The sequence below is a fragment of the Podarcis muralis genome, chromosome 3, assembly GCF_964188315.1.
Source record: "Podarcis muralis chromosome 3, rPodMur119.hap1.1, whole genome shotgun sequence".
NCBI lineage: Eukaryota > Metazoa > Chordata > Lepidosauria > Squamata > Lacertidae > Podarcis > Podarcis muralis.
In genome coordinates, this window is record NC_135657.1 from 67672964 (window position 1) to 67726863 (window position 53900).

At 42.9% G+C, this 53900-nt stretch overlaps 2 protein-coding genes across 8 annotated transcripts; one reads left to right on the plus strand and one right to left on the minus strand.

The window, feature by feature from the left end:
- The first annotated feature begins 1732 nt into the window (after positions 1–1732).
- On the plus strand, positions 1733–34042 carry MCM9 (minichromosome maintenance 9 homologous recombination repair factor). 7 transcript variants are annotated; one of them, XM_028723266.2, is made up of 13 exons: positions 1735–1976; positions 4385–4701; positions 7953–8269; positions 9596–9677; positions 10744–10944; positions 12846–12971; positions 16381–16500; positions 26773–26947; positions 28955–29157; positions 29334–29564; positions 30165–30247; positions 30748–30893; positions 31224–34042. In XM_028723266.2, the coding sequence occupies exons 2-13, from the start codon at positions 4392–4394 to the stop codon at positions 32674–32676; spliced, it is 3447 nt and encodes a 1148-aa protein (XP_028579099.2). In that variant the 5' UTR covers positions 1735–1976; positions 4385–4391; the 3' UTR covers positions 32677–34042. The 7 variants fall into 7 exon arrangements, 6 of the variants coding, with proteins under 6 accessions (XP_028579099.2, XP_028579104.2, XP_028579102.2 ...); XM_028723271.2 differs by having other exon boundaries at positions 1737–1976; positions 29361–29564; XM_028723269.2 differs by lacking the exon at positions 1735–1976 and adding an exon at positions 2036–2109.
- Positions 18465–23426, minus strand: ASF1A (anti-silencing function 1A histone chaperone). Its single transcript, XM_077926055.1, has 4 exons — positions 22983–23426; positions 21546–21665; positions 19077–19249; positions 18465–18889 (listed from the first exon to the last, which is right to left on the minus strand). Exons 1-4 carry the CDS (start codon positions 23089–23091, stop codon positions 18677–18679), a joined length of 615 nt encoding a protein of 204 aa, XP_077782181.1. The 5' UTR covers positions 23092–23426; the 3' UTR covers positions 18465–18676.
- Positions 34043–53900: the final 19858 nt, after the last annotated feature.

Genomic DNA, 53900 nt, shown 5'->3' on the forward strand with positions numbered 1-53900 from the left:
CTTTACCTTTTTAAGGAGTATCTATGGGAGTATATTGTATTTAAAAATAGGGTATCAGAGTTTTTAGAGGGCTAACCAGGTTGGGATGGCTGGGATAGCAGGCTTGTTGGTTTTTGAATGTCTTATGTAGATTTTTCAATTTTGTTGTTCTGTATGGGACAATGACAATAAAGATTATCGTATCGTAACAACTCACAATGCAACTAGAAAAAGTGCCACAGCAGTCATTGTACCCAGTTGTTTCTGGATGGAGGACTGCAGACAAGTACTCAAACTTGAGGTTTTCTTTTTTTAGTGTTCAAAGGACTTCCTATACAGTATCTCAGTAATCCTTCCAGCAGTTTGATGAGGTAGGCCAGTATTATCATCCCCATATTGGACACAGAGGCAGAGACTGAGAATGCCTGTGGTGGGATTGAGTAACTTTAGCTCTCCAGATGTTGGATTCTAACTTTCATCTGCTCCAGCCAGCATGGCAAACCACCAGTGAGTATGGGATTTGTAGTCCAGCAACGCCTGGAAGATCACAGTTTAGTCCTTGTCCCCACGAGTTCAGGGTTTTTATAAAGTAGATTTTCCTACTGTATGGAAACCGAATGCATTCTACCTTTATATATTGTTGCACACCACCCTAATCTCCAAGCAGTGTGACATTCCAGGGGTTTCAGGAGCTTAACCAGGGCTTAACCAGGAGCTTAACACCCTAGAAGGTCTTGCTTCTCCCATAGTCACAGCCTTGGGATTCCAGCAGAAATCAGGCATGGTTCTCACTCACTGGCTTCTGCCTGCTCCTTGCTCTTAGCTCTCTCACACACCATTGTCCTCACTATAAGCCAGGTGAGGAAGCAGGACCCACCAATTTGCCCTCTGTCTGTTAATGGGCCTAAGCGTGCTTATTAGTATAACAGAAGTGGTTTTGTGCCAAAGAAGGTAGCCTGGCTGCTTCAACTATGGAATCCTACACAGTTTTAACCCTCGTTGGATCCAGAACCCCAGAATTTAGAAGGGACTTGGGCACTGTGCTGGGACGCGGGTGGCGCTGTGGGTTTAAAGCCTCAGCGCCTAGGACTTGCTGACCAAAAGGTCAGCGGTTCAAATCCCCGCAGCAGGGTGCGCTCCCGCTGCTCAGTCCCAGCGCCTGCCAACCTAGCAGTTCGAAAGCACCCTCGGGTGCAAGTAGATAAATAGGGACTGCTTACTAGTGGGAAGGTAAACGGCGTTTCTGTGTGCTGCACTGGCTCGCCAGATGCAGCTTGTCACGCTGGCCACGTGACCCGGAAGTGTCTCCGGACAGCGCTGGCCCCCGGCCTATAGAGTGAGATGAGCGCACAACCCTAGAGTCTGTCAAGACTGGCCCGTACGGGCAGGGGTACCTTTACCTTTGGGCACTGTGCACACTAACCCCCCACAACTCTCAAGGTGTGCTTAATTAATAAACACATATGCCTACCATTATATTTATTCACAAGTCGTACGAAGTTCAATGGGCAATACCTTCCAGGTAATCCCGTTAAGAGTCTTAGGCTAGGACGCAATCCGATGCCCAGGCGAGGCTCACATGAAAAGGGCAAGTTACCGGGACATAAGCCCCCACTGCACGCCTATGCTCGCGCGCTGTTAATCTTTGCACCCCTGGCCTGACCTCTAGTTAGGGGCGGGAGGAGAGGGGAGTAACAACTCACTTTCTCCCCACCGCTGCTAACTTGATTCCTTGGGTTTACTTCTGAGAAGAGAGGCATGACTCCCTCCTTATCCTCCTCCTCCTCTCTCCGGCGTCTCGCATCAACTCTCCCAAGCTCCTCCTAATAACCAGCAGCCAGCTCAGCTGAACGGGCCGGAGCGAACTTGGGAGAGAAGGCGGGGACCGAGAGGCGCCTCGTCGCTCCCGCCAACTGCACAACGCTCGTCCCACCCACCGCAGCTACTACCGCCGGCGGCAGCGAAGACTGCGAGGAGTGGCCGGCCGACCCGCCTGCGTAAGTCCTGACGGAGCCCCCGGAGGAAAGGCGGGGGAGCTCTTTCTTTCTCTTTCCCCCCAATAACGCGGTCCTTCGGGGCTACTTTCTCCTTCACACGCTTCCTGGCGAAGACGCCGCTCCGCCTGAAGAGGTGCGTCTCCCACAGCGGCGGAATTGGTTTGCACACAGGCGGCTCTTCCATTTCAGCCTCGCTTTACTTTGCAGCCGGCTTCTCCCGCCGCCCCTTTACGGCTTCTGCTCTTTGCAACAAGTCACAAAACCATCAACCCCCGGGGGCTCCCGGCGCCCTGAGCGCGGCGGCGGGGCGGGGCTTTGCTTCCCACGAGCGCTGCGCTCCGGAGGCGGGAAATGCCGCTTCCTTCTGGGGCGGCAGCCGGCTCGGTGCCCCCCTCCCTCCCCCGTCCGCACACAGCGCTTGCCTGAGAAGGTTTAGCCTGAGGCGCGCGATGTTTTCAAGCAGAGCTCAGTGGAGAAGAGAACATGCGCAAAGTGCCTCTCCCTCCGCTCTGGGGACATAGTCAGCAGCGTGTTAGGTTTTTGTGGGGACCGCTTTGCCGGGTGAGCTGCAAGAACACCTGTGATAAAAAATGAATAAGGAGGCCGGAAGTCAAGGGCGACATGGCGGTGGAGGAGAAGGGATTTGGCCTCCACTCTACCACTCAAAATCTTGCAGCTGCCCAGCTTATCTCTTCTCCACAGTGATTTCTGGTGCAGGAGTCCTGGTGTCTTCCTTCCTGTTCAGTCCTGAAGCACCAAAAAGAGAGTTTTCAAGGCTTCCTGGTCAGAAGGCAAAAGTTCTTCTGTGAGCTCCTGCACCCGTCTTCAGAACAGGAGTAGGCAAGGTGCCACCCTCCTGTAAATGTAGGACTACATCATACCTGACCCTTGCAAGCTGGGGCTGAGTGGAGCTGGATCCTAACATCTGGAGGGAGCCACCTTGGCTGCCCCAGTGTCTTAGATACATGGAAGTTAACCAGTGAGCATTGCTCAGGTTGATAACTGAACCAAACTACAGCTGATACATGCCCAGAGTATTAGGAGGTATTAAAAATATTAATTTTTAATTAATTCAATTTAAAATCAAACATTTATTTATTTACTTATTTGCTCAGCCAATTTGCAGTATAACACCACCCTTTAATTTTCAGGGCAGCTCACATGTTGCAATAAAAGAACAGAGCTTCCGAAATTCTTGCCTGCCTGCTAAAACTTAAATCCTGCCTTTTCAGAGCTCTGTGCGTGAAAGAGCAGTTTTAAATTTCTCGGTTTAAATAAATAGGTATGGTGGGATAAGAACTGATTTGCTATATCAGTAATAATGTTTATCATTTGTTAAACACCAGATAGGTATAATGGGTACATTATTGTCCCCCATGCAGTCTTTTTGGAGTTTGGTCCCAAAGTGTCATTAGTACACAGATGACACACAGCTCTACTGCTCCATAATATCTGAATCAGGAGAGGCTGTGTGTGATGTCAAGCGTTATCTGGGCACAGTGAACTAGATGAGGGCCAATAAAGTGAACCTGAACCCTGGGAAGACAGAGGCTCTGTGGGTTCGTGGTTCCTGTGTCCGAGAGACTAGAAAATTTCCAGTTCTGGTTGGGGTTGCAGTTCCTCTGAAAGAACAAGTTTGGGGGTGCAGCTTAGTACCTGCACATTTCGCCCCATAATTTTCTTTCTAGGAGGGCCTGAGACTTACATTTTAAAAAATGGAAGCTCAGCTTCTGGGACATTTTCATGGACACCATGGTTCGCACAGGCATCCAGTTGGTGATCTCTGGCCTATACCTGCCCAATCACTGAGGTATTAGAGGAAACACTGTTGGTGGTCCCCCATGGTTCAGAGGCATGGCTCGTATCCACCCATAATCATGCATTTTGTATTGTTGGCCCAGTTTTATGGAACTCCCAGTTGAGGTCATTCAACCCTGTTGAACCTCTGGCGCCTATGGAACACTTATTTATTCCAGCAGGCATTTTAACTAATCTCTGATTTTATAGTTTTAACTGATGTTTATCTTTATTGTATTTTCTGTGCATCATTTAGAGACTACTGTAGTTAAGCAGTATGTAAATTGTTTAAATAAGAATATGAATAAATAAAAGTTGGTGGGGAACACACCATGTAAAAATAAACATTGTTACTGAAATTTGTAGAAGTACAGGAGATGTGGGAGAGAATTTCCACTAGAAACTACGGTAGGCAGAAAACATGATGAAAGTCCAAAGTCAATTGTAGAAACAAGTCCAGAATGTGTTTTAAAAATTATTTTATTCATTTATTCAATTTATAGCCATCCCTCACAATGGAACCCAAAATAAAAAGAAAGGTTGTCCGCAAATAATTTAAAGATGTGCATTTTTACTGGCTTAATGTATTTTTTTTCATCTTCTAATTATAGGTTCACTATGCTTCTAAGTACTGAACAGATAAACCTAATTGGACAAGTGTTTGAGTCATATGTTCTGGAACACCACAAAAACGACCTCTTGCTGATTTTAAGAGAAAAAGATGATGATACACATTACCCAGTTATTGTTGATGCTATGACGCTATTTGAGACCAACATGGAAGTTGGTGAATATTTCAATGCTTTTCCCAATGAAGTGCTCCCCATTTTTGACAATGCGTTGCGCAGGGCAGCCATGACCCTTTCTCAGTCCGTTCCTCAAATGGATGACTTTGTTGTTAAACAGAACCTTCATGCCAGGATATCAGGTAAGACACATGAATTTCATCAGATTGCAAACATGTATTGAATTTGCTAATCTCCAGACATTAGTGTAATTTATTTATTTATTCATTTATTACAAAGAATCTTAATGATTATAGAATGTAAAAAGGGGAGGTTGGAGTCTGCTGTTTTGTTCACAGTTTTCTTTTCTCCCTGCCTGTCTCCAGACAGTTCAAAGTGGCATGCAAGATTGCCACACACTTTGGGCAGGTCTCCACCTTTCCCTCCCTCTGAAATGGTTCTTAGTCCCACCAGCTCCTAGATTTTACTGCTGTTATTAATTATGGTTTCTTTTTTCCATTATAATATTTATTCTCTCACCAATGATCTCAGTCCCTCCTTGATGAGTGCATCCCTTTGCTTGCTGGCCTCCCTATCTCTTATCTTATAAAGGGCAAAACAAGGTGGCTCCTATTATTCTTCAAATGCTTTACTTTTGGATCTCAGTTGTCTGCTTGTCTGATGTTTTGCCTGAGAACCATGCCAAAAAGATGTGCAGTAGCTTACTGAAGTGCTGTAGCTCTCTCTGGCTTGAGGTGCATAAGCTGTGCTTTAAGAAGGTCGTCGAGTTTAGGCCTATTAATAGAAAAAAGGATGCTGCAGGCAAAATGGTGGGAAAACATGAAGCTCTTCTTAATTTATGTAGAGAGTATAATATCTCCAAGGTTACAATAACACACACACACTCCAGGACTTATTTTGTGTTCTGACTGAACGATGGGGTGTTTTTGTTTTTAAAAGTACAGTGTGTTTCGTGATCTATTTTTATGTTAATCACGCCCCTCAAAGGCTTCCTCCCTGTATGCACCTGTAGTGTCACACTGAGAAAGAGTATTGTTATCAGGAGGAGATAGTGTGATGCCATCAATTTTCCCTCCATAAGGCCTTGCATATCTTTATAACTATAACCTATGGATGTATCAGTTAATATGAATCTGTGTAGTCGGCAATTCTATAAACCTGCAGATTTAGCATTTATTGCAAAGGACTTAGTGAAATGCGTACAAATGGGGGGGGCGGGGATGCAGTTGGGGCAGGGGTGATCTGTCTTATAGAGATAAAGCAGAATATGGTCTCACAGTGATCACAGAATGCTTGCTAAGTCTTTGAGAACATTATAGGTTGACATGGGAGTTTCCTGCTAGCTATCTCCCTATGTAGAATTCCGGTAAAACATAAATAGTTTCCAAGGCCACAAGAACATGGAGAAATAAAACAATTATTTTATTATTTATTAAATTTGTCTACCTGCTTCATCAGAGGCTCACAGGGTGGTTTATAACATAAAAATACACAGTGAGAATCAATATTGACAAGCTGGAATGTGTGCATAGGAGGGCGACAAAGTTGATACAGGGAACTGACCACTAACAGTGTGTCTGTCTTATCTGGAGTGAATTTCAGTCTATTGGCTCTCATCCAGTCCACTAGCAAGGCAAGACAATGGTCTGGCACATCCACTGCTCCACCTGCAGATCTAAAGGAGAAGTAAGGCTGTGTGTCATCTGCATATTGCTGAAAACTTACTCCACAATTTTGGATGACCTCACTCAGTGGTTTCATGTAGATACTAAAATGTGAAAAGGCTGTGTCAACAAAACAGGGTGGCATTGAAGAGCCTAGGGTTCTCATCCAGTAAGAATCCCACCATAGATCTTGTCAGCCCAGGGCCTGCACCACTTGCCTGTAAGGAGCTTGAAACCACTGCTGCATGGAAAGGAGGGTATTCTTGGCAGTCTGCAAAGGGTAATCTCATCCCATGAATAAAAGCTGTAAAAAAGCAACCTGAATATTTTTTATTGCCTATATGAATCCAAAATAACTATTTGGGCTTTGGTGAAACATCACCCAAGAATTCTGGGGGTTGTGGGTGTTAGTTTCTGTTTCCCTCACTGAGCAGCAGCTGGTAGTCACAAGACTATGTTTTCATTTCACAGTGCAGATACTGTTGGATTCCCTCAGGAAAGGGAGACGGGATGTGACGTTTACTGGTTTCCTGTTTCCTTTGTTCTGCTTCTCACAGAGACAAGATGTATATTTGTATGCTCTCTGCATAGCTTAGAAATAAAGCTTGGCAATGTAGCACCATACCTGCTTCATCCTTTCGTTGCGGACTCTGGGTATACTCTGCTGGGCTCAAGCCAAGATGAGCTCAGAGCAACGGAGCTGAATTTAACTGACAGTGGGTGGCCAGCATATCATAAGCTTGACATTCACATATGCTTTAAAACCTCTGAGTATTAGTTATGTGTTTTAAGCATATTACCTATATGTACTTATGTTTTATCTGCTCTAGCCAGTTGTATCTGCATTTGCTTTAGAAGTTTTGTTCAAAGTCATTCAAGTGGAAAACACTCCACAATGTAATTACCGTATTTTTTGCTCTATAAGACGCACCAGACCACAATACGCACCTAGTTTTTGGAGGAGGAAAACAAGAAAAAAAATATTCTGCATCTCAGAAGCCAGAACAGCAAGAGGGATCGCTGCGCAGTGGAAGCAGCAATCCCTCTTGCTGTTCTGACTTCTGTTATAGCTGCGCAGCCTGCATTCGCTCCATAAGACGCACACACATTTCCCCTTACTTTTTAGGAGGGAAAAAGTGAGTCTTATAGAGCAAAAAATATGGTAATTGAGAATTGCACATGGTAGATTAATGATAGATAAGTTCGAAAGCATGTCAAAGTGCAAGTAGATAAATAGGTACCGCTCTGGCGGGAAGGTAAAAGACGTTTCCATGCACTGCTCTGGTTTCTCCAGAAGCGGCTTAGTCATGCTAGCCACATGACGTGGAAAAACTGTCTGCAGACAAACGTCGGCTCCCTCAGCCAAGTAAACGAGATGAGCGCTGCAACCCCAGTGTCATTTGCGACTGGACTTAACTGTCAGGGGTCCTTTACCTTTACCTTTCTGCTAGGGGCCAAGGGTAGCCAACATAGTATGCCCTAAAAATTGCTGAACTACAGCTCCCATAATCCCTGACCATTGGCCACGTTCCCTGGGACTGTTGAGAGTTGGTGTGCCACCAGTTCCCCATCCAAGCTGTTGGTAGTAGATCAAGTTAATGAAATACTTTGATGGCAGCTCTACATCAAGATGTATCTGAGAATGCCTTGCAAACTTGTGCTGCTGGGGAATTAAAAATGCAGCTTTGATGGGATTTATCAGTGACATAAGAAAACATAGCTTTAATTTACATTTGTGGGGTAATATTTTCTATGTGCTGATTTACCAGGTTTGCCGGTTTGCCCTGAGCTAACCAGAGAACACATCCCAAAGACCAGAGATGTGGGACACTTCCTCTCAGTCACTGGCACTGTTATTCGTACCAGCCTTGTGAAAGTCCTGGAGTTTGAACGGGATTACATGTGCAACAAGTGCAAGCATGTGTTTGTGGTCAAGGCTGACTTTGAACAATACTATGCTTTCTGCCGTCCTCCAGCCTGTCCTAATGAAGAAGGCTGCAACTCATCTAAGTTTACTTGCCTCTCTGGAACATCCTGTGCTCCCAACAGCTGCAGAGACTACCAAGAAATCAAGATTCAGGAGCAGGTATCAAATATATTTAAACTAATACTATGAATTTTCTGGGGTCCTAATTTTGCTATGGAAATCAGTGGATAGATGTTAGCTTCAGTGATATGTCTCCTCCATCCCTTTTAATATTGGCTGTACCTTCTGCCGTGATTCTGTGTCCCAGCCATGGCACATTAGTTCCCACCATTCATCTCTGCAGAATTAGGATCTCACAATAGGGTTAACACAAATTGGCAAAATGCTTAAACAGATGATATTCCCTGATGACTGCCGTAGCCATTATAGTAACATGGATGGAAGCATAGAAATTATTATGCATTGTTTTACCATTCTGCCTGCATTCTACCTGTATCTTATTAATAATTATGGCAAACTTCAAATATACTGTGTTGAGATTGTACTGAATTTTCCCTGGAGGACAAAAACAATACAATTACCGGCATACATATAGATTAAATCCCTGTGTTGCAGCAAAATCACATTTTTGCATCTTCTTCTAAGGAACATCTTAATCTTTCAGCAGACAACAGTCCTGGAAAATCACATTAGGTGTGCTTAAATAAACCATCAGGTAACAGTACCGTTCCACATTGCTGTTTAGTTATTTTTTTCTCTTGATATTTTTCCAGCAGACATTGAGAGATGTGAATTAAAATGATCAGCACCTAAAATGTTTTAAGACCGAAGGCTAGTTTCATTGTCACTGATGGCTAACTTCCCACTCAATTTCATCCGAGCAGCATGCCCATTCAAATGCACTCTGTAAGAGAAAGTGCTTTTGTTTTAATTCAGGAAAAGTTTGGTGTTTTGGAAACTTTGTATGCAGCATATGGAAATCCCAAGAAATGCATGAAATTGATGTACAAGAGCAAGGTGGCAATTGAGCTCCTTCCTAATTCCCTCCCCACCCCCAAATAATTGTAACAACCCAGCTGGTACCTCATCACCACATTGCCTTGTATTTATTGGTTTGACATGTCAAGTGTCCCCATGCTGTAAAAGTATTTCAAGGCCACAATCCTATGCAGATTGATTTGGGAATAAGCCCCACTGAACATCACGGATTAAATTATGACTCAACTTGCATAGGGTCAGGCTGCAAATTATTTGGAAAGGGGTCACCATTGTATTCATAACCTGATTGAAATATAGACCAAATAAAAGCAGATTGCCTGGACTTCTCTGGGTAGCTAAATGATTATTTCCCAGGGATGAAGCCACAAATGATTGACATAGGTATGCAAGTGTAATTTCTGTTGAGGTATTTGTAGGATTCTCGATCAGGATTATTTTGAACATTGTTTATCTTGAAATAAAATACATACACTTCTTGCAATCTAGGTTCAAAGGCTCTCTGTTGGAAGTATTCCTCGTTCTATGATAGTTGTCCTTGAAGATGACTTAGTTGACAGCTGCAAATCTGGTGAGTTCTGTGTCGCTGCCTTTTGAAAACATCTTCTTTAGGACTGTCCATGTTTGAAAAGGTGAAAGCAGAGTTGTTACTGTCTAATAGGAAAATGTTATGTGCCATGTTGTTTTGCTGGCATTGTGGTCATACAATATGAAATCTTGATACTTTAGGGCAATTGTGGCTTGTCAGAGGAAACTTCCATTTCAAGGGGTACCTTATTTTCTTTTTAGCCCACTGATCTTTTTAATGGTTTTTTAAAAGGCATTTTTCATTAGAAATTTATTCCATACCTTAATTACATTACCATTAGATGAAATAAACATTTCTTTTACCATGTTGCAGTACTAATTGCTAGATGAAGGGTGAGGTCAAAGTTTTTTAAACCCTAAACGTAACTTTGATCTGTTTCCAAATAGATTATTCTTTATATACACAATTTAAAAATCATAATGTTTACCACTCGGTTGTTCCTTGCTTATAATTTGGTTGATTAGTGGTTGTTAGCATTAAACTTTGTTTTTAGCAGGTATTGTCTTGTTTGTTTATTTTTATTTGAGCTGCATTGCCTCTAAAACTTTACAAATAAAGGTTTTTAAAAGTTGCTACGTAGAAGATAATGTCATTGACATTAGGTGAAAACTCAGTCAGTAGAGCATGAGACTCTTAATCCCAGAGTTGTGGGGTTTGAGCCCCATGTTGGGCAACAGATTCCTGCACTGCAGGGGGTTGGAATACATTATCCTTGTGGTCCCTTCCAGCTCTATGATTCTATGATTCCAATCCATCAGAGTGCTAGCATCTAAAGTATTTAGCTGTTAAACAGATGTCTGCTGGTATTAACCAAAGTTAACTGGGAGAGAGGCAAAGGATGTGCTCTGTATGCAAATGCTAAGTTTTATTCCTGACTTTCCCATTTTAAGGGTTGGGAAAGGCTCCTGCACAAATTCTTAGAAAGCCATTTCCAGTCAGAGTAGATGAGCTAGATGGACCAATAGTCTGAGTCAACCAAAGGAAGCTTTGTGTGTTCAGAATGCGATATGCGCAATATTGTTTTGACCATTCTTGTTTCTGTCCTCAGGTGATGACGTAACAGTTTATGGAGTAGTAATGCAGAGGTGGAAACCTTTTCACCAGGATGCACGCTGTGATGTAGAGATTGTCTTAAAGGCCAATTACATTCAAGTAAACAACGAGCAGATGTTAGGTGTTATAATTGATGAGGAGGTCCGCAAGGAATTTGAAGATTTTTGGGAAAAACATAGGGGTGATCCCTTAGCAGGTTTGTAAAAGAGAATATAATAGATTAGTGGAATGAATAAATGCTAACACACCTTTTTTTTTTAGCGGGGGTGGGGTGGGGACATATTCACAATTAGGCCTGTTTTGTTAGGTGTGATTTCTAAGCTGCCTGCTTTTATGGAGGGCAGTTGGACTTTTCTATCAGTTGGGCCATACCTAAATATGCAAAGCCCACCTGCACTGTCAGTTGTTTACTCAATAAATGCACATTTGATTCCTGTTTGTTTCATTCTGACAGCATTTTTCCTCATCAAGATACTTTGGCATCAGGAATTTTATTGTTTCTGAGCATTAAAAGCACTAAAACACATAGTTCAAAGCTTTCTCCCAGATAATAAATTTATAGAAAATTTATTGCAGGTTCTATTATAAATTTAGTTGTACAATGGTATCTCGGTTTACAAACTTAATCCATTCCTGAAGTCCGTTCTTAAACCAAATCTGTTCTTAAACTGAGGTGCACTTTCCCTAATGAGGCCTCCCGCTGCCAATGCCCTTCCACCATTCAGCTTCCGTTTGCAGACCAAGGTAAAGTTCGCAAAACGGAACACTACTTCTGGTTTTGTGGAGTTCGTAAACCGAATAGTTCGTTAACAGGGCTGTTCATAAACCGAGGTACCACTGTATGCACTTTTTATATAAATAGCTTAAAATGATATCAGAACGTAATGGTCTGTTGTCTTGTTAGATGATGTGTTGAGCAGCATTGTACAATGTACTGTCAAAAAAGTTATACAGTTTTCTGCTTAGTGTGCAATAAATGGTGCCTAACTGAATTTCCTAGTAACTTTCATTTTAAATGATGGAGCAGTGCTGTGACGATTCAGGTTGATGGATGGGGGAGAGACATCCTAGAGCAGGCACCCCCAAACTCGGCCCTCCAGATGTTTTGGGACTACAATTCACATCATCCCTGACCACTGGTCCTGTTAGCTAGGATGATGGGAGTTGTAGTCCCAAAACATCTGGAGGGCCGAGTTTGGGGGTGCCTGTCCTAGAGTCTGTGCAAGGGAGAAGTGGCCTTGGGGACAGACAGCCACACTATATTTATTGGTTCTGTTTGTGTGACCAAGAGGCAGAAGCCAGGAGCTGGCTTTTATGTGGGTAATAAATGTTTACTCGAAACTAAGAGTTCTGTGTGCTCTCAAATATGCACATTGTACTACTGCCTGTGCAAAGGTCCCCATTCATTTAAGTGGAGAGACCTGATCTACTCAAATCTTCCTTTGCTTGAAATTAAGTATTTAATGCATGAAGGATGTTCTTGCTGATGGGAGACTTCTGTACATCTGTCAGAGCTCTCACAGCCAGAACCAGTCTGTGTTATTTCTATGACCCCTTGAGTATGCCTGTAAAGGTCTTTCAGTAAAGCTATACATCTCATTTATTCCAGTAGCACAAGGCATGGTGGAGCACTGCCACCCACCTGACCTCTGGTCGGTTGTATCACTGCTGCTTATGGGAAGTTAGAAGAGGAGGGGCGAGGCAGTGTGGAGGTTGGCATGGTGCAAATGCACTGGCAGGAGCACTGAATTAGCTCCATACCATGCCAACCTTGCTGCCACCTTTCCCTTCCACCTCCCAGTAAGCAGCAGCAACATGATTGAGCAGCACTTCTCCACTACACCATCTTCTACTGATCCAATTTCTACGTGTTCTCTAAGTATCTCTGCCCACTGGAAAACACTGAATCTGGGCTTTTTTTCTGTTCAGCGTCATGTGAGACCATTCCCACAACAAACCAATATTTACAAAAGTGCCATCTGATCATTATTTTTTTTAATTTCACCTGTCATAGTCTGTTACTTTAAATCAAGGAGTTCAAATGAGTAGTATCTTAGACATCAGCTGAACTAATTATTTTCCTTCCCCTCTTTTCAGGGAGAAACGACATTTTAGCAAGCTTGTGCCCTCAGATTTTTGGGTTGTATCTTGTGAAGTTGGCTGTAGCCATGGTGCTTGCAGGGGGTGTGCAGAGAACAGATGCTGCAGGGACTCGGGTTAGAGGTGAGTATATATAAAACCTATCCCCTCTTTTAAATACACGCAGCCCCCTATAGACCTGTCTCCTTTATCACTACACAGGCCTGATTTACTGTACCACTTGTAGTGTAAAAGAGCTGCCATCGTATGATTTTTTAATCCCTTAGTGCTTTCTTGATAAAGTAGTCCTATGAAAGATACTCACATAAGTTATCATGTCCCTAAAAACTCTAGAAAGCAACTGTATGTTGTACATTTTGAGGAACAATACCAACAGTCACAAAGACAGCTTTAAATTCGCTGTACTACTTCATAGGACTGTGTCACTTTGTCACAACATTGTTGTGATGCTTTTCGTGGTAGTTTAAAAATATTTTTTAATGACTTCTTTAAATTCAACTAATCCAACAGCAAGTTAATAACATTAAAATAAATATTCAACCAGATTTTGGAGGGGAAAGAGCAAAATCTCACAAAAGCCTTATTCACACATCATGCTGAACCAGGGGTCGGCAACATTTTTTGAGGCTGGACCGGTCCACTGCCCAGCAGACCTCTCTGTGAGCCAGAGTGTGCATGCCCGTGTGTGCGTACACACTATTTCCAGCACACTTCTGGGATGGAGGAGTGCCCGCGCACATGCGCACACACCATTTCTGGCACTCTTCCGACCCAGAAGTTGGTCCCCACGGTGAGGGGAAAAATGGCGCCGCGGGGGGGAAAGCACGGAATCCCCAGGCCGATCCACAGAACGGCTATGGACCGGTTCCAGGAAGCTCATGGGCCGGAAGCAGCCCATGGACCTTAGGTTGCCAACCTCTATGCTAAACCATAGTTAACTATGATTAAAGGTGAATGGGTGCATTAAGCTAAAATTGCGGGTACAGTGGTGCCTCGCAAGACGAAAATAATCCGTTCCGCGAGTCTCTTCGTCTAGCGGTTTTTTCGTCTTGCGAAGCAACCCTATTAGCGGATTAGCGCTATTAGCGGCTTAGCGGCTATTAGCGGCTTAGCGGCTATTAAAGGCTTAGCGGCTAAAAGGCTATTAGCAGCTTTGCGGCTATTAAAGGCTTAGCGGCTTAGCGGCTAAAAGGCTATTAGCGGCTTAGAAAAGGGGGGGGGAGCGAAAAAAATCGCAAGACGTTTCCGTCTTGCGAAGCAAGCCCATAGGGAAAATCATCTTGCGAAGCGCATCGAAAAACGTAAAACCCTTTCGTCTAGCGGGTTTTTCGTCTTGCGAGGCATTCGTCTTGCGGGGCACCACTGTACCTTGCTCTTCCACCCCTTCTGTTGTTGCGTGTTGCATCTAAACTCAGACTTATTTTGTTGCTCTCAAAATAAACCATGAGCTACAACCAAGGTTTGTTTGTGGCTTACCATTCATGGTGGTTTGGGGAGAAACAAACCATGAGTCTGAGTTTGGACATGATGCTTAGTGAAACCATGGCTTTGCTGCCGACAACACAGAAGTAGCAGCAAAGCAGCTGTAATTTTAGCCCTATGCACCAGCATGCTTTGTGTTCATCTTTAAACAATAGTTAACCGTGGTTTGAAGTGACATGGGAGCAAGGCCAGTATGTTTTTGTTAAGTTGTGGGCGAACATAGCAGACGACACAGCGATTCTTCCAAAGCAGCTCTTTATTTGTAAGCTGGAACAGAACTAACTGAGGAGCTCAGCCAGCCTGCTTATATAGAGCTCCAGAACAATGTAACTGTTGCCATTTTCTAAAACTATCCAATCACTGAACGTCACTTTCGATCCTTCATTTGCATACAAACTATCCAATCACTAAATGTCACTTTCGATCCTTCATTTGCATACAAACTATCCAATCACTAAATGTCACTTTCGATCCTTCATTTGCATAACTATCTACAGTATCCCCCTGCTGGCCCAGGGTGAGAACTTCAGTACATAACAGTTTTGACAGCCTGTAACTTCAAATAATTTGATTCCAGTCTTTTCTTTCCATACTTGCCTGTTATTTTTTCTTAGATCTGTTACAGTAGAATTTTCAGCAAACTGCTTTTCCTTGTGTGGAGGGGCAGAAGTGCTGTGTGCTGGGCATTAAATGTCACCACTTGCGTAGGTGGATATAATCCTAAGAGGTTTTTTAATGTGTGCATATATGCCATAGATCACAAGAGCAAAATTTAAATGCCACCTTCAAAGCATTAATGTCATTTCTGTAGAGGGCTATTAAGTACAATTTTCCTGCAATAAACATTATCTAAACTATAGTGGAATATTCCTGAGCAATGGCCATTTTTGTCAGATCATTCCCTCCCCATTTAGAAATGCAAGTTACCACATGATGAGCTTGCATACTATCATAAGGATGGGAAAACCCCACTAATGCTTAATCATAATCCTACTACTAATGTTTGTTAAGACATTAAATATTTTACATTTTCCTCCTGAGATCATATGAGATGAATTGAGGCAAATGATCATTTTTGTAGCTAAGCAAAAATAAAATAAAAGCATAATTGTAATTAGGACAAAAAATATGGAAATTAGTGTCTAGGACGTTTCCATAAAACTTTCAGCACATGATCCTTTCTTAGCAAAGTTGGGGGCTACATCTTAAAAATATATATATTATTATAGTTATATCCCACTCTTTCCTACAAGAAGCTCAGGGTGGTGCACTTTCATTTTATTTTGCCAATACCTGTGAGGTTGGTTAGGCTGAGATCCTGCAACTGGCCCAAGGTAACCCAGTGATCTTCATGGCTGAGTGGTAATCTGAATCCTGGTATCCAGGGTTCAGTTTCAGGGTTGGACTGTGCAGGTAGTATTCAATACACGTGGGCATGTCTGGTTCAGGGGTCAGAGCAGATGGAGCACACAGGGCAGCTGGGTGAGATCCTTCTGTTTTTTGAGTGGGTTAAACCACAGAGCCTAGGACTTGCCGATCAGAAGGTTGGCGGTTCGAATCCCCACGATGGGGTGAGCTCCCGTTGCTTGGTCCCTGCTCCTGCCAACCTAGCAGTTCGAAAGCACATCAAAGTGCAAGTAGATAAATAGGTACCGCTCTGGCGGGAAGGTAAATGGTGTTTCCGTGCACTGCTCTGGTTCGCCAGAAGCGGCTTAGTCATGCTGGCCACAGAAGCTGTACGCCGGCTCCCTCAGCCAATAAAGCGAGATGAGCGTCGCAACCCCAGAGTCGGTCACGACTGGACCTAATGGTCAGGGGTCCCTTTACCTTCCTTTACATTCAAGCACATATGATAAAACTGCCACTTTGTGGCCATCTTTTCATGGAAAGCAGGATAAACGTAAGGCTTTTTATTTTAAAGATTGGGAATTGGCAGGCATATTGGCATCATATTTCTGCTGTTTCATTATTTCTCTGGCCTTGCACTGAATACTTACTTTAATCTAAAATGCTGCTTTAGCAAACACTTGTGCATTTGTTTCCCTGCAAGGTGAATCACATCTTTTATTGGTTGGAGACCCTGGAACAGGGAAGTCTCAGTTTCTGAAATACGCAGTAAAGATTACTCCGCGTTCTGTACTTACAGCAGGAATTGGATCCACAAGCGCAGGTAAAATGAGGCATCCAAATGCACGTTCAACTGCGGTTGGAATTTTCGTTTATATTGGGGGAGGATGCAGTTGACAATTACCTTCTGAAAATATCTACATCTTTAGGTTGTAATGAAGGAGTGGATTTTTTTTTTTATTCACATGCAATATAACTCTTGGTAATAGTGCATTGAGGAAAAAGCACTCTGTAGGAAACAGGGCTTGTGTTTTGAGTCCTACCTCAAGATGTTGGTGTATCTATACATGACAAAACATAATCTTTTTATTCCCAGAAGGCTCGATAGAACATGTGCTCTGCACACAGAATGCCCTAACTTTAATTTGCAAGCTCTTAATTTTAAAGAACTCTTCAGAACGTAAGAGTAGTGCTGCTAGATCAGACTGAGGGTCCATTTAGTCCAGCATTCTGTTCCCTTTTAAGCCATTGAGCTTGGGGACCATATTTTCACACCCTGTTGTAGCAAAACCCAGTTTATATTTTACAATGCTTCCTTTTGTCTGTCCCATACCTCCTGAAGTTCAACTGCATTGGATGAACCCGGGGTGTCTATCTAGTATTACGTCATGGAGCACGGCTGTGTAAGGACCCCAGGAGGCCACTGCCAGTTGGGCATAACTGGAATAAATGTCATCTGTCACAGTGAACCTTTTCCAATATTTTGGCCCAGTTGTGTTTTCTCTTTGGGAAGACCTAAGAAGAATATGGGACACGGGTGGCGCTGTGGGTTAAACCACAGAGCCTAGGGCTTGCCGATCAGAAGGTTGGCAGACGGGGTGAGCTCCCATTGCTTGGTCTCTGCTCCTGCCAATCTAGCAGTTCGAAAGCACGAAGTGCAAGTAGATAAATAGGTACCGCTCTGGCGGGAAGGTAAACGGCATTTCCGTGCACTGCTCTGGTTCGCCAGAAGCAGCTTAGTCATGCTGGCCACATGACCCGGAAGCTGTATGCCGGCTCCCTCGGCCAGTAAAGCGAGATGAGCACCGCAACCCCAGTGTCGTCTGCAACTGGACCTAATGGTCAGGGGTCCCTTTACCTTTTTAAGAAGAATGCACTTTTATCTCCCAATGAGACATTTAAGATCTTGTTTGGCCCAGGAACTCAGATCCCCTTCCTTCCCACGATATATAGCATCAAAGATAAAATAATCACACTGTGTGCATATAGAGGTTTCCTGATGCTGTCCCAGGCACCTTCAGTTTCTTTTGCTTTAGATTCTATTTATCATCTTTCATGCAATGGGCCAGTGTGTGGGAGGTCTACAAAGCGTAAGACCCTGTCTCAGACCAAGTAAGTATGTGGCTGGCAGGCTGATAAATCTTTTAAACCACAACTTACACTTAAGCACTTACAAGCCTGATTGCTTGATGAGGACTACTGTAATGCACGTGACTATTATTTTGGTGTGGTGGAGGATTTGAGTTTAGTGTCCATGACCCAAGAGGACATGCATCTAGGCTAGCACAAACATTTTAGTCCTGTATTTCTTTCTGTGGTAACACTGCATGGCATGCCACAAACAGCGTATTTGGGGGGGGGGGGACCCTCACAGTACACGCACAATAGTATTCCACACAAACGTTTTGATGCTGGACTAAATCGTGTTGTTAAGTCATATGTGCCTTGAAAAGGCAGCTGTGGCTTATGCTATGCTTCCTGCTTTCCAAACAGAGGCTGTTTAGAATAGTCTTCCATGTGTACTGAACAAGTAGTAGATTTAACTTCTTCAGCTCAGTTGGTTAGAGTGTGGTGCTGACAGCGGCAAGTTTGCAGGTTCAATCCCCGTAAGGGACAGTTGTGTATTCCTGCATTTCGGGACTAGATGATCCTCAGGGTACTTTCCAACTATTCTATGAGATATCTAACTTCCTGTATTTCCCTCAACCCCCACCCAGTCTGCAGGGGAGAAAAAATAAATAAATGTTTTAATAACATACTTAGTGTGGACTAAGCAAACCCTCAGAATTACTTAAAAATAATTTTTATTTATACATCCACTCAAATACTTTTTCCTTATAAACTTTCTACAGAATGTGGGGATTTTAAAACAAATTATTCACATGTTGAATATGCAATTCCCGGGAAATCGTTTCTGGTGATGGTGTCTGTGTGTCTGTGTGTGTCTGTGCTGTCTGTCTACATCCTAACACATACATAGTGCTGAAAGGTAAGTTGGGTCACATGCAGTCCATATGAGATTCTAACATAACATTTAGTGAATTTTCTGATGTTGACCATCCTTTTGAAGCAGAAGGCAGTGCATCTGTAGAAAGGAGTGACTGAAGGTTTGGGTTGCTGCTCTCTGCATCTGTCAGTTTTTCAGTGTTGTCCTCCCAATTAATGTGGAATCTTGTGACCCTGGGGTTAGATGCCAAAATATTCCTCTGGAGCTGCAAGACAAGGACATTCACATCAACATTTTGGAGTTGCATCAGATACTCTTGACTTCTGAAGCAGTCTTAGAACAAATTCAGAACAACCTCTTTTTAAAATTTGACTTGCTGATTTATTTCTTAGCATTTTAATTCTATGTAACAAGAGTATTTTAATAGATAAGCAAAGCATAATAACTCCTACCTTAGAAAAATCTGGCTTTACCGGAGGATTTTCTCTCAATTCTGTTTCAGTATATTCATTGTTCACATAATAGCCAACTCTAATAAATTCTTGACCTCTATAGGTGCAGGTGATTAACACAACTGTGACTCCTACAGCATCTGCATCAGGAATTAGTCCTGGATTAGGAGCATCTGCCTGCAGCAAAAAACAAAACAAAACACAAGATTGACCAAAACTCTCCCACTTTTTTTGTTTGTTAAGAAAACCACTATGCTCACAAGATAAAGAGATTTGGCACAGTACTTACTGATGCCGATTGAACTAAGAAGCACAAAAGTTCTAATCTTCAAAGACATATACTTCAGGTTTTCAGTCAAAGACCATCCTGTAATTGTTTCAGCTCCTTGATATAGATTAGTTATATTCCAAGCTCATTTTATTTTTGTGAGGTCTTTTAACTTGTTACTAGATTTTTGTTTGTTTGTGGACTTCCTTTAGTAAAACAAACCAGGTTGTACCCAATCTGCCTTACTTTTTTTACCCAAAAGAGCAAACATCACAGCTTTTAGCTGTGTGGATTCACCCAGCTATTTACAGTGGTGCCCTGCAAGACGAATGCCTCGCAAGACGAAAAACTCACTAGACGAAAGGGTTTTCCGTTTTTTGAGTCGTTCCGCAAGACGAATTTCCCTATGGGCTTGCTTCACAAGACGAAACGTCTTGCGAGTTCTTGCGAGTTTGTTTCCTTTTTCTTAAAGCCGTTAAGCCGTTAATAGCCGCTAACAGCCGTGCTTCACAAGACGAAAAAACCGCAAGACGAAGAGACTCGCGGAACGGATTAATTTCGTCTTGCGAGGCACCACTGTACATAAACATACACACACCCCATCTGCACATAATGTTCAGCCATGGTTCATTTGGATATCTGAACCCTGCCCAGCAGACTAATCATTTTTTTCCTGGCAACAAACCATTATGGGAAGCCAGTTTGTTGTCGGCATACAAACCACAGTTTGTTTTAACTACTGTTTGTCATGTCTGAACCTAGCAGCCTTACCTAACCATGGTCTGCTTAGTAGCTCCAGACTAAACACACACCAAGCTACAGAGGCACAAGGCAAGAGCCACTGGGTAACAAACCAAACTTTGGAGAAACAAAACATTGGCTTGTTGAACACATCATGGTTAAAACCAGCTACATACAAATGCAACTACGTGACTGTGTAATAATCCCCTTGCAGAGAGACGCACAGAACTAGAGTGTACAGTGGTGCCTTGCAAGACGAAATTAATCCGTTCCGCGAGTCTCTTCGTCTTGCGGTTTTTTCGTCTTGCGAAGCACGGCTATTAGCGGCTTAGCAGCTATTAACGGCTTTGCGGCTTTAAGAAAAAGGAAACAAACTCGCAAGACGTTTCGTCTTGCGAAGCAAGCCCATAGGGAAATTCGTCTTGCAGAACGGCTCAAAAAACGGAAAACCCTTTCGTCTAGCGAGTTTTTCGTCTTGCGAGGCATTTGTCTTGCGGGGCACCACTGTATTAGCTTAGCAAGTGCAATCTGTGCTGCAGTTGCAAGTCACACAGTGTTCAGTGGCCTCTAAATGCACTTGTTTCCCCCTTTCCTGAAGAACACTCTGCCCAAAAAGCATTGTGTGCTCTTAATATTTCTGTGCAGATTTTTGGCCCCCCAGAAGTCCCAATGAGGCCTACAAATTTTATGTATGCATCCATATTGCCACCAGTTAAGGAGGTGACCAGAAGCAACGTATAACAATTAACTCATGGGTTCAGATAATGTTAAAAGCAGTCTACAAAAATGGCATTCCTTTACAGCCCTCTTGATGATTTGGAGACTGGGCTAGATGGGCCCCCTAGGGTTGTAAATTCCAGAGCCCAGGCACATTTACAAAGAAGTCAGTATCTTGCACACCCACCACTTGCATGTCAGAAAGCAGGAGGACACACAGCCTCTCCTGAAAAGTTTGGTGATATCTAACTCATACTCAGTGTGAGCAGTTACAAGTCTGATGGCCAAAATATTACCTACGATTGCATGTACATAGCTTATGTTACTGTATTCATGAAAAATGCATGAAAAATCTTTCCTCTAAAACACTAAAAAAAAAAAAAGAAAAAGAAAAACTACTGAAATTAAATTTATTACCCTATATACAGTATTTCCCTCCCTTCTATTCCCAGAACAATTTTTCTGTAGCAACTCTCTCTCTTCTAGAGCAGAGCCAACTTACTGTTTATGATGAATAGCTCACACGCTTGGATATGTATGTCCCCATGTTCTTGGTTAAAAATCAGTACCCAAAGAAAGAGCTGTCCAGCCTTGGGTTAAACATTAGATTTGCTACCCTTTTAAAGCAAAGGGCAGTGCTGAACTTCAGTCATATGTAATTTGTGACTGCTTGTTGCAAAAGTAGCCATCTGAACATAAACACACACAATGCTTTAGAATTTCCTAAATGTTTAAAAGCAGACTTGCCTGAAATACAAACATGTGTCTTCCTGCAGGAACAGGGCCCACCAAAACTGAATCTAGAACTTGATCGTATTCCTCGCTTTCTGCGGAGCCCACGTAGATAATTTTCCATTCCAAATCTACATTAGAAGAAGAAAAACCTTTTAGTACTTTTGCTTTACCTAAAATAAAACACACAAAAATCATTGTAGCCTTTTAACATTAGTAAAGCCAGTTGACATTAACTTGATGATGTTTAAATTTATTTGAAAGCAAATACTGAAAACCAGCAGGGGTGGCTGAAAATAATTAGTATTTACATCCAAGGAAATGTTTTACAATACTGAAAAATTGTTTTGAAGAGGTTTGTTGATACTAGCACTTTTAAGTGTTGTTCTAGACAACTGTAGCATTCTGCTCAATTACTGCATGACTTCGTAATATTCAGTAGTTGAGGCTGTAGTCCTAACCTGTTACTTGGGAGTAAACCCTGCTGAATTCAACAGGACTTCACTAGACAGTAGGTTAGGATAGCAAGTTCTGGAGGAGTCTAAGTATTCTTCCTGCCCGCCTAGGGCAAAGACGTTTCTGAAGGGTGGCGGCAGAAGTTGCTAGCTACCTCTAGTAGGGAAAGTGTTGCTGACCTCACTACCCCGGGAGGGGGCAAGGGTGGAGGTCCGAAGAGAGGCTTTTTAGGCTATCCAGACGAAAAACAAAACACCCACTACAAACCTCCAGGGCGTTCTCCAAAGCGAACTTCCGTCTGAAAGGGGTGTCACAATTAAAAAGTTATGCAAACGTAAAGTAGTACCAGAAGTGCTTTTAAGGCCATTTAACGTTTTTTTAAAAAAGGCATCATTAAAATTCTGTTGCTTTTTTCCCCTAAAGGGTTTTAAACATGTCACACACACACCCCTTCGTGCGAGCACTAAAAGCGGGTGAGTGGAAACCACTTAACTTGCAGGTGTTCTCAGCGCCCCCCCCCCGCCCATCTGTAGCACCCCTTTGGTTCCTTTGCACTGGGTAGTTGAGCTTCTCCCGGCTCGCCTCCCGCCACCAAAACCCGAAGCGTGCGAGGTGTTTCCGTTGAGCCCTCCTTCTCTCGCGTACGCGCCCCGCCGCCCCCTCCAACACCCAGCAGCAGCAGCACAATGCTGGCAACATGGCTGCTCCCAGCGCTCAAACAAGTTCCTTGCAACTTAAAGGCTTCCCTTCCTCGCGAGCGGAAGACCGGAGAAGCTGGGCTGGGTGCGGGCGCTGCCGGGTTGGGTGGGAGAGAAGGAGGCAGCGGCTGCAAAGCCCACCGTCCTTCCGTCATGCCAGATGCAGAGGAGGTGGAGGAGGAGAGGGAGCAGCAGCAGCGAGGCCTTTGCAAACTTTAAGCCTGGGAAGGGAAATAGCCCGAAAGGGCTTGGCCAGCGCCGAGGGGGCGAAAAATCCACCCCGGGCAAACTCACCTTCGGATAAGTCCTCGATGCACTCGAAGGTGATCTCGAACTGGAAAGGGTTGTAGAAAGGAGAAGGGTTGTCCAGCACCACGACGTTGTTCACCTGAACCTTTGCCATATTTCGGGGAGGGGGGGAGGGGAGACCCGCAAACAATAGTCGCGGCGTGTTACCGCAGCCCGGGAAAAGTCCAGGGGGCTCCCCTTTTGCAGGGCGCGAACCCCAGCGCCGGCAAGCGAGCACGTTGAGAGTTAGGAAACTTTGAGGTTTGGGTTGCTTTAAAAAAAAAAAAAAGCACCACCCAAAAACTCGCCCTTCTCCGTCTTCCCCTTTCTTGTTTTCCTCTCTCTTTTTTAATGTTGCACCGAGAGCACTCCACACTGTTTTGCAGCTTTCCTGTTACACTAAACTACAGCCCATTCTGCTCTGTTAACTGGCAGGGCTGGCGCGGATTGGCTGCACGCTGAGCTATGGCCCTCCTCCTGCAGCCGAGGCTTCCCCGAAAGAGCAAGATGGGCTCCCGTAGCCCGAGTGGAGTGGGAAGCTTTAGCTGGCGCTCCACCTGCTGGACCAGAGGAGGGTGAAAGGGCTGGAGAGCGAAGCTCTTGAGAGAAGTGAACTAGCAAGAAGGGGTCTTGGCGTAATTGAAGCGAAGTGGAAAGAAAAAACAAAAAAAACCACTGCTTATAAGTGGTGCTTCCCATGTTGATTTCTCCCCCCCCCCCCGCGCCAAAAAAGGAATAAATGGTGGGCTTTATTTTAAACTAATGATTGCATGTATGTGCTTTTAGGATGCCTCCATACCTCTCAGTATTCTGTGGGATGGATTTGTGCAGTTAAAGTGGATTAAAGCACACACTCGGCCTAGTGCAACAAATCCTCTTTTAAAAAGAAACAGACCTTTTTTTTTTTTTTGCGAATTTGAAAGTGAGGAGTGCATTGAAAAGTGTGGAATAAAAGAGTGGTGATCTGCAAAGTGCATAAACACACCACAAGCCCCCCTCCCCCCATGGAGGGGCTGAGCCAGCTCAAGATCTGCTGGACTACTACCCCAGCTAACGTGTGGAACAAGACCGTGAATGTAGGGACTACGCCACTCCATCGGTCCATCACTGCCTGGCCAGGGTTCAGATTGTTCTACAAAATAGCTCCCACTTGGTTTCTGGATTCAATTTAAAGTCTTTGTTTTTGACTTTTAAAACCCTAGGCAAATAGTCTGGGCCCAGGTTAGCTTAAGGATTGACTGGTCCCACATAAACCTACCAAAGTGCAGGCTCCTCCTCAGAGGGCTTGTCCACACTGAATTTTAAAGTGCACTTGAAGCTGTTTGTGTCTTTTTTGTGTGTGGTGTCTATATGATGTCTTCATCCAAGTGGCAGCAATTCCCTCCCCTCCCCACTCTGTCCAAAACACACAGACTGAATTCGGATTTTGGATGGGAAACATCAGGATAGATTTGGGAGGCATAAAATTGTACTTATGTACACACACAGCAGTCCACATATGCATTAATGCCGTATTGTGGACACCTCCAGAGGCCCTGCTTTTGTGTGTTCTCCCCTTCCGAAACACGGTAGGTGGCAACATGAGCCAGGGCCTTCTCTGCAAGGGCATCAAAACTGTGGGACTTCATAGTTTGCCTTTGTTTTCTTGCTAACTTTCAGATGCCAGACCTGGAGGTCTTTCAGATTGCCTTGATTATCCCTTTGTCTTTTTTCTGCTGCTCAGGTTATTGTTACTGCTAATTACCTTTTCACTGGGTGTTTTAAACATATGCTATGTTTTTGTAGCGTTGTGGAAAGATAGGATTCAGGCAGTTGGTAACAGGAGCATTTTTTTATTTTCTAGTGATAGGTGGCGTTTTCTTGTGGTTGCTTGTTGGCTCGCACAGGAAGCCTCTATGGAACCGCCAGAGGGGCAAACTAGGGATGGCAATTACAGGAACCACCTAGTGGTTGTTCTCTTGCACTACAACATTTAAATCATGCCATTGTGTGGCTTATGGACATGTGACTTATAAGGCATTGTCACTCACATGCCAGCTCTTTTTTAAATTGCAGTGTGAGGAGGAAGTCCCAGGTTGGATTTCTTGCTGCACACATGTGAGTCATAAAAAGCTTTAATGGTGCAATTGCACCTCTTTAACTTACTACCCTGGTTCAGCGTCCCAGGTGTTTACTTGCACAAGTGCACTCCACAGCTGTTGATAAGTACAACAGTCATTGCTCCAGAACTTATCCACCCTTTGCGTAGCTCAGCAGACAGCAACATACTCAAAAAAGAAACCACCAGAGCAGCAGAGATAAGGATGCACTGCTGCTGTGCTATCTTTCGTAAATGCAACTGAATTTCAAGTTTCCTTTGACAAATGAATGTGAATTGATTTTCCATTAGTCTATTTATACTATATAGTATCATGAATGATAACATATCAGATTTAGGGTGCAGGCAGGTGTAATGTAAAGAGAGAACTTGCAGGAGGTCCCTTAGCCAAGGGACTAAGTCTGGCTTCCATCCTTGGTTTGCATTTTGAATGACAGGTATTGCACACCACCCCAGTCTCTGAGCAATGCGAGATTACGGGGGTTCCACACACTTATTCAGGGCTTGTGTTTCTTTTGGAATGAGAGACAGTGGAGAATGTGGTGTCTCTATGTTATATGGTTTACTTACACATATATTCAACCTGAGCCTACATGTAGAGGTTCACAGCATTAACACCCCCCCCCCAAATGGTCTTGGTCTTCTCTCATAGCCACAGCCTTGTATTCCAACAGAAATCAGGCATGGTTCTGTCTCCCAGCTGCCCAGCTTGCAGTCTTGCTTCTACTTGCTAGTTCACATAACTCTCAACTCTGCCCTTTGTCTTTCTAACTACCAGTGAGTTGAAGGGGGGGGGTCACCCCTTATTCATCTGGTACAGAGCCACTTCCTTTGTTACCTTAATGACCCATACTTACCTCATCAGGAAGCTAGACTGGTTCCTCCAGGAATTGAGTCTGTGCTGGATCCAGAAATTAGAAGGAGGCTCAGGCATACAGCCTACACATACCAATACATACCCCCCCCCCAAAAAAACTCATAACACTAGTTTCTCCAGTTTCCCCCCTCACACATGCTCCAAGCAGGCTGCCCACCTCTTAATTTTATTTTATTTTTAAATCTGCATGTACTCGGGTAAGTAAGTTGTTGTTTTGCCTTGTTAATTAAGAAAATGATTTTTTTAAACAAACAAACACTAAACTTCCATAGGGAATTCTGAGGAAGTTTCATGGTAACAGGGGACGCGGGTGGCACTGTGGGTTAAACCACAGAGCCTAGGACCTGCCGATCAAAAGGTCGGCGGTTCGAATCCCCGCGGCGGGGTGAGCTCCCGCCGTTCGGTCCCAGCTCCTGCCTACCTAGCAGTTCGAAAGCACCCCTAAGTGCAAGTAGATAAATAGGGATTGCTTTCTAGTGGGAAGGTAAACGGCGTTTCCGTGTGCGGTGCTGGTGCTGGCTCGCCAGATGCAGCTTAGTCACGCTGGCCACGTTACCTGGAAGTGTCTTCGGACAGCACCGGCTCCCGGCCTCTTGAGCGAGATGAGCGCGCAACCCTAGAGTCGGTCACGACTGGCCCTGATGGGCAGGGGTACCTTTACCTTTACTTTCATGGTAACAAAAGGCACTAGCTGTACCAGGTCTGTCTTCACCGGAAATTGTACTACTGTCACCTTTACTTTTTTTAGGCTGACCCTTGTTAACCCTTGTTCAAATGAGATTGAGCCAGGGTTGCTCAAACAACACTTTTCTGTTCCAAAGGTTTAACAGTGACTGCTGTGAAAGACTCTGGAGAGTGGAACTTGGAGGCTGGAGCCCTTGTGCTGGCTGATGGGGGACTTTGCTGTATTGATGAGTTTAACAGCATCAAGGAACACGACAGAACCAGCATTCACGAGGCAATGGAACAACAGACCATCAGCGTGGCCAAGGCTGGGTAAGTAATTTTTTTTTAAAAAAAGGGCCATGGATGCTAATTTATTTCACCACTCTTGTATTGTTGTTGCATGAGGGTCTGCTCAAACAAACTTTGTAGGTTTTCAAAGAAGCCAGAAACCTGCAGTCCGTTTTTCAGAAGGGAAAGCAGAATGAGCAATGGACCTTCTTTTAAACTCTCTAGGGAATTTATTTATTTTTTAATCTGCTTCCAGCCTAACTGGCGTATGCCCAGGAATATACATGAAACCAGAAAGCTAAGGAGTATAAAATTCCATCCCAGCAAATCTCAAAATTTTAGCTGTTCTCGCTATATGACAAGGTATTAGCCACTGCAGTCAGTGCTAAGTACTTCCATCAATTATCAGACCTCTACCAGGTAGGGAAAAACACAGCTTCTGTTGACTGGCTGTTCATTCCCTTTTTGTCTCACCACCTTCCCAACTTCCTGCAGTAAAGAGGTGAAACTTATCCCTACAATTGATGAGCACCGCAGCCCCATAGTCGCCTTTGACTGGACTTACCGTATTCATCCAGAGATCCTTTACCTTTTACCTTACTAGGGAGCATGCCCCACTGAACATAGTGGGGCTTGGCTTCTGAATAAACATTCATAAGGTGCAAGAGCTAAGTGTACTTGTTCAGCTTTTACAAGCCACAAAAATGGGAGGGAATTATGTTCTTTGACCCTATGTTTGCATCTTATTGTACCAGTACTAGACCAGACATATACACAACTTTAAAATGACCACTATTGGGAACTATTTTCAGTGTTGTTTTTTTTAAAAAAGGAAAACCATTTTTAGTCAGGAGAGCAATGAAACAGTTGTTTTGTGCTGCAGATGGAATTTTAGACCTTTCCTCCATTCCAAGTATGTGTTCTGGGGCTGCAACCTTTCACTTCCATATTTAGACATCCTTAAGGCATTACAGAGTGGGGGTCAATTCTTGATTTCTTTTTTGAATCTCTGTTGTTACTGGCTAAGAGTCAAAATACTTTTCCCATGTTATGTACTACAAATATGAAAGCTAAGATTCTTGGTGCTGTACTTGCTCCCTCTCAGTACAATGAGGTAAGAGCGAAGATGGCACCAACTGGAAATAGATCACTTCGAAGTCAGATTTAGAACAGCTGTCTAAATGTCTGCACTGAGAGAGTTATGCTTACTTCGACAAAACACCCTTCTGTAGCTCTGAAAACAAACCTCGGGTCAAGGTCAAATGAATTAAGGGATGGCGGGGGGGGGGAAATTGCACCAAACTAAATGTTGTTATAGACACCGTTCTTATGATCGTGGTAGTTTGTATAGTGAGATTGTGTACATTTGCAAACATCTGTGTATTTATGAGTGTGCCTGCAAGTGGAAGAACACAGACATGTCTGTGCATCAAACAGGTGTATGTGTGCAAGTGGCAGAGACAACAGTGTAAGAGAGTTTGCATTTGCCTGCGTAGGAGAGAGCATGCATTTCCCCCCCCCCCCAGTGTTAAGATTGTCAACTTTTGATCTAAAAAATCCTTCCCCTCCCCACCCCGGTGATGCTACGTAGTGAGACCTTCTACAAAGAGGGAGGATGGAGCTGGGTGGGTTATGAGCAGAATCTGGAGTATTCAGGTTTTTAAAATTGGCTTTTCAGACTTTAGTTTTAGCTACCTGACAAAGCAAGCTTACTGATCTAATGCTGGCTGATTAGCAACTCTAGTTTACTGCCAATTAAAATTATAGATGTGGCCTCCAGTCCAGACAGGGCTCCTTGCTGGCCCTTGATCTTATCTGTTATCTATATTTGCAGTTCATCACATTCATCCAAAACCACACTTTATTTGCATTAGGTTCCGCAAACCTTTCTAGCTAGTTTGTCACCTCATTTTTTCTCTCATCCGTTCAGCCTATGTGAAATTTCTGAAGGGAAGGTTCAAAATGGAAAGTACCTGAAAGTGTTCCTTTGGGCAGTGGGGTGGTGGCATAACATAGTTCTGTGTCAATATCGATCATGTTTCTCTTCAGTTTAGTGTGCAAGCTGAACACAAGGACCACTATCTTGGCAGCAACCAATCCAAAGGGGCAGTATGACCCTAATGAATCTGTCTCTGTGAACATCGCCCTTGGCAGCCCTCTCCTTAGCAGGTTCGACCTTGTCCTGGTATTGCTGGATACAAGAAATGAAGAATGGGATCGCATAATTTCCTCATTCATACTGGAAAACAAAGGTAGCAGTGGCTTTTGCAATCGGTTACAGAGAATATATCTGAATCTCTACACTACCTAGACTATATATCCATTTGTGCTCATGCAGAATAAGTGCACCAGAGGGTTGGAGCCAACTATGGCGTAGTCATTATGAAGTCTATTGATTTCTACTCCATGTCTTATTTTGTTAATGCAGTTCTTTCTGCAAACTCTTCTCATGCAGCTTGCCCAAGTGTGTCTGAAAAGCTGTGGACTATGGAAAAAATGAAAACATATTTCTGCCTTATAAAGAACCTGCAGCCGGTATTGACTGATGAAAGCAACTTGATTCTTGTCCGCTATTATCAGATGCAGAGGCAGAGCGATTGCAGGAACGCTGCGCGAACCACCATCCGCTTATTAGAGAGCTTGATACGATTAGCTGAAGGTGAGAGCTTGGGTTTCCTCGTCCTTTTCTAGCACTTACATCACACAAAATAAATTGGGAAACGTTTCATGGCAGTGCTGGAACCAGGTCATGCAGCTGATTGGACTAAACTCCTAAGTGCGTGTTTGAATGCTCCAGGGGCTACAACAAATGCTTGTTTCTGTTGGCACTCAGTATGGTGAACCTCTAAAAGGGTTTTATCCAGTGCAGCAGCACCTGCATATATAGGGTTTCCATGCCCCAGCATTGTATGCTGTAGCTAGGCTATGGCCACTCTGGCTTGCAAATGTGTGAGTTGTAACACGGATTGAGAGGCTTTTAAATACTACACCTACCACCAGGAGCCCTAATATGGGTAAGCAGTGCTTCAGTTGGTGGGTGTAAGTAAGCGCCTGGAAACCCTGGAATCTCACACCGCTCAGAGGTTGGGGTCATGTGCAACAGTACTTTTTAAAGATTTAAATCAGAAACTGTTGCTAGTGTAATTCCATTATCGCTTTCCATCTAGAGCTTTCTAAATAGGTGGCATATGCATTTAATAAATTTAACCTAACCATCTGCTCATCAGTTTCAGCAACATTTGTTGTTGTTTGTTTTTAGCACATGCTCGGTTGATGTTTAGAGATACTGTGACTGTGGAAGATGCAGTAACCGTGGTTTCAGTGATGGAGTCTTCAATGCAGGTGAGTTTCCTTGTAGAGACTGGCAGTTGAAACAGTTCTTTGTGGTACATGTGATCGGAAGCAAGCTTCACAACACAACAAGGAGACCACGTTTCCACACCTCAGAACTAATCTTCAACAATTCCTAACATTAGCCCTCAGTTTTGTACATTTGAGCCTGTAAATAAAATGTCTTCTGCTTCTACTGTCCTACCACCACCACTACTGAAACCATGATGGTGAGCAAGGCATCAGGGAAGAAGGAGATCCTTGTGCAGGCAGAATGGAAGGTCCTTGTGTGTGTCATTGTGCCCACACACACTGCACTGAAGAAGGGTACAAATGCCTGTTTTTATAAGCTAAAGATACAGGGTTAGTTTGATAGCAGTTTTATTCAGTGCTAGAAAACCTGCCGATCTGTGTGCTGTGTCATAACCCTTTTAACGGCATATAAGTTTACACACAGACATATCTCATTAAAGTTCATTTGCATTGTATTTCTCTCTTCTTCTTTCCTGTAGGGAGGTGCACTCCTTGGAGGTGTCAATGCACTGCACACATCATTTCCTGAAAATCCACTGGAGCAGTATCGAATGCAGTGTAAACTGATCCTCGAGAAGCTGGAACTCCAGGACATTCTGCGTGAAGAATTCCAAAGACTTGACAGGTGATAAACATTTATACGGGAGGCAAAAAAAAAAGCCTTTGTAATTCACAGTGGATTCAGGCAACACATGTGCTATTGCAATAGGCAGTAGCATAGGATGGCCACTAATAAACTTACTGTCCAGGGTATCAAAGTGAAGAGGCATGGTGGCGAATAATAACTCTGTAATTAGACAGTTGCTTTCATTTACTTATATGCTTACCAAAATCAAAATAAATAATTAGGGCTGTAAACTCAAACATAGATGGATCAGATCCTGCATTTCATAGGATCAGGGAAGGGGGAAATGTAGTTTATTTTTGTAAAATATGTTTTGTTTTTGTTTTGCAGATTGCAGAATGAAAATTTGTCTCAGTTTCTGCAGTCCAAAGAGGCATCCTCAAACAATCGCACACTTGAGAAATCAGAGCAGATGTCTCGTCCGCAACATTCAGACCAAGAGGGCAATAATATACAATTGCAACCTGATAAGCATCCAATATTCTCAAGCAGCCAGACATCTGATGATAACAGAGTAACAAAGGAATGGGGCAAACCCAGTGAATGCAGCAAGGACAGTAGCTTGAGCTGGTTTGACAGTATGACGGACAGCAGCGCTGAAGCTGAGAAGAGCATTTATGAGTCTCCAGTTGCAAGAATGTCTCCAACTGCAAGAACGTCTTTGAAAGCCCCACACAACAAACCCTGCTCTAAAGAAAGAAATGACTTAAGTGAAGCCAAGCAAACCACACCAACAACAATAGCCCTGGGAAGTGCTTGCAGACAGGCTGCCTCTAGTCTTGATGGGGGGAAGGCAACCAAGCCCACAAGCTTACCTTCAGGAGCAAGTGACAAAGGCCCAAATGCAGCGGATTGTACCTCACCTGATTTAGTGATTACTCACAGGGCCTCTAAGAAATGGCACAGGGAAAACATTGAAGGAGTTAATGGGTTTTGTGCAAGTACCCCAGATCCGAAGGTTGAGTGTTCTCCAACTTTATTTTCTCCTGGTCCAGCTGCTGTTCCACAACACCCCAGAACAGACTTAGGTGCTTCCCCACCTCACAGCACATTTTTAAGGCAACAGAAGTCTGCTACTTCAACCAGAAAGCGAAACAGAGGCCAAACAAATAAAGGTGAAGCAGGAAGTTCTACTAAACCTGAAATCCTGGAAGATTTGGGACCTGCAGCTGCTAAAGTAGCCAAGTTTCAACGTAAGCAGAAGCCAAAGCTTGCTTGGCCTTCTGAAAATGAAAATCATGCCCAATTGCCTGATACTGTCTGCAGCCCTCACACTTCTACCAAAACTGTGTCAAAAGTGGGGAAGCCAAGGGGAGAAGGCTGTCCTGAGAAACACCACAAGGAACACAATACTAAGGTGGGAAATAATAGAATGGAGAAACGCCCTTGTGATAACCAAAGAGAGGAGGAGGAGCAAAACGATCATTCACTCCCTTCCTCCACAAAAAAGGCAAGAATGAGAGAGGAAATATCAGATGGTGCGAACACGAAAAAAGTGTGCTCCAGTATACTGGCAAAATTAGCCAGCTTTGCCTTCAAGCCATCAGCTGAATCAAAGCCAAAGTCTCCAGTTTTGTTGCATGTCACCAGTAAGGACAGGGACAGACAGAGGGAGCCATTGGAAGCCCAAACCTCCAATAGTGTGGGGCACTCAAGGAAGTGCTTTGAACTGGGAAGAGCTAGCCCTGGCACAGGGAAATCTTTGTTCTCAATAGCTGATTTTGATGATTCCACCCTAGACTTTGACTGGGATGAAGAAAGCAAGAGGAAACTGAAATCTTAAAAAGAACTTCTGCTTCCTCCTCAAAATGGCACTGCAAAATGCTGAAAATGAAATCTGTTTTAATCTTGCCTAAATGAACCTACAAAATGGCCTCTTTACAAATGCTGGGATCCTGAGCTTACTCCTGCTGGTGGAAGCATCCTCTGAGCAAAGTTCCACTCATGTGATACTTCTGTCAGCAGAACAGGAGAAGTGACCTTCAGTAATTTTCTCCTTCCTTTTGTAGTCCCGTCCCTCCTGCCCTGTCCCAAAAACCTTGTTTGGACAGTTCTCCAAAGCAGCATGAGACATGGGAATGAAGAACTGGAGAAAATGCCTTGCCCCTTTCTGCCAGCAGAATCATGCACTAGATCCGAGTCCCATCAGTGAATGGAAGGATCCTCTCCATTCACAGAAACCTAGTTGGGATTCAAGGTAATTACAAAGAACATACAGGTTTTCTAAATCTTGGCGTCCTTAAATGTGGTAATTTTAGGACGCCCAGTCTGCTGTCCTCAAACAGAAGTTAGTAGACAGCTATGGAGTTAGCAGACTACTGTGTTGAAGACAGTAGACTACTATGGAGCATTGCCTTGAGGCAAGCACCAGATCAGGTGCCATTGCAAATAATTCCTCTTCTCCTCCAAGATGTCTGATTCCACTGACTGTTTTGTTGGCATATTTTAGATACCACTTGGTTAAACCGAGGGAGGAATAACCCCTGACAATGAAGCATAGGTTTTTTTATTTAGATTTCTCTTTCAGTCAGTCTACTGCACAAATGCTTGATTCCACCAGGTGTAATTATAGTCATCTTCCTATTAATACCTCCCACCCGAGAAAAATCATGCCTTTAAAAAGAGCTATTGCATAGTTTTCTCTTCTCCATCTTCCTTTTAATGCTTGCTGCATTGCAATGCTTAGGCCATAAAGCACCTCAAATCATTTATCCCAGACTGGTTCCATTTCAGAATGTGGCTTTTGGGCTATGCCTTTCATTGTCTTCCAGCTGCGAAATTTACATTTTGTGGCGTAAGTAACATACCACAGCTTTTTGTGCAAAGACTATGAATGAGCTCTGTTCATCTAGTAATACAGAATAACCCAAAGCTGTTTGGTTCATGGTATTTTACTGGAGAATTTCATTTAATTATTTGCTATAGGTCCCTCAACATAAATTAGTTTTTTCATTGTTGTATTATATCACAATAATTGGGGGAGTACATACATATTTGTTCAATAAGGGGTTTTATTTCTTTGCCCAGTCCAAGGAAACTGCACAGCTTAAAATGATTGATGGAGGAGATGGGCTTTGGCACCATACATACGCTATTTAAAATCTGTGATCTTCATTGCTGTCCTTCAATAAAGTATCAGTTAGCAGGTTCCTACTTTGCCTTGATCTAATTATTTAGTAAATGCAAGTAGTTTCACATGGGTGTGTGAAAAACTGAGTAAGTATTGGACAGATGCCCTTAAAAGAAAGCGTTCTTCTTTGTATTAAGAAATGCATAGGCAGTAATTGTTGAAACAATTATATAAAGCACATAATTCCATTAAAGTTACAGGTTTGTACATGTATTTGAATTGCTAAAAAGGTCCCCCTCCCCGTATCCAGTGCCAAACAAGGCTGTATATCTAATCTAAATTAATCTTGCTGCAAGTATCAGTAGTATAGCGAGTACAAAATGTGCACTGCACTTATTTACTCAAAGCACATGGGCAAGGGGGCTGATCCTTTGCAAGTCTCCCATTCTGTGGATTTTAAAGAGAAAAGTTGTGTGCTAAGCCCATGCGCACATAATTTAATCTATGTAATATGTTACTATGTATTTCAAACAGATGTCGGTAACGAGAAGCAGATCTAATATGGCATTTATTCCAAAGATGCCTATATATGGATACACAACACTTTCCTTATGGCTTACTTGGGCACAATCCACTTCAAGAAAATCCTTCCTTCCTTCTGTGATGCTTCTGTTAGGATCCCATCCATGTCCCATTGAAATTGTCCTTTCGCAGCCATAATTGGTGGCTTATGTACTGCTAGCCAACTGGTCCATATCTGAAGGAATTAAAGTATTGCTTAGCAGTACCATGGATCTATAGCTAAATGCCAATTGCATAAATCATGTTACCTCTCAGATGTGATTTGCTTCTCATTTATCGTGCATGTGCTTCCGCTATTAGCGTGGAAAACTAATAAGTAACCAATAGCACAAGGTGCAGAGAAAGTGTGTCCTTATTTAGGCTGGGAATCCTACCAGTGGAGTTTCTCCCTGTCTTTAAAATATGGTCGTGATTTAATGTGACTGGCATAGCTATGTTGTGCTGCTTCCATCAGCTAGATGGAAGTTGTAGTTCACAGCATCTTCAGAGCACCAGGTTGGGAAAGCTGCTTTAAAGTGCTGAATTTGTTTCCTAAGGTACCCTATGCATTGGATATTGATTGGCTGGTTGGTTGAAAATACAGCTGCTTCTGTGTTCCAGTTTATAAGATTGGGATAGATTATTTTTTGAACCAGGGCTGGTGTTTTTTAAGACTGGTGTTGCTCCTTGCCTCCTTTTGATTCACTCTGTGCTTGCTGCTGCCTTGAATGGATGGATACACAGTGAATGGCTCGCCCTGCCAGGGTATGGCATGGGAAAGAGAATTAGGCATAAGGAAAGAAACAGGCTATGTAACACGCAGTGGGAGGTGGAGAATCAGTGATGGCAGAGGATATATTTTGGTAACCTACTTAGAAGTTGCTGTTGCTTTTACAATCAAGCAGTCTATATAAACCCTGAGTACATAATATTTAAAAAGACATCTCAAATGCCACATAGATCCTCCCACTTTTTATTGTGCTTCCCAGTGGCAGGTAGTATGGACTCGAGTTATGAATGTGCTCCATGGTGAGCAGCAATTGCATTTGCAAAAATCCCCAAGGCAACCCTGCCTTGCAAATGCAGGGGCTGCAATGTGGATCTCACCTAGGAGATAATTTGGTACTTTTCCACCTTTAGGGTAACAGAAACCAAGTGTAATGAGGTCCACAGCCCACACTTGGTTGATGTCCTGAATTTGGGGGTTACTGAACTTCCCAGCGTGTCTTCAAGTTACTGTATGTGTTGGTGTTGATTTCTGATCTAATCTCTACCCAGCCCTCAACTACTACTTACTTGCAGTGCTTTGTTGTGAAACAAATAGCTGGCTCCTTAGTGGCTGACTCTGGCTTTGGTGCACAATCTGTGCCCTGGTTTTGGTGCCCAGTGACGGCAGCACCAGCAGTTCTCCAGTCTCTGCAGGGCACTGACATAAGCAGAACATTTTCCCCTTCTCCGCACAATGAATGCACTAGAGCACATTCCACACAAGAGGGTCTCTGTATTCCTCCTGTATCCAAAGCTATGTAGAGTTCATGCTGAGAACCAGGGACAATGTGCTTGTAACAGAAGTGCATTGATGGACAAGACTGGTGTGACCTTTAGTAAAAGACAATCTCGTTCTAGATCATTTCAGATTATTTCTCTTAGTTGTACCTGCCATAAAAGACAAAATCACGACTCCAGAATGGAACTGAAAGCCACGCTCTTAACAGCTTTCCTTATATCAGAGGGCTTTTGCTGTTAGAAGTACAGCTGTGATTTTGCTATGCTGTTTCAAACAAAGGAAGAGATTTCACAGTTTTCTTAAGCATCATGTGCATCCTTTAGTCCAGTTGCTTGGATGTGTGTGCGAAACAGCTCAAGAGTGAAGTAACAGTCAAGGCTTTAATCAAGAGACTTAATGAATGACAGCATTTGCCTCTGCTTTCTTTTTATCCCCTAGGCTTTGTTCTTTTTCCCCTTGTAGTTTTGTACCATTCTGGCTGAAATCCTATACACGCTTACCTATGAGTAAGTCTCATTGAATTAAGCGGGGAGGGGATGCTTATGAACAGAGAGACCTAGGAGTGCACTGCACTTATCAAATATTGTTCTCTTCTTGATTGAGAAATAAATTCACGTATTACACTGGTCTGATCCTTGCAGCACTGCGTCAGCAGAAATTCCATTAATGTGCATGGGTTGTCTGTGAGTAGAGAACGCAGTAGGTCACATTGAAAGGCAAAGCTGGAATTCTTACTGAATAAAGCATCAGTTGGGTCTCCCAAGTGATGGCAAGTAGTATTGCATATCATAGGGGATGCATTTATTGACGGAAAACTTGGTATTAAATGCTCAGTATTTGTTGCAATTGAACCACAAATTTCATCAATAATAAATGATATGCTCTTTATCTGCTAGATACTGATATTTCCTGTTTGATCCATTTTGAGAACAGATTGCTTTCTATTATACTTGAGAATGGGGGGGGGCAAGAGATCTCATTGGAATCATAATTATTCTTCCTTGACAGAACCTTGTGTAGGAACACATCTGCATTTATTTTATCAATGAAAGCCTCACCCTCCAGCAGTTTTCCCACTGACCTTTCCTGTGCACTCCCCTCCATAAACTGGTTTTGCATTTGCACCTGTGAGTGCTTATCACTTCGATGAATGAATAATGGTAAAACAAATGAATCGGATGCAGTGAACTAGGCCAGAGTTTACAAGGGTAGTTATCCTGCTTTCAGGCTCTGTTGGTAAGGGCATCTTTTGATCTTACAAAGTTCCTCCCCCACCCCCAAGAAAAAATGTTTCTTTAAAACTTCATTTATTTGTTCACTGAAATAACAGTACTTGAAAGTGGTTTACTATGAGTGGAAAGTATACCTGGTCAGATGTTGCTAGATGCAAATATTCTCTCAATTTGGGGCCGTGGTGGTGGCGATGATGGAAATGGCATACCTTTGCATTACCCATGCTTTTTCATCCCTTGAGAACTGCGACATCAAAAGGATGACTTTAATGTATGAAACTAGAATCAGAGCTCAAACACTGCAGAGAGGCCTTTCAGAGCGCCTGGTGAGCATAATACTGCCTTGGGCAAGGGTTTTGCTCTCACTCGCCTTCCCCCGCATTTACAGTTGCTTATTTGGGGTGTGGTTGGGGTTTGGAAACAATATTGTTTTAAGAAGTTGCGTGTGTCGGCCACCAGAGGGCACTCTCCAACGTTTCAAGTCTTCCTCTGCATTTTTTCAGCTGGTTTCTGCAGCCTTTGACAGTATCTCATGGAAAGGTCGTTTCTCTGTTAGTATTCAAGTTGTAATTTAAAAACAACAACAATAACAACAAAACCCTCTTTTATTTCTTTTTCTCTCGCGGATCTGTTCGCTTGCTCGGAATAATTGCTAGGCAGAAATTTAAAAACAACTGCTGATTTACTTTTGCTTATCGGCTTTGTGATCAGGGTACTGCTGTTTTTGTTACGACATATGCTCAACCTGTATACCTAACAGCATAAGAGGAGCCCTGTTGGACCATCCCAACAGGCTTCCTAGTGCAGCATCCTGCTCTCTACAGTGGCTCATCAGGTAGTCCACAAGCCAGACAGGTGAGGCATATCCCACCTGCCCCCCACTGTTTTCTGCTGTTGGTCCAAGCTTGATATCATTTTGAGCATGCTCACAAGTATCACTTGAACATTTTCAAGCATTTTCTAGCTGGAACATTTTGCTGTGCAAAAAAGAAAGAAAATAATTTGCACATTTTTAAAGAAAGTTGTTTTAAAAGTTCCTTTTAATATTGGGTTTTAATGCCGTAACTCACCCTGGGACCTTTGGGTGAAAGGCAGGAAAGAAATAAAAAATCTGGCAGGAGCCAGTAGTTGAAGCCTTTTCACAGCATGGAGCATTGCTCCACCTGCTAAGGTCTGCAAATCAGTGGTGAAAGGCACACCAAATGGAGCCAGTTGAAAAGTTGGCAACCGCAGGGCGCTCATGCAGCATCCCACTTGGCTTTGAGGGGGGAATGACTTCCAGCACCCTTCACCAAGAATTCACAGATCAGCCTTTGCCAACCTCCCTGATTTTTACACTACAACTTCCATCTGTCCCAGCTGGCATGTCGACTCCAAAACATCTCGATGGCACCAGGTTGGCAAAGGATGTCTTCAGTCATCATCTGGATATTTATTCTTGTCTCTCTAGCTTAATAGAGGCAGGCAACTGTGTTAATAATGCAGTTAATGCATGCATAGCTGCCTGCATATTTTATTTTATTTCATCTCCTCTGGAGACAAGGTTGCAAGCCAAAGAACATTCGTATGCTTTCAATTCTGCCGTTGCAGCAGAAGAGAAGGCAGCCACCATTTCCTTCCCCAGCCCTGCTGTCCCCACCACCACTCACCTCACACAGGCTTCTGGGTAAGACCCTCACCTTGAAAGCAGCTGCTAGCTGTCTGTAGACAATACTGGACTAGATAGAAGGGACGTGGCTCAGAGGTAGAGCATGTGCAAAAGGTCCCAGGTATAATCCCCGGCATTGGGATTGGATGAAAATGTCCCCCATCTAAAAACTTGGACTGATGCTGCCATTCATTGTAGGCAGTACTGAGTTACATGGAACAATGCATATGGTAGCTTCCTATGGGCAAGCATACGACGACTCCTTCTGCAAGTTCTGGAAAGGGTCCTGGTCCTTGCCTTCTAATCAAGCATACTAATTAACTGAACTTGGATTCCTTCAAGTAAAGCCGCTTAGGAAAGGAAAGAAAAAAAGGATTCCCTCACCCTGCCTCCCTTTGTCTGCTTTGTCCAAGGAGAAAGTGTCATTGAATGACATTTATTTTGCTTCTGCCTATGTAAGAAGATCCTTCGTGCTGGAGGAGCAGAAAGTGCTGAGGCAAGTAAATCTGAGGCACTTTCTCCAACATCGGATCACTTTCAGTTCTCCTTGTATTCACGTGACTGTGGACCTTGATGAATTCCCACTCCCCAAGACTGGAGAGAAGGAGGATGAAAAAAACGTTGAAATGCAGGAAGGGCACTGAAAAAGCTCTTCCCAGACAGCTATCTTATTGCAAACAGTACAAGTGATACAAAGACCTGTAGAAGCCCAAAAGAGAAACCACAGGCCATTCAAGCTAGATATCTGAGCTTGTACGTGGTGCCCAGGATGTGGTGTGAGTTGTAAGTGCTACTGAAACAATTGGGAACAGTGAGCACAGTGCTATTAAATCAAATATATATGTAAAATGCCAATTGCCAAGAACATGCAAGATGGTCATCACATTCAACTTCAAACTGGTGAAAGGTATTGCTAAAAATACAGTTTCCCTTCCCCAGAATAAAGGGATTGGTAAAAAGGAAGTCAAAAGGCAAAGTCAAGAGGGTCTAATCTTTCCAAAATGCTTTAAAAATGCAATATTCCAAGCTCAACTGGAGTACATATGGAAGATCAGGGAATGTACCACTGGGGCCAGGGGGATGCCACTGTGGTTAACAAGAGGGTCAGAGAAGCTACTGCAGGTGACACTCTGATATTTAGTTCAGTTTCTGAACATCCTCAAAACTCCCAGGTTCACAGACACGTCTTTCAAAATAATGAGAACAAAGAGGAACACAAACTTTGCAAAGGAAAATGCACACAGACAAGAAAGTATGCTAAAAAGGGATTTGAGGTGCACATTGCTAAAAGCATAACGGCCACCATCAGCAACATATTTAAATGCCTTAGTAGCAAGAGATTGTCTAGGGAGGCAGTTGGACCTTGGTGACACGGGAATCAAAGATCTGCAAACAGAGGAAAAGAAGATTGCAAGAAGCTGAATGAATTATTTCCCTTTATCTTCACAGCAGAAGATATAGGGCCGATTCCCGAGCCTGAATTAACTCTAGGAGAGAGTGAGGAATTGAAGGAAATAGTTGTGACAAAGTTCTAGGCCTTATTGACGAAATAAAAACTGACAAATCACCAGACCTCAATGGCATTCATCCAAGAGTTGTGGGTAGGAATTGTGAAATAGTTAATCTTCTAACAAAAATATGTAACTTGTCCATAACTTGCCCATAACTTGATCCAGCAGAGTTCTAGAATTTCAGGCTGGCTAGCTTAACCTATTTCCTGGAAAAACTGGTGAAAGGTATTGCTAAAGATACAGTAACCAAACATACAGAAGAACAAGCCTTGTTGAAAAGAGGGAATGTTTTTATTCACCATCACCCTGCCCCCAGCATGGCTGGAGGTAATGTCACCTGGGTGTCTCTCTGTGTGAAAAATAAAAATAGACAAGTAAGTTGGGAAGTCATATAGAGTCAGAAAGCGAACCACAACTAATACTGGGCAGATCTACAACAAATATTTAATGCACATACAGTGCACATTATAGCACATGGCTTCCCCCAAAGAATCCTGGGAAGTGTAGTTTGATAAAGTTCCTGGAAATTCAGAGAAGGAATCTGCAGCCAAAGCACCATTCAAGCAACAGTAATATATTTGAACTTTGCTTCTAGCATGATGTTAATCTCTACATTTCTGGAGAAAGGCCCTTTGTGTTAAATTGACCCTTTCTAGACCACTCACTTTTCTACCATTTTTGCTTTAGGTATTTTTAAACTAAAAGCCTTTAGCAAGCAGCATACCATTGTGCTGATGTTCACCCAAGCGAAAGCAAAATCACTTCTTTTCATAAGTAAGTATCTCCTTAGTGCCTCTGGCAGGAGGTTAGTAAATAGTCTTCTTCCAGATAGATCTCGGTTTTCCCCAATACAAACTGAAAAGCAGAATCAAACCTGAGCTGACATAATAAGTGCAGGTTGATTTATAGTGTGCATCGTCTATTGTGCATCTTAAGGAAGTACTAAGCTTTAATGCCTCTGGTGGAGCATGTCTGCAGCTGCCCAGCATTCTAGCCACCTCAAGGTTTTTCAACATGCAGTTATTAACCCATTAGGTTCCGATCAAGAGAAATCACTTGCATGCAGAAAGCTTGTCTTTGATTTTTGATGTTGGCTTCACAGGCTGCTCTATCCATTGTGGCAGCAACTCAAAACAACAACAAACTCAGATCTCTGGGTGCTGACCCTTATGTAGCTAAAACAACACCATCTGCACCCAAGGAAGAAGTATCAGCAAGTTAAGGGAGAGAAGATATAAACTAATAAAACCGAAGCAGGGAAGGAAGAAGAAGAAGAGGAGTTTGGATTTGATATCCCGCTTTATCACTACCCGAAGGAGTCTCAAAGTGGTTAACAATCTCCTTTCCCTTCCTCCCCCACAACAAACACTCTGTGAGGTGAGTGGGGCTGAGAGACTTCAAAGAAGTGTGACTAGCCCAAGGTCACCCAGCAGCTGCATGTGGAGGAGCGGAGACACGAACCCGGTTCCCCAGATTACGAGTCAACTGCTCTTAACCACTGGGCGTGAACTCACGCAGTGTAAATAAGATGATATAATATGATGATTGTAAAAGATCAAGTTTTATTTATGTTTGTGAAAAAACCAATAAAATATTTGGGGGGGAAAAGCAAGTTAAGGGAAGCTCCCTTGGGGGTCCCGTCAAACTCCATGAAAATCCATTCAAATCCAATACATATACCCACTGTATTGGTATGAACCAGCCCCAAGTATATGAATCATAGAATCATATAGTTGGACGGGACTCTTGAGGATGATCTGTTTCAACCCCCTGCAATGTAGGAATATTCAGCTGTCCCTTACGGAGATCAAACCTGCAACCTTGGCCAATAATTTACAGCCTGACAAATAAAATCCAACTGCTCCTCTTTAAGATTTTCTTTCTCAATTTTGAAATAAATAATATTCTTCACTTGGTATCGCAATAGACTGGGAATCAAAATTGCTTCAATGTCATAGGAAATATTATTTATTCCATATCACAATAGAATGAGAAGCAAGAAGTTCAAGACCCTTTTGTCCTGTGGAATATTTGGGTATACGTTGTACATATACCTCAGCTGAGCATTGTCTATTTCAGTAGCCTGTTGTTCTTCAAATTATTAATAGAAAAGCCCTAATTTTGCCATTGGGAGCGGGTAGGGAATAACACCTCATTTTTGAACAGACAAACTGGGAGAGGGAATTGTTTAAAAGTCAAATTTGATGCAGGTTCCAGGGCCTCTGTGACATGTACGCATGGCATGCCTCTCAGAAGAACTAAGTTTTCTTTGTTTTCTGTTCCAACATGCAATTAATGGCAAGTATTAATCTGCAATTAAAGCTATCTTTGATTAATCTAATGATTAACTATATTAATGTATCCAGTACTAGCTGAAATCAAAGCTCTTAAGTCCATAGTTAAGGATGAAAGATTGCTTAATTTACTTCACAGTTGCTGCATCTTTAGGGTATTATTTGGAATTCAATGTAGCTTTTTCATATGTAAACTTACAGTGTGATCCTATACATATCTAGTTGGAAGTAAGCCACACTTAATTCAGTGTGACTCATTCCTAGGTAAGTATATTGCTGCCTTAAATTCCATAAATGTATATTTCATATATCCTGCTATAATACAAGTCAACTACTTTCAATTGTAATATAACTTCAGATTTTGCCACAGAACTACTTCAAGGGCTATCCTATTTCATGGTTATTCCAGCAGTGCTTTCAACATTCCTGTTATGTGTTGAAATTCAGAATCAAGACCCCAGTTCATCAATTTGCAGTCACACACCCCTGATAAATATTTCTTTCCCTCACCTTCTCCTGCCCCCCCCCCCCCGTGTGTGCATATGACTTCTTCATGCCAATATATTGCAGAAGGACTTTAGATAAAGCTTATACAGCTCCAAATCTCTCTCTTTCTTGGCATTTTTTTTCAAAATTGGCAATTTTATAATTTTGCAAATCCCCATTATTGTTCTTAGATTATTATTTTTTTTAGTCTGAATGTTGAATTCAGTTTGCTTCTCTGCAGCAAATGACTCACCTGGAGCTGGAACCCTTTGCTAGCTAGTCATAAACTGTACAAAATATAAAGATAATTCCCCAGTTCCATTTCCCACCCACTCACCCTTATCAAATCAATTAAGTATACTTACCTATGACTCAATCAGTGACTCATCCTTCAAAGAGATGTGCTGCAGACATTGACAAAGGGATTGATTTGCATGCGGGTAGTAACCGCACAACCTTTTCCTGCCTTCCTGCCTTATGTCATCTTCCCAAGCCTTGATATTCTCCTATTACTCTTGGCGATTCAGTCATTCTCTTTCATTTTAGTTTTGCCCTTCACTGATTTTAGCATGTACTGTATGTACAGGAAACACACATTCGCCTCCTTGAATTGTTGATTCAGGATTGGGGGTTTTTAAGCAATATGAAGCAATGTTTAGTAAGAATGTAATATTGTGTGTGTGTATCAGATTTACACTAGATAAATATTGCAATGCCACACACACACACACACACACACACCTGCTCGTGGTGAGCATGTGTTCATAGAAAGCACCAGAGATGTATCACTTTTAGTTACCTAGCAATGTCAGTATTTTTTCCTCCAGCTGCAACAGCCAAGAGCTTTCCCCTTAAGCTACGTCTGTTGGATATAGAAATATATCTTGCATCCGGGAACTGGCCGTGTTAATCCTCCTATAAATGTTTACTTCAAAGTAAATCCTGCTTTGTATCCAAATAGGTGCTGGCTTGCCTTACAGTGCAGTCCTATATATGTCTTCTCAGAAGCCCCACTGAGTTCCATGGGCTTACTCCCAGGTAATGCAACCATACTCAACTAAATGGAGTCATTCTGTAGAGCTGCAATCCTAATCAGATTACTGTAATTAGGTAGGAAACTGCCTTAGGCAAAGCCTTACTTCCGAGGAAGCATGCATTGGGTTCCTGTAATAGTCCTGCCTGATCAGTTGCAAAATATTGTATGTTCTTGTAGAAACCTGTCAAGGCCCATATGAAAAGCCATTTTCTGCTGTCATGCATCCTGAACAGCTATATGTACAGAAATCTATTTGTAATCAGGGTGTCTGTCATTATATAATTTAGTCACTAGGTGGCACTTGACTTAGTTGTATCTTGTCCAGTTGTCCCTGTTGTTTTTCTGAGACAACAACCTCCTGGTTGGGCTTCCTGACAGGTGTGTTTCCTAAGCCTGAGTTGAGGGACTTGTGACTATCCAGATGTTATCCCATCAGTTTCAGACAACAAGGTAGGTGGTCGGGGAATGTCCAACAGCAACTGGAAGACCAGACGTGCTGAATGTCTCCTCATATTAGTCTTTGGTTTCGCAATCCAAATGCAGTTCTCTACTGATTTGTGTGACAACTTCATTTTGGATAATGAATTCGTACTGAAATGGTTTCATTCTGGCTCCATCTTGGGAGATGAAAATATGCCACTCATTTTACTGTCCTTTAAATTTTGAATCCCATTTCATTACCTTTTAAATTTGTATTCTTATAGAATTGGCTGACAAAAAAACAACAACTGAAGGCTGATACCAACTCAGGTTCTCTAGGAAATCAGTAGCCCTCTGCAGTGGTTAAGGCTAGATGGCCTGGCTTTCCAATCTCATTACACAAAAGCTGCTTCTGAATGGCAATGATCTGCGAATTGCATCAGCTAAAGCTGCCATTTCAGCCTGACTTTCTCAAACCAAAACAGAAAGCAGCAGGGGAGGTAAATCTGACAGGTCGCATTTGGTGTCACTTGAGTGAAAAGATTAATATTAATGGTGGAGAAATATCAAATTAGCCAGTCAGGCCTCTTTTTTGTAGAGGCTGGTGTGTTGAGGGCCATTCCTTCTCCTGAGAATAATGAGGCTCAGGTGGCTGAGAAACCTGTCATGACTTCAGACAAAACCCAAACAAAATAACCCAGAAATTGTTGGCACTTGCATTTTTATACATTTTTGTTGCGCTCCTGGTATCTCCCCTTCGAAGAGAGAATCCTATCTCTGAGTAGCTGGCCGTTCATCCAGCCAATTCCATCTGGAGTGATCTTTCCTTTTTAATTGAACAGATTTCTCACCCAGATTGGGCCGCCGCTTGACAGACAGCTTTATGCGGCTGTCTATAAACTGACTTCAATACAGTTTTTTAAATAGATATTCAAATGAAACCTATTTCCCCATTCTTTTTTTTTTAAACTCCCTTTCAAAAGCTTCTAAGTCACCCCATGGGGAGCTGGGCTCAAGGACAGTCTTTGCAATGGAAGAAAAGTATTGTGCCTTTCTCTTTAGTATGCATCTTTGGGGATATGTATATTGTTTGTTGTGGCAGTGGCTTATGGAGGGATTGTCTCCCTCCTGCACCCACTTCACCCCACCCCTCCACTTACTCCATTTTGTTTGCTTTTGCCTTTTCTGCTCATTCTTAATATGTAGGTTGTTTGGTTACATGCATCCTGAAACCTCTGCATATTAATTGTTTGACTCTCCAGTGGATCTATCACTAGTGGTCTCCTCAGTGATATTCAGAAGAGGTTTCTTTTATTATTCACACACACACACACACACACACACACACACACACACACCCATGAATGTAGCATTTCACAGGATTTGCTAAACTGGATTAGCCTATAAACCCATTGATCCTACTGCCCAGCCTCCACAACTGTTTCTCTAGGGGAATTGGAATAGTTTCCACAATCCCCACAGCAGATGGTTTCTACTCAAGCAGCCCTGTAAAGGTGGTCAGATGCACTGGCCAATGTAAGCATATTTTAATACTGAATCCTACAAGGAGTAAGCCCCACTGGACTTGGGGTTGGGGCCATAGCTCAGTAGCAGAGCACCTGCTTTACGTGCAGAAGTTCCCAGGTTCAAGAATGGAAAAACAAATTGTGGCGTTTTTAATAAAAAGCTGGGGTTGTTTATGCAGTCCCTATATATTTGTCTTAAATACCAAATGATAAATAAAGGGGCCGAAAATGTGCCAGCTTATTTTTCTGATTCCAAAAGAAAGAAAACCAAATTCAGCCGTAAATTATAAGCCCTGTTAGTACTGCTTAACACCAATACTCCATTTCCACTCACATCTCTCCAACCTGCATGCCTCATTGCTCAGCTATTGATTTTCATTTCCCATACGCAACTTAAATACTCACCATAAAAACTGGGCATAGCACTTTAAACAATTGGTTATCAACAGTGTATTGGCATTCCTTCCTTTTTGTTCAATAAGATGCAACTGGAACAAAATAAGGCAGCACGAAATATAATTGGCAGAGAAGTTAATGCCCAATTCCTTTCTGTTCTTGCCACATTTGCATTAGTTGCTATACAGATAATAAATAGGTGTGGTTGAATAGAAAATCCCATGACTGATGACAAGAATGTTGGTGCTTTTCAGAGAGTGATGAAAATAGTGTTGAATAGTCTGAACATCATATGTTCCTAGATAGTGGAAACTACTAAGTTGCTTATGAAGTTCCCTTTGTGCTGTAACTTATGATGTGTTACTGGTTCCTAGGATGGTTCCTATTTATTTTCCTATATTTCTGAATTTTTAATATATATATATTTGCAGCAATGTATTCTACATTCTCAGAATCCCAGTTGAAATGGATCTAGAAAATTGGTTTCATCCAAGGGAGCCTGGACTGTATATTCCACACATTGGCCAGAGTTTCAACAGAAGTGCCAGTCATATTAGCTGAAATATCTATCCATCTGGAAACCAGTTGAATCCATCAGCCTCTGAGAGTGGACCACCTTAATAGGTCCCCTGCTTCTGCAAAGGGGGGGGGGGGGAACTGCTGAAAGCCTAAAATTCAACAGGAGGTGATTTGACCATGACAATGGACTGATGTTAATATCCTCCACTTTCAGATCACATTTATTCCTGCCTAGTCAAGAAAACCAGGGTGCCACATCACACATCAGGCCAATGGCACATTAGGACAGCTGTATGGTTGTCATGGTGGCCATGAAGTCCTGACGTGTCCCAGAGGTAATATTACCTCCTGGACAAAATTATATTTATTTTACTTTAACACTCATCATCCAGAGGAACCATCTATTCTCTGATAATTTATACAATGTTTTACACAGGATCCCGCAAACAAATTGTCAGCAATGTGCTGGATAGAATTGCATTCTGTGTTCCATCTGTGCTGTGGGCCAGGTCCAACCCTGCCCTACCTAGTTTCCTTTCCTCACTATGGAAAATGTGAATGTGAGCAGAGTGTGATGTTGACACTTTTTTGCATGGGTTTAAATATTTCTTTTTTAAACCTCTAGAGTGCTTTGGATTCCTAGGCCACAATCCTAGATTGTTGGTTACAGTGGGCTTAGGCGTGCCTTGTTCTGCAAAGAATGGGAATCCAAGTGTTTTCCATTATTCAAAGGGTCATGTTGCACAATTCCATTATTAACATAATGGAACTAGGGTGGCTTTCTAAGCATCTGGGGTGCTATCTGTACAATTAGCACCTATTAAATCAATCCACGGTGAGCATCTGTTTGTACAAATTATCATGTGGAGGCAGGAAACAGAATGTACAGCACAGTCTTTGGAAAGGGTGTGTAAATGTGCCGTGTCCCTCAGCTATAAGAGTGTCTCTTTGGTCCTTTACACTACCTGGAAAGTTCATTGGGGCTCCCCACTCTGTAATGGGTAAAGGTATGTGTCTCATGGAAGTCAAGCATGGTATAGTATCCTATTGAAATCAGTGTTTACTTTTCAGTGACCTCGTCACCTTTTCTAAAATCCATGCTGTCTGTCTGTTGCCTATTGCTTACTAACATCCTGGAACGGGAATTTGGGGTTTCTAGTTTAGTAAGCCCACTCTGGGTGTATTTGAATGTTTCCACATATCTTCCAAAACTTCTGTGTGCATATTATTGTTACCATTATTACATAGGAAGCTGCCTTATATTGAGTCAGACCGTTGGTCCATCTAGGTCAGCACTGACTGGCAACAGCCCTCCAGGGTTTCAGCTAGGCAGGGGTCTCTTTCCTGGTCCTATCTGGGACTCTGCCCAGATCACTCCTCTTCCCCAGCTCTGCTCTGCACTCTGGTCAGGTGCTTTTACCTGGCTGGGATGTGTCTTTCAACTGGGATACCTCTCACTTGTCTGGACAGAGGGTGTGTGTGTAGAAACTTCTGCCTGTTGCATAACTGGAATGTGGCCTACTGTGCAATGGTTAAAAGGCACGGCTGTTGGTCAAATGCGCTCATTGAAAAAGGTTCCCCATGCCTGCCTTAGAAGAAAACTCCATCTGTTATGCCTGTTTAATGGCCAAGTGATGAGACCTTCTACATATCAGCTGGGCGGAATTCCACATGGAGTGGAACTGCAATTTACCGCCCTCTTTCCGCACTACTAGTGTACAAGGAGGTTGTGCACCCCCTCTGATGTTGGTGGTGGCATGCCTCTGAATGCCAGTTGTTGGGGGTTGCTGCTACACTCATATTCTGCTTATGGGCTTCCCATAGGTGTCTGGTGGGTCACTGAGAACAGGATGTCTGGACTAGGTGGACCTTTGGTCAGATTCATCAGGGCTCTTCTTATATTCTTAGTCCTGCCATCTCCCAGTAGGACTAGGAAAGGCACCGGCCTGAAAACCTGGAGAGCTAAATTAATAGCCTCATTTAACAGATTCCTGTGTTCCTATGAAAATTGCTTAAATAAACAGAAAGCACAGATCTGCAAGGATGTTGTGAATCACAGAAGAAAGCTATGTGGCTTGGGCCACTTCCAAGGATACAGAATAGAGTTATGACCACTGTCTTTCCCAATCGGGTGTCTGGAGGCACACAGCCAACCACAGGTCAGGCAACTGCAGACATGTCTCTTCCATTTAAATGTGTTCCTTCCTGGGACATACTATGTACAAATACCCAGCAGACACACTGGTCACAGCCTTCCCCCTTTCTGTGGGAATGCAGGGGTATGCATACATTTTGTGAATCTAAGTTTGGCCTCATTGAGGGGTGGTATTTCAATATGAGTAGGATAATGAGAGTACCCCTAAACATTCCCCCCCCCCAGAAAAAAGCACTGCAAATACCTTTTAAAATACTGTACTATTTGAAGTCACACTTTAGTTTGAAGATTGTGGCTTGACCGAGTTTTCTAAAGGTCAGCGACTTATCTGGCTCAGCAGAACTGATGTAGGATAGATATCCTAACATTTTATTTAAAATGCAGTGTCTCTTCCAGCAAACATGGAAATTCTCAGATAAGACAGGTTATTTACACTCAGTACTTAACAGCACTCAAAGGGACGCGGGTGCCGCTGTGGGTAAAACATCAGTGCCTAGGACTTGCTGATCGTATGGTCGGCGGTTCGAATCCCCGCGGCGGGGTGAGCTCCCGTCATTCGGTCCCTGCTCCTGCCAACCTAGCAGTTCAAAAGCACTCTTAAGTGCAAGTAGATAAATAGGTACCGCTTTATAGCGGGAAGGTAAACGGCGTTTCCGTGTGCTGCACTGGTGCTGGCTCGCCAGCTGCAGCTTCGTCACGCTGGCCACGTGACCCGGAAGTGTCTTCGGACGGCGCCGGCTCACGGCCTATAGAGCGAGATGAGCACGCAACCCCAGAGTCGGACACGACTGGCCCGTACGGGCAGGGGTACCTTTACATTTTACTTAACAGCACTCAGTAAGTATATGATGACTTTCATAAGTAGATCTCCTAGAGATTAGTGTAAGTGCTAATCCTCCCGAGTAGATGCCCATTAACAGTGCAAATTTTCGCCCACCTGACAGCAGGTTGTGATATCAGTGGTCTCTTTTTGTGTGTGCCCTTTTAGGTTTTGTGAAGTCCAAACAAAGTGGAGACACAGATGTTTTTCACGGCTCAGTGCTGACTTGCTCCTGCAAACTGCACATGTGGTTTTGCAGTCTTGATACGTATTCTCACAATTTGTACCAGAAGAACACCACAGTTTCCTGCCAACAGCATTACGACCGAACATGCTTCAGAGGAAGTTAGTAAGGCAAGTAAGGTGCAGCTTTAACTTCAAGGTATTTGATTCAGATTTTTCTTCTCTCTTTTCTCTGCTTGTTACAACTCTAGCTCTCATGAATGTTGAAGAGCACCTTGACTACAGAGTTACAAAGGCTATGGATCAAAAGTTATATTGGTGACAAAGTGCAAAGCAGCCCCCTCCTGCCCTGCACAGGGTTCAGAATGTACAGTTGTATTTTTAGGTGGCCAGCTATCATATTTTACAGAAGGCACTCCTCTGTTCTGGAGGGCTGTCAGAGGACAGTCCTCTGTTTCAAGGGGTTCTCTGCTCAAAGGGCTGTCTGGTCCAAGTCCGGTTTAATGATAAAATACCAGAAGAGAAAGGTTGGGTTTCGGCGTTGCAGCAGACACACTGGTCACAGCTTTTCCCATTATAGTGAGACGGATTGCATTTCTATTTTAATTATAATAATCATCCCTAAATTGGCATCTGTACCCACAAATCACCACATGCCAGTTTTCTGCAAACCAGTATCCTCTTTCATCCCCTTTCATTTTATTTTTTGGGGCCACCCTGCTTGCATTCGGTTTGTACCTTTTAAAACATTGGATAAGCAAACTGAGCCTTTTGTGCCCCAATGCTAAGGCCTGGTGGTCTGCATATGTATCTGAGTGAAGCGATGCAGTCCTGAGGTAGTAAACTGAACTCTGTTACTTCAATCTGCAGGTGGGCATTACATTTTCAATGCTTCCCTACTATAAAAACTCCCTGAAAACTGGAATGATATATTAAAAAAATTACCTTCAACTGGAACAACAGGGAGGGCTAGAAACCTGCCTCTCTAGTTTTATTCTTGCAGTGACCAATTTACATTTGGGGACATTAAAAGCCTTTGTGGTGCCTTAAAGGAGTTCATTCCACCACCTCAGGATTCGACTACCTCATGCTGCTGCACACACATTAACCAGGCATTTCCCCCTTCAAAGTGGTGGTGATAATTATTTATGTCTCCTAATGAGGCCTTTATGCACTACTGGAGTACAACCTTCTCCTAACCTTAGTCATAAAACAGCTCATTTAGTATGAAGGAAATTATATTTGTAGCTTTTGCTTAATGGTAATGGTTTCCTGACTTTGTAACAGGAAATAGGGCGGAGGGCGAAAGCAAAGCCGATACACCGCCTGACCAGTTCAGATAACCTGTTCCCCACACATTGAATTATGGTGGCTGCAGGGAGACGCTCTCAATAGAAACCCATTTAGAGGCAGGTCTCTCAAGCGTTGCAGCTCGATTTCATAAACGCACTTAGGTTGTGACCATATTTCAAAAAAGCCCCAAAAGGCTGAGCAACAATAAAACAATGTTGTTGTTGTTGTTGTTTTCCTGAAGGAAGAGGAAATGCTATGAGAAAAGTTGAGTTGCTGGGCTGCTGTTTCACTGGCAACGTGGAAAGGGGGGGAGGGGCAAGAGTCAGGAGTGAAGTCTGTTTTCATTGGCTTTTGAAAAAACACAAGGCCCTGAAAGGTTTTACTCAGCTCCACTCTGAAACTTTGAATGCCTGCATGTCTTTGTACATTGCTGCTCCTTCCTTCATAAGCAAGTGCTGGATTTGATGTTATCTAGGTATCATAAATCCAGGTGAAGAAGCCAAGGTTTGTAATTTACTATTAGGAACCTCCACGTGTCCCAGCAATACCCATTTCGAGCCTCATCTTGATCAGCTTCTCGGTTTTCTGTTTCATGTTGCAAGACTGCCTTTATGTGCATAAGAAGAAGTGCTTGGAATGGCGCTGGTGCGTTGTAATGCATCAGTGAAGCAAATCTGGTCCCAAATTTTTGTGACATCAGGTTGACTCTTTTTGCAACGGCTCTGAAAAGTTAAGATCTGAGTCTGAAACCTCTAACATCGATTGTAAGGGAGACATTAGAATCTGAATTTTCAGCTTCCAATACATATTGTTTTACGGTCTGTGAACCATTGCCTTCCTGATGTGCAATGAAGTAATGTAATTGCAGACTTCAGTTTCACCCAATATATTTTGTTGCTTTACTTTATGTCATTTGTGTATTCTAATTTGTTGATTTATAGTTTTGATCACTTTTGTTATTGTTATTATTTATTAAATTTCCTCTCCTTAAATTAACTCTCCTTCATCTGTAGATCACAGGATGGTTTACATTAAAACCCCAAAATACATAACATAGTAACAATCAAAATAATACTACCCCTCACAGTTTAAAAGACCATTGATTGCTTAATTAGCCAAAGGCCTGGGAGAAGAAGAATGTTGTTGCCTGGTGTCTAGAGATATGTACTGATAGTTAATTTTATGTAATTTGTCTGTTCTGACTTGTGTACTGTACTCTACTCTGGCATCTAGTATGATGAAGGGCAGGCTAGAAATGTGCTCCATAAATAATAGAATGATAGAGGTACAGATGCCACAGTTAGTTTGATTTTGAGAATATCATATGACAGCAATAATCCTCACAAAAAGCAATGAGTCCACATTGAAAACTGCCATGGAATTCATGCAGATTGGTCCTGCAATGAATTTTATTCCTAAATACAAAACAATAGTTTAAATCATCCATAGTTCTGGATCTGGTGCAATGCAGGGATCCAAAGAGATCCCTAATAGTTTGTGAGAGGACTCAGAAACACCCTATAATAATCTTGTGGCAGATGCCTCCCTAATTGGAACTAATTTCCATTTCTGAGATAACACTGAGAGGGAAAAATACAGCCCCTGGGTAATACGCTGATGCAGTTCAGAAAATTGTAAGCTCTTCAGTCACTGAACTGGAAATGCAAGCTTGATCAAAAGACCAAGAAAATGAACCGCGCTTCAAGAAGTAGCTTTGATAGGTCCAGAAAGAGCATTTTCAATCATCACACTTGGCTTTTGGAGACACTCTGTTGAATCCAGAGAAGTCCAAATGCATAACGGTGCTTTTCCACCTCTTCTCTCAGAACCAGTGCAAGATATTTCACTGCCTGAGACAAGGTGCTCCAGCTGCTACCTTTCTATGGACTGACCTGCTCCTCCTCTTCCTCTTCATTCTGCTTGCTTCCGAGGCCAACTCACCCATATTTTGCTCTGAAGAACAGGGTTCAGAATTCCAACCCAACACGTGGGTTCCCGTTCCACACAAAGAAGCCAGCTGGCAGCTGGATGTTACTTTAGTTGCATTCACACATCAGTTTATTCCATTTCCTGGAGTTTCCCTAATTATTAATTTTCACATTATATTTGAGCTTTTGCACAACTTAAGAGCCACTTCTAGAAATACAGCAGAATATAGTGAAAGTTTAGATTCATACATAACATGGGTCGATGACTCACAGCTCTATTTTAACATCTGAATCAGGTGTGACAATGCAGGTTCCTGACCAGTGTCTGAACACAATAGTGGGCTGGATTAGGGCCAATAAGATGAGTTTAAATCCAGGCAAGATGAAAGCTGTCATGAGCCCCAAGGAGAGGCCATGGAGGA

Bases quoted from the DNA above. Each gene is read 5' to 3' on its own strand.
- MCM9 (XM_028723266.2), top strand. From the start codon at position 4,392: ATGCTTCTAAGTACTGAACAGATAAACCTAATTGGACAAGTGTTTGAG. The intron at 26,948-28,954 runs GTAAGTAATTTT...GTTTCTCTTCAG, and splicing joins ATCAGCGTGGCCAAGGCTGG to TTTAGTGTGCAAGCTGAACA. The intron at 29,158-29,333 runs GTAGCAGTGGCT...TTGTTAATGCAG, and splicing joins ATTCATACTGGAAAACAAAG to TTCTTTCTGCAAACTCTTCT.
- ASF1A (XM_077926055.1), bottom strand. From the start codon at position 23,091: ATGGCAAAGGTTCAGGTGAACAACGTCGTGGTGCTGGACAACCCTTCT. The intron at 19,250-21,545 runs GTCTGCTTTTAA...TGCTGCAGGCAG, and splicing joins CATGTTTGTATTTCAGGCAA to ATGCTCCTAATCCAGGACTA. The intron at 18,890-19,076 runs GTAGGAGTTATT...CTTGTCTTGCAG, and splicing joins TAAAGCCAGATTTTTCTAAG to CTCCAGAGGAATATTTTGGC.